Here is a 57,393-nt window from a genome sequence, read left to right as displayed (position 1 = left end):
AATGAAGTGCTGCGAACGTAAAAGAAAATTGATGACTTGTTTGTCTGGAATTGAATTGAAGTAATTGGACAGGCTTTGACATTTAGCTAGCTAACAAGTGCGGCTCATTGAATCCACACGTGATCTTCTGGCATTTGAGATCCCCCTCAGCCCCGCCTCCTGCCCCGCCCACCCACTTTACAGTATTGTTTGAATATTTAATGAGAAAATTTCCATGCAATTGGGGAGCTTGAGCATTTCATAGAATGATATCAATGATCAAGGAAAATTTCGTTTAGAAAAATGAAATTTTGAACTTTCGAAGCAAACAGAAAATGGAAAAGAAGTAATTATACAATTTCCCCATTGTATTAAATGAGCTACAAAATTCAAAATAAAAACAGATTTTGAAAAATTGTGCTGTGTGAGAACTCCTCTCCACTAGGTGTCCTCATCCCTAACGGAGTCAACCCAAAAATTAGAAATAGCTCAGGAGTGTGTGTTTTTTATTTTAAATCGAGCCAATTGTTTTTGTTTATTAAATGAGTCGTATAAAAAGACAATTACAAGTTTGGAAAATTGTTCTTCCCATTTACATTACTCCAAAAATTTGAGTTATACTGAGATTGTAAGCAGATTTTTAAAGATAAGCATATTAAAAAGATAGGAAAAAACTTATTAGGCAAAATTGATGATCTACAGAAGTAGTAGCACAACTTGAATGTGTCTCCTCTTTACCTCTTCGTATTTTGTTCATGGCACCGGAGAGCTTGGCTCGTTAGAAAGATTCCAAGCATTTATGTTGCTCATGAGAAAATATTCTGATTTTCTATTGAAGTATTTACACAACTTGGTTGTGTCTCCTCTCTATGTATTTATACTATGCAAGAGGCACTGGAGATCAAATAAAAAAAATGTTCCAAGCAATTTTGTTCCCCATTAGAATATATTTTAATTTTCTATAGAAGTAGTAGCACAACTTGGTTGTGTCTCCTCTCCCTCCTCATAATGAGTGGAAAGCAATGGCAAGAAGAAAAAAAGAATTATACCATGCATTTATGTTTCTTGTTAGAATATGTTTAAATTTTCTATGAAAGCAGTGGCATGAATTGGTCGTGTCTCTTCTGTACCTGTTAGGTAATGTGCGTGAGGCACAGTAGAAAAAAAAGAGGCATGGGAAAAAATGGTTTTAAGCAATTTGTTTCCTCTTCAGAATATATTTTGATTATCTATGATAGTAGTGGCAAAACTTACTTGTTTCTCCTCTCAATATCTTCAGAATATGCAGGAGGCACTGGAGAGCAGAAAAAATGGGAAATATTCCAAGCAACTATGCTCGTTATTTGAATATATTTACATTTTCTGCAGAAGTAGTATCACAACTTGGTTGTGTCTCCTCTGTACCTCTTCATAATGTACGCGAGACACTGGAAAGCTCCCCCATGATTTGTGATTTATTTTTAGCTATCAAGGAAAAACATTGATATAAGTTTTTAATTTTTACAATTAAATATTCATAAATGTTTTGACTCAATTTTATGAAAAAATAAAAATAAAAAACAAACAGAGCAAGTGTTAAGTGCTATCGGGAGTGATATTTTGCTAGCAAGCTAATTCTCAAAGCATCCCTTTAACCTTCCACGGCTCACTAACTGCATTTGTCAGTGCAGCTAGCGACTTATCGGAAGCGACAAGAGCTTCCATCTCCTGATGAATTTTTCATGAGTCTGGCTAGTGCGCTAGCTAGCACGCACGCTAGGCCGCTATCAGCCTCGCAGTGTAAAACAACGCCGCTGCAAGTGACAGGGACTCTTTCACCGTGCGCTCGACGGATGAAGGTCACTTTTTATAGCTAGTGTACAAAATATGTTTTATCTTTATTTGTGGTTCCTGTTTTTTTTTTGTTGAAATATATCATTTATTATGGGAGCTTTTTCATCCCCAAAATTTGGGTGCACTACTTAAAAAACCTACAGGCTTCCTGTTATTTTTCATTATTTTTGGGGGTAATTTTGAAAAAAAAATTGTAGATGGTGTGTGACCATACCTGGACAAAATATTGAATAACTTCACTAACTTCATGTCTTAACTGGAAACATAATGCTCTTTGAAATAAATTTGGGTGCTTAACTTGTTTTGGACAGTTTGTAAATAGTTTAGTGCCAGCTTATTTGTTATTTTGTTCATTGTATTTCCTCTTCTGGTTTCTGTCTTTGTTTCTGATTTAGATTCGGTCAGTTTTGTTTGGTTTGGACATTCTGTTGTTTTCTAATCATTTCTGTTTTCTGCTTTGTAACTCATTTTGTTATTAAATGTCATCCTAATTTCCTCAGTTCCTGCTTACCCTGTATTTGGGTCCACTGCCCCAAAACTTAACACCTGCAGTATTACTGTTATTTATTTTATTTATTTTTAAGTATTTTTGTTGTTTTTTTTCCCCTAGCTGTTGCGTGACCAGACTTGGACAACATTTTGAATAACTTTGTTAATGTCACCTCTGGAAACACATTGTGCATTGAAATAAATTTGGGTGCACATTTTTGCAAACCTATTGTAAGTTTGTTTTTGGGTGCATATTCTTCTTTGGACTTTTTGTTAGTAGTTTAGCTACCACCTATTTGTTATTTTGTTCATTGTATTTCTAATTTCAGTTTTGGTCTTGGTTTCTTGTTTGGGTTGGGGGTCTGGTTTTGTTTGGGCATTTTGTTTTTTTGTTTTGGCCTCGTGTATGTTTGCTACTTTGTACTTCCTTTTCTGTTTTTGGAAAAAATAACTAAGTTTGTTAGTGTCTTTAGTGGAAAAAAATAGTTTGTTAAAAGAAATGTGTGTGCAGTACTTGGAAAACCTACAGTCTTCCTATTATTTTCTATTTAGGTTTTATTACTTTTGGGGTTATTTTCCCTACTTAACATGTGACCATATTTGGACAAAAACATCCTATGTTTTGAAGTGTCTTCCTTGCAAATACATGGTTCATTGAAAGAAATTTGGGTGCACGACTTGGCAAACCTCCAGTCTTCCTGTTTTTCATTTACTTTTGACTTCTTTTTTTTGGAATAATACTTTCAAGTCAGACTTTATAAAAGGCTCGGGGAGACATTGGCAAGAACATTTCCTGCTTTTGTTGGTTTTAATAACTACCTATCACTGATTAGCAATTAGTTTGGAAGCTTGCCAGGTTTCTTTCTTCTCACACAATGAGCGTGAAAAAAACAGAAGCTTTGTGAATGTCATGAGACAAAATGTATATTTACTTTTTAGGTCGTGTTTCAATGTCTTAAAGCCTCAGTGTGTAAATACATAGCAAGCCCCAGTGGTTTATTTCAATAAAACACAGTTGATTCAAATATTAAGCAAAACACTTCTATCTTATGAACATGATTATTTAGTGTTTAGGCATCTTGTACTTTTTTCCACTGTTTCCTTCTTGAACCATTCATGTTAGCCACTTGGCTGGACACTTTGCCTCGTTTGATTGCTAACTGCTCCTGCTTTGTCATTCATTGTCACTCCCCTTTGGCATGGTCATGCAAATGAATGTTACTGATTCCAGTGAATCAGGCATTTATCACTTTTTTTCCTCAATGGTTTCCTTCTCGAGCCGCTCATGTTAGTCACTTGGCTGCAGGCTACGGCTCGCCACTAGCCGTTGTTAGCTGTTCCTGCTTCATCCTTCAGTGTCATGTGCGTTTTACAACTGTCTGTGCAAGATAATGTCCCCCTAAATCCCATCTGGCGCATTTTCCCACTGTTTACTTCTCTAGCCACTCATGTAAGCCTCTTGGCTGAACGTTATGGCCCGCCGCTACTTTTTATTGTTATTGTTAGCTAATTCGTGTAAATAGAGATCGCTTTTGCAATGTTTTACTTGCTGTTTTAGTTACTTCCCCTGCTAGCCTCTAAAGCAGACCTGGGCACTCCGGTCCTGGAGGGCCGTATGTTCTGCATGATTTTTGAGGTTTCTCTGATCCAATACAGGTGATTCCAATCACCAGTATCGTTAACGAGCACTTGCTAGCTTGCTAACGAGGTTATAATTTGTATCACCTGAGTTAAAGAAGAGCAAACTTCAAAATCTGGCAGGACGTATGGCCCTCCAGGACCGGAGTTCCCAGGTCTGCTCTAAAGCATAGATGTCCAATTTCTTCAAGCAGAGGGCAACTTTTTTGTAGTGCAAAGAGTACTCTGTTTGATTTGTATTTCTAAAATAGTATTGTTACTGTGTTAATAATTGGAAATAGGCTAAAATTGTTTCAATCAACCACAATAACCCAGCACTAGTGAGCTATTTTCAGAACAGGTCCATGGGCACCTCAACTCTCCGTAGAGGGCAACATGTTGGAGACCCCTGCTCTTATGTTAGCCACTTACACCACCTCTGACCAACTCCACTTAGTCAAGTCAAGTCGTGTTTATTTTTATAACCCTTAGTGATAAATTTGACTCATTGTCACTTTAAGGTAATGCTACTTAATCATTTTCCGTCACAAATCTTCTCCACTTGCTTCTTCGGAAAGTTCCCTGAAGGCAAACGCGCCCACACCCCTCTTGACGGAACCCAAAGGGGGCACACCCCACTAATTGAGAACCACTTCTTTAAGGGCATGTTTAAGGGTTTTCCAAAATGTTCCTTGCATTAACCAATCAGCTTCTTGTATTCACTTGCGCTGCTGTGCCTGATTGCCCGGTCAATTTTTAAGCATGTAGCGTTTTCGATTGGCTGACGTTAGCTAACATTCCCAAGAGTCTTTGGAGAAATGAAGGAAAGAATGAGGCTAACTCACGCAGTGGCGGGCGGACGATAAGCTGCTTACCGTGTCAGCACTGACGGAGCACAAAGTCAAGCTCAAACACATTCGAAAAGACACATTTAGAATAGTTCAACATATTAGCAAATAAATCTATTCAAGCAGCTCTTTGTAAACATGTTTGTTTTGTATGTCAGTTTGAGATGTGACTTTAAGGTTCTGTTGGTATTTATATAAAATGTTGCATGGACTTGCCCCTTCATATTTTTCAGATTTGCCTCTCCCTAAAAACTGGTCTATGAGTGATCCCAAGAGCCAAGAAGAAATCGAAAAGCAGTTCAAAAAGCGTTCTCCATTCGGGCCCCGGTGCTGTGGAATGCTCTTTCCTCTGATATCCGTACCTCAACCTTAGTGGAAGTGTCTAAATCTAGGCTTCAAGCACACTTATATTCAATAGCTTATGAATGATGTTAACCTCAGGAAGCGGTCAACCGTTCATTCTGTTATTGCCTATATTTCATGTTGATGATATCTGCGAACTGTCTGTTAATTCTTCCTATACTGAGGTTTTTGAAATTTTCCTTTCCCTCATGTAGCTTTTAGATCAGGGGATGGTGTCATCGTAATCTGAAGTCTGTACAGATCTTTGAGACTTAGCTTGAATTGCTAAATGTGGACTTGCATTGCAACATATTTGCCTATCCAATTTGTAATATATGTTTAAAGGTACACATGAAATTAATTTTCGGCTTAGAGTAGAGTTGAATAGAATAGAATAGAATGGTCTTTATTGTCATTTTTAACAACGTATTGTATTTGTGTACAACCAAATACACAGTAATTTGATGTAAAAACCAGAAGTACCCTACATTGTTTACAATCAGATTCATGGTTGTTTCTGGTGTATTTTGATGAGGTCATAAGCACAAGAAGTGTACGACTAAACAAAATAAAGTAAATAGAAAATAATAATTGTGACAAATTTATTTATTTTCTCTCCTAATCACAAGTACTGTAAAACTAAACATAATTTTTCTTTTTACTTTGGTTTATTTTTTTTGTCATCAATAAAGTTGCAGAGACCGGTTCTTTGGTCAGTAGGATTTTCTCGGTTTAAAGTACCACTAGAAGTACCACATAAAGCCATTTGGCTTTCCTACATAAAATCCCCAAAATACATCCAACTGACTGGATTCGTTTTACCATTGATCTGCAAATTAGCCAAACTCTAGTGTGAACAACACAACTCAGTGGTGACACTTGGCATGCTAATGTGAAGAAAAGAATGTTTGGTGGGGGCATAACTGGTCCATATTTTTGTAGTATTACTGTACTCTCGTTCATTTTTGTGGTATTTTTTAATTGTTTTTTGCAGTCTGATCATGTAGCATTTGTATTATATAAGTGTACTTTTATTTTGTAGTATTTTAATAGGATATGTTTGTAGCATATCTGTTATAGTTTTTTGTATAACTGTACCAGTGTTTTGGTGTTATAGTATTACAGTTGTGGTATACTTGTAGTATTTCTGCAGGAGTATTTTAAAGAATTTCCATACTAGAGTCTTTGGAGTATTTCCATATGTTTTACTATACTTTATTTTTTGTTGTATTTCTGCTGTAATATTCCTGTAATAATGTTTATTTATCATGGTATTACTGTAGTTTTTATAGTATTATTTCTTATCAGAATGAAAAAATATCATCATTTTAGGGCCCTGTTTTAAAGCACTAAATTTAATATCTTTACTCCTTAGTTGAGTGAGTTATTGAACAAGTTGTCCTGTGTCCAAGATCTCTATACATCTATCAATACCACACCCACCACATTTCATTTGAACAACCCAATTTTGTCGCATTTACAGAACAATTGTGACAAGATGGGCCGTTGATTTATCAGTTTTGAATAACACAGCCTTTTGGGTGTTTTCTGGTCATTCTGGAGGGGTAAGAAAATTCCTGGGACTTCTAGTGTTAAGTAACCTACTTAAAATGTGTGTTTTAAAGCTACTTCCTAAGAGTTCTAAGAGTTTTGTGTAAAACCTAACACTCTGTTGGGAAGGCAAATGCAATTTTGATTTTGAATTAATGATACTGTACTATAGGTAAATATGTTTTCATCTATATCAGAATTAAATTAGTTAAATGTTTTTTTGTTGACTTTTCAACATATCCCTGATTTTCCTCCGAATAAAAATGCACCTTAAGAGCTCGCTGCTGTTCCATTCATTCAAATTCAAAACTCCCGGTCTGAAAAAAGAGCCTACTGTCTGTGAGTATTGATTCTGCGTTCTAGATTTAGAACGGTTAAAGCTAGTTAGTGTTTTTATACTACAACTTTGTCAGATTATTGTCTATTGTCTGGTACTTTCTGTTTTCTGTGGTCTCATTTTCATGACCCTTCTGTCATTGATGCATCCATGGTTGAATCATTTCTCATGTTTTGTTCAGTTAGAACCAGTAAGCAACATTGTTTAATTGTCCTGTCATTTTTGCATTCTTGTAATTGTTCTATCCACGTGTGAGTACATATCTTCCTTTTAATGTTCAGTTACCGCTACTGTTCCAACATATCCTGTTGTCCTCCTTTCATGTTTTGTTCAGTTAGCGCAAGGGTGGCGAACCTGATCCTTGTTATATGCATGTTTTGGAGGTTCCTCTTCTCCAACACTGGTTATGTAAATTTTCAGCTTGTTAGCAAGATGTGCAGGATCTTGGTAATAATCCAGGTGATTCCCATCATTGGATTGGAGCAGAGAAACTCCAAAAACATTCAGGACATGCGGCTCTTGAGGACCGGGTAGGCCACCCATGATATCGAGCATTTTTCAACACAATTGGATATTTAGTTTTGTAATATTACTCAAGTTGTATTTTTGTTGTACAGTATTTCTTTAAAAAAATGTTTTTTTCTAATACAGTATTTTGTAGTTTTTGTAGTACTATTGTAGTTTTTTTTGGTAGTATTTCTGCAGTACTATTCTTGTAGTAGTTCCATGGTAGGACGTTTGTAGCATTCCTGGAGTATTTTGTAGTGTTTCCAGAGTCTAATGTTTGTGTTGTATCTCTATTTTCTTAGTAGTATTAGTGTAAATCTATTTTTGTTGTGTTTCTGTCATATTATTTCTGTAGTACCATTTTCATAGTATTTCTGTCGTAATATTTTTGTAGTTATATTTTTGTATAATACTTTTACTTCATTAGAAATACTACAATATACCACTGTAATCTTTTTGTAGTATGTATGCAGTAGTTTTGTAGTATTTCCAAAGTCAAATACTTGTATTATATCTGTAGTATTTTTGTAATATTTCTGTAGTATCTACATGGTGGTATTTTGGTATTTAGTATTTTTGAGTTGTGTTTTTGTATTATAGTAGCAATATTTTGCAGTATTTCTAAAGTATCTCATCTCATTGGCTACACCGCTTATCCTCAGTAGGGTTGCGGGGGTGCTGGAGCCCATCCCAGCAATCATCGGGCAGGGGACACCCTGAACTGGTTGCCAGTCAATCGCAGGGCACACAGGGACAGACAACTCGCTCGCTCATTGACACCTAGGGACAATTTGGACCGACCAATTCACCTGAAATGCATGTTTTTGGAATGTGGGAGGAAACCGGAGTGCCCGGAGGAAACCCACGCATGCACGGGGAGAACATACAAACTCCGCACAGGAAGTCTGGAGCTGGATTTGAACCCACGCAGGAGGTTCCCAAGACATGAACTGTGCCGCACATGCGCTAACCACTGCGCCGCCGTGCCGCCCTTTTTCTAAAGTTTTCTTTTTTTTTTTTTTTTTTTTACAAATAAAAGCAAAACTATACATAAGGTCCGTTTTCAACCATGATAAAAAGTCGTATTTTTGTGTTTTAGTATTATTTTAGTACCGTAGTTTAGTGGTACTGTATTTTATAGTATTTCCATTTTAGTGGCCCCAGCCCTTGCTTCGAATAGAGGCGAACGGCTCCCATTGGATGGCTGGAGGTGAGTAGGCGCGGCTTCAGCCTCCCTCCCCCATTCTCCCTCCGCGGCTCTAAATGTAAAGAATCCTTTTTCGTGCCTTCGAGCGCCTCACAGCCAGAGAGGTATAAACGGAAAGCCAATTTGATTGTTTCTTCCCCTCCATTCTCCCTTCTCCCTTCTCCCTGCCGCTCCATCCTTCTTCCCTTCCCTTACACCGGGACCAGCGACCCCCCTCTTGCCCCCCTTTACGAGCAGCCAGTCCACACCAGGACCCCTTCGACTCTCCTCACTTCTACCCCTAAAAACCTTACACCAGGTAACATTTGATATTTCTGTCTTTTATTTTGAAAGTCTTGAGCTCTGAAGTGGGTATAGCAAAGTGAATTGACGTATGGCGGGGGATAGAAACCATGCTAATTAGCTAATGCTACCCTGGATTCAAACATTAAAATAACAAACTACTTATCGAACAAGGGTGGGCGATTTTTGGCCCGTGGGCCACAATCTTTTTCATCTGGCACTTCAAACGAAAATGGGCAAAATACAATGACGGTAAAAATATAAAATAGTAAATATAGTACTACTAATAAAAAAATGTTTTAAGTGCCAACTTTGTCCAAATTGCCCCTTTGTGTGTCTACAACAAAAATATTACAACAGAAATACTACAAAAATAAAACGATACTGTATATCAAAGTTAGTGCTTAAAAACAGGGACCTATTATATCATGTTGCTTTCATTCTGTAGTAATACAAAAATACAACTACAGTAATATTACTAAAATACTAAAGAAATACTCCAAAAATTATACTATGGCAATACTACAAAATACTACAGAAACACTATTTTGAAAATACCTTTACAGAAAAACTACTAAAAACCACTGCAGTAATTGAATACAAAATACCTCGAGAGAAATATTACACCACAAATACAATTAACAGGGATCAGAATTTTCCGCAGATCCGCGGATTTCCGCTGTTTTTGAACCCCAAAGGCATTCCGACTTTTTCACTTTTTCTCTTGCGTAGCAAACAAATTCAAAATCTGACTGTCTCACTCTTTCCTTTATTGCTCTGGCGCACCCTGGCGGCCGTTAGAAAAATTGGCCGCATTGTCGCACAAGCTGCAGGGACTGAACTGCATTTGAACTTATCTTGCAGTATTTACAAAAAAATCAGTTATGTGGGCAAATTATTTTAATCTTCTAAAAATGTTACTAAAATGATAAATATAAGCATGGTTTTGGACAAGTAAATTGCCTAAAACCCAGGTTTTGGGGGTGGGGGGGAGGGGGGGGGGCTCCGCCCTGGTTTATTCCTGGACGCTGGCTATTTCAGCTGAAAATGAAAATCTCCATTCTGATCCCTGAATTAAAGTAATAGTACAGATATACTATAAAAAATGCTAAGGTAAGACTACAGGAAAACTACTCAATACAACAAAAGTATTACTACAAAACACAATAAAAAATATTCCAAAATAAAACTACAGTAATAATACAAAAATAAAACTACAGTAATACTACAAAAATCAGACTACAGAAATGCTACAAATGTCCGACTGTAGAAATACTACTATGGAAATAGTACAAAATAGTACAAAAATACATATGACAAAAATAAAACTCCAGTAATACTAAAAAAAATGTTACAGAAATACTATAAAAATCTGACTGCATAAACACTACAAAAAACTACAGAAATACCATAAAAATACTACATAAATACAACAAAATACAAAACAGTAATTCTACAGAAATACTTCAAAAATACTACCACAGAAATAATACTGTACAAAACTAAATATCCAATTTAGTGCTAAAAACATTTTATAGTGTTTCCAAACCAATTTGTTGAGACTAATCTAGTTTAAAAAATATATAACATGTATATATCTGCATGTATTTTCATGTATAAATGAAACCAATTGGATAGGTCTCCAGAATCGGCCCCCCGGCCACATTTTCATACTTAATCCGGCCCAACGACTCCAAATAGTTGCCCACCACTGTTATAAAAGCACTATTTATCCGTCATATATGTGCATATGATAAAATGACATAATACATGTCAAAGAAAAATAAAATTTGATTTATCTTTGGTGTGACGTGACTTGGGGTGGCACACTGGACTAGCAGGTGGATGCAGGGGAGGAAAGAGCAGCTTTTTCTCCTTTTTTACTACATTGCAATAAAACTTACGGTTTCTTTACTCTTTTTTTGTTGTTTTTTCCCCACTTCTTTTTATGTTTTTTTCCCTATTTTCTAACAATGGAAACATTACTTTTTTTCTCTCCTATTGAAATGAAATGTGAAATGAAATGATCTGCATTTATATAGCGCTTTTCAAGTCAATGAATTCCCAAAGCGCTTTACATTTTGCTTCACATTTCCCAATAGCGGCCGTGATCTGTGCAGCCATGTAAGGCGCTAACCTGCTTATTGAGGGTAATTGGGGGTTCAATGTCTTACCCAAGGACACTTCGACATGTAACACGGACAAGCCGGGATTCTAAAACGATCGCTCTACATCCTGAGCTACTGCCTTGTTTTTTTTTTAATTTCCTTTTTTTCTTTTTTCTCTATGGTTTACTTTTTTCTACTTTCTAGTTTGATGGAAAAAAAGACTATTTTATCTCTTTTTCTAGTTGTATCAATTTATTTTGTAGTTTTCCCCCTATTTTTTCATTCTTTTCCATTCTTTTCCATTTGTTTTCTATTTTGTTATTAAATTATTTTTTTTTTTTTTTTTTACAGTTTTCTAAATGAATCAACTGAGAAAAATACTGTTCCATATTATTAATGTTAGTCCCGATTATAAATTGGTTTCAACATATTCTTTATTGAGGGTAAAATTACCAGACGCCATGTCCTGGGTGTCCACTGAAATGGCAAGCTTTGTTTCTAAGGTTATCATGTTTTTTGCTTCTCCCCTTAGCATCACTACAAAACACCCCAAAAGGTGGCCTTCAAAACCACTTTTCCCACACCTTTAAGTTAAAACGTCATGAAGCAGGGTCACCATATCCTGAGACTTTATTGTATTTCTGTCACTCTTATTTCTATTTTGTTATTTCTTCATATTAAGCAAAACAACTGCAATCATAAGCTTTGTTTCCATGGTTATCATTTTTTCCCTTTAGCATCACTGCAAAATTCCATAAGAAGGGGCTTGAAAAACATCTCACTACATAGCTAGAAATGAAAATGTTATTAGCATTACTGCAAAATTACGTAAGAAGGGTCCAAAAACATCTTATTCTAACCCTTAAAGTAAACAACATTGTAAGATGGAGATGCGGTATTTGCTTCTCCCTTTAGCATCACTGCAAATCTTGGGACCCATAGCCAATACATACAGTACAAGTCGCTGTATCCTGTGTGTCCGCTGTAGTCTCAAACTTTGTTTCCATGGTTATTATTCTTTTTGCTTCTCCCTTTAGCATCACTGCAAATCTTGGGACCCATAGCCAATACATACAGCACAAGTCGCTGTATCCTGTGTGTCCGTTGTAGTCTCAAACTTTGTTTCCATGGTTATTATTCTTTTTGCTTCTCCCTTTAGCATCAGAGCAGAATTCTGTAGAAAGGGTCTGAAAAACACATTTTTTCATGCCATGAACTCAAAATATCATAAGCAGGGGTCACCTTAGCCCAGGGGTCTACTGTATTTATTTATCTCCAATCTCTTCATCTTAAGCAAAACAATGTAGAAATCTTTTGATTTTAAGCCTGGAGCAGGTGGAACAAAAACCAAGCCGGCCGTGCTTTTGTTCCACCTCTAATTGATTTGTTATGCTTCGGAAGGTTCTTGCTAGCTGGGGGGCTAAATATAGATCTGACAGGCCAGATCCGCCCCCCATCCTCCTTCCCAGGTCAGTTCTGCCCCCCCAATGATGCCGGTCTCAGATCGAGACGTGAAAAAAAAACTAGACGATAATGCGGAAACTCCTAACGACTCGACTCTTGATTGAATCATGAGACGGGAAGCCCATAAAGCATTCCCGCTATTAGCAAAAAGTGCTTAGTCCTGCGATGGCACGTCCTGTTCTTTAGCGGGAAATAGATCTCGCTTAAGTCGTCCGGTCATCGATACCATTTGCCTGCCTCGGCGGGATTCTGCAGAGGAGACGGGTTTTTGTTTTTTTGAATCTCAGCTTCTGTGCCCCCTCCCATGTTTGGGACAAAAACAGCATCTGTTGAAAGAGCCTTGGGGAATATTGTCCTCAAGAGATAAACGCAGAATAGTCTTTGGTAGCTGGAATTGTGGAGCTACAGCCACATTAACCAAGACCCAAGTATGAGCAAGACTAATATTTTGCAAGAATAAGATTTTCAGAGGTCTAGATTGAGAGAAGGTTGTGACTTCAGGAGCTCCAAATTGTCAATTTCAGTGATTTAGATGACTAATATCAATACAAGAGTAAGGCGGGACCATGACTTTTGGGCCTCTAAAAGTCTTGAGTTTGCCTTGTCTTGGGCTTGTATTGCCTGGAGATGAAGTATAAGGTCCAGATTAAGAATTTTGGGGCTTTTAATGATCAAAATCAAGACTGAGAATTTCAAAAGTCTAGTCAAGAGAAGTCCAAGATAAGTCAAGATATCTAGAATGACTCAAAAATGAAACGGGACCAACACTTTCAAAGGGGCAGACTAGGCTAAATCCAAGACTGAGGCATCCCAAGGATTGGCCAGAATAGAAGGACTCAAAATCAAGCTAAGACCATGACCGTCAAAGGTCCAGACTGGGTTATATCCGAGATTAAAGTAAGACAGACTTCAGGAGGTTTAGGGGTTTAGATGATCACTATCAAAGCTTGAAGAAAGCAAGACTGACACTTTCAGAGGTCCAGTCGAGGCAAGGGCAAGATAAGACAAGACCAAGAACTTGACTGGGTGGCCAACCCCGGTCCTCGAGAGCCGCATGTCCTGCATGTTTTGGGGGTTTTTATTCTCCAACTCGGGTGATTCAAATTTTCAGCTTGTTAGCAAGCTGTGTGGGAGCTTGATAATGATCCAGTTGAATGGAATCACTTGTAATGGAGCAGAGAAACTCCAAAAACATGCAGGACAAGCGGGTATCGAGGACCGGGTTGGCCATCCCTGACCTAGAATGACTCAAGAACAATACAAAACCAAGACTTTCAAAGGTTGAAATAAACACGGAAGCGACCTAAGCATTAGCCTGACCACAACAGAAGACAAATGCGGTTAACATTACAGTCAGGGTTAAGTCAAAGATCAAGACCAGATCATTATTTCAGGAGGGTAGGCTCGATTACAAATCTGGGGGGTTTAGATCATCGGTATCTAGACTAGTAGAAAATATCCCAGCACAACTACCGAGACCCACACATTAGCCAGACTCGAGTGTCTAAAGAATGAGATCAAGATATTCAAGGTTACAGACTGGGTTAAGTCTAAGATTGAGGGAACCCCATGACTTCAAGAAGTCCAGATTTATAATTTTTAAAATCTGGATGACCAATCCTGGGACAAGAGCAAGGCAAGATCAATTCTTTCAGAGGTCCAATCAAGGCAAGTCCAAGATAAGGCAAGAACAAGACTTAGCGTTCGGGAACAAGTAGATAATATAACTTTAGGAGGTCCAGGAGGCAATACAAAGACTTTTGGGGTTTAGGTGACCAAAACTATGTGTCATGTTCAAAATAAGGCAAGAATGAGACATTTGGAGGTTGAGAATGAGTCAAGATCATGACAAAGTGGTCCAGGTGAAAAGTCTTGGGGCTTTTAGATATCAAGACATAAGGAAAGACTGAGACTTAGAATGATTTTTGGTGGTTCACAACGAGTAAAGACCATGACTTACGGAGATTCAGGAAGCCAGACTTTGGGGTTGGGGGGCAGTGTGTTAGAAAACTAATGTGACTACAGAAAAATGACCTAGCACAACTATTGAGACCCAAGCATTAACTAGACAAGAACAAGACAAGACCAAGACCTTTAATCGTCCAGACTGGGTTGAGTCCATATTTCTTAGCCAGGGTTCCAATGTGTGTGCTTCTTCATATTTCTTTGTTATCACAAGCTTTGTTTCCATGGTTATGATGTTATTACTTGTTCCTATAGAATAGTGCAAGCCTTTGGAATCATAGTGAATAAATACAGTGGATAGAAAAAAAATACATTATTTTGAACAGAATTAAGAGAAAGAAAAGCATTGTGGGAATTAATTTCGGAAACAGATCTAAAAATAGTAGTAGTGAAAATATGTGGAAACCTAAATAAATAGAGTAATAACAAAAATAAATCAGAAATGGCATAATAACGTTTGCATCTAAAATGAAATAAGATTGGAAACTGCAAAATTTTAAAGTAAAATATTTACCCGAAATATTTTGGAAGGTGGATCCAATTAGAAAAACAGACATTTTGAAAACGTTATTAAATATTCCTACCTTTCTACATGCAATTAAATAGCATTGTTTTGTCCCTAGTTTCACCTTTAATCTTACAAAGTGTTCATCCAGTCCCCGGAAAACAAAATCCCTGAATGAAAAGTGATGATTCATTTGCAGAGGAAAGGGTTGATGACGCAAGAGTTTGAGATTTTGCGACTTTGTGGCGCTCGTTTGATGAAAAATGTTTCTTGCTAGCTGACAGCTTCAAGCTTCTTATGCTAATCCCGAGTGACGTCTCGCGCTAAACTAACCTGTTGTCTTGGTGACACACCAATTCCTTTATTTACTCGTAATCCGGCTCGCTTTTCACTTCTATACTAGAGCGCCTCGTTGTACGAGTGTCCGGGGTGTTTGCTAGTGTTTTTTTGATGCCAGCGTGGGGGGGGGGAGAAATCTGGCGTAAAAATAAAAAGCCGATACAGCAGACCCCCAGGATATGGCATTAATTCATTCTGAGTTGGGGATGGGAAAATGAAATTACGGTATAGAGGGGATAGAAATCAATGCTAATGAGCGAAATTCTCCCCCCAGTATGTTTGATACAGGATAAAATAACATAATGAATAAACATACACATAGAGAAAGAATTACATCTTATTGACCTTTGGTGAGATTGGACTTGAGCTGGTCGTGTGGAGTAGCGGGTGGATGCAGAGCAGGCAGGACATGCCGGATGAAAATTAAAACTGACTCTAAAACCTCCAATTGAGAGGATTATCATGTCTTTTAAAGATGTATTTGCCTTCTTTCTCTTTTTTCAATGAGTTCTATATTTTCAATCTTTTTCTGTTATTTTTCTGTTTTTATTTTTACCGTGTTCTTTATTTTTCTATTTTCTAATGTAATTACTTTTTATTTTGTCTTTCTTTTCCTTTTTCAAAATGTTATTTTTACCCTGTGTTTTCTATTTTCTAATATAATTCTTGTTTTTAAGTCTTCTTTTTCCTCTATTTTGTAATACAATTACTTTATCTTTTTTCCTATTTTCTTCTTTTTTATTTTCAAACAGAATTAATTAATTTATTTGTTTCAAATTAGCTTTTTTCCCTTAACTTTCGTATCCTTTTTTCAATTTTCCATTTTCTAATAGAGTTTTTTTGGTGTATTTTCTGTTTGTTTCATTTTTTCTTATATCTTTTATTTCTACACTTTCAAACAAAATCGAACAAAAAAGACTGTTGCCTATTCTTAATAATAGTCTTGATTGTCGATTAGTTACGGTCATATTTCTAAGAGAAGCTAACGATTCGTACAACTTAATCATATTTCCTAACAATCACAAGCTTTATTTTCATAGTTACCATGTATTTACTTTTCCCTTTAGCATCACTGCAAGCCTTGTGACCCATAGCCAATAAAGACAAAAACACAGTATTACTTCACCAAAAATATTTACAAATGACATGAGATTCTGAAGTGAATAAAGAGCGAAAGAGAAAGGAATCGTGGGAGGTTGTTCAGCCAATAGCATATCGGGATTTTCATGACAATAATTAATAGCAGAGCAGCATTATATTACATGGACCAATTGCAGGCTTTGATTTAACATAGCTACTAATGTGTACAGCTAAGTAAATGAATGGCAGTTGATAGGAATGAGTGATCTATTATCCAAGGTGTGACTTTCAATAATGGAGCACTTGAATACTGTTTGGAAGTCCGTTTAAGGTATTTTTCTGAAAATAACAAAGGTATTTTGTTTGTTATCAAGTCTAAACACAGCTAAGATTGTCACGACAGCATTGCAAGCTGTTTTTGTTTTTGCTAGCTTAGCGTGAGCGCGGGATTGTGTTTGGGGGGAGGGCCAGGTTTTGGACTCTGGTTCTGGACCGACAGATTGTTCTCAGCAGGGCTAGAGAAGGAAAGCAACAATTTTGCAAATACTGCACGCCTCCTACAGGGACTTTTCTTTTCCTTTAGCGCTTTTGTCACATAATGAATGTCTCAACCCGTTTCATCTATTTCTTTTTTTCTAAATAAGAGTATTACTTGTTGTTGTGTTCCACCATATCCTGTGTCTCCCCCTTTCATGTTTTGTTCTGGCACTGTCCCGGCATATCCTGTGTTGTTTTGTCACCTTGTTTTTAATCAGTTTGAATTAGTAGGTGTGCCTAGATGTTTTCTCATCTTCATTGTTTTTCCTGTCCATGTGTGTGAATGTTTCTTGCGTCGTCTTCCTTTTTTGTTTTGTTCTGTTAGAGCTGGTTTGTGTAAGAACATTATATTGTTCTAAACACACACACACACACGAGTAGGTTCCCGTCTTCCCTCTCTCACATTTTTTTCATACTGAACCATTTTGTGTTCCATCATATTCTTCATCTCCTTTAATGTTTAGTTCATTTTTAAGTAGTTAGTGTCGAAACATATTCTAATTTGTCCTCCATTCATATTTTGTTGAATGTTAGTAGGTTAGTGTTCCAACATAAACTGCAGTGTCTACGTGTTCTGCAGTCTCATTTCATGTTTTGTTCTGTTAGGCCTGGTTGGTGTTGAAATATTATGCAGTCATTCTATGTACACTTGAGTATGTCCCCTGTCCTCTTTCTTTTTTTAGTTTGTACAATGTGAGCTAGTGTTCCAGTATTACCTGTGTCTTTTTCATTTGATGTTTTGTTCAGTTAGATACAGTCAGTGTCTGAATTGATTCTGTATTTTCTCACGTTCGTGTTTTGTACATTTAGAGCTAATTAGTGTGCAAACATATTCTGTGTTGTCTCATTTCATACTTCTTCTCTGAGAGGCTAGTTGGGAGTTATGTTTCCTGTGTCTTTTTCTTTCATATATTGTCCAGTGTGGGCTAGTTTGTGTTCCAACACATCCTGTGTCTGCCTACTTTCATGTTTTGTTCAATTAGATCAAGTTAGTGTTTCAACATGATGTTGCAGGGATGTGTAGTTGAGCCTGTGTTGTCGTAGCTCTGACGTATTTGAAATATAAAGAGAGTAGTCAACTTTATTGTTGTGTTACGGTACACAGTACTGATTCCTTTTCTGTTCACAAATCCTTTTCTAAAATCTTTTTTTGTGTCTATGTTGATGGGATCCACCACACCAGATCATGTATGTTTTTATTTTTTACAGACCATTCTGATTTAGGTGGTTATAAGTTAGAAAAAATAAAAAGTCTTTAAATTGAGAGCATAGTGCGACAAGGATTCATTTGCATGTAGGAGTTTGTTCGCGATTTTCCCGTCTTTGGGATTAGAAGCGTTTAAGACGCAACTTCAAAGCCGAGTGATACATCCCTTTACTATCCCTTTACTGGAGGTGTGAAAATGTCAAACGCTGCTTAGTCCAACCAACGCTATATTACATTCTTTTTTTCCCACAAAAACGAACGCATCAAAAGCCATAATGACGTTCTCAAAAAACTGTTCTTTTCCCTAACCTTCTACAAACAACCTACCTGACTGGTTAAAAATGTTATTTGAGACAAGAAATAAATACGTAAAAAGATATTTGTTCTTAATTCAACATCAGAGGCCAGGATTGGCTGCCAGGTCTTGTGATACACACATCTGACACAATTTTCCCCACTTTTTCCTTCTCTAGCCATTATGTTAACCACTGGGCTAGAGGCCATGGCTTGACGCTATTGTTATTAGCATCTCCTGCTTCTTCCTTCAGTGTCAGTCGCCATCTGCAGCTGAGTTCCTTAACATGGTCAGCTGGCATTTTTTTTCAATTATTTTCTTCTCTAGCCACCTATGTTAGCAACCTGACTGCAGGCTATAGCTCCCGCTTTGCCCTTCAGTGTCTCTCATCCTCTGCAGATGAGTTATTTGATTCAGTCAACTGGTGGTTTTTTTCCACAATTTTCTTCTCTAGCCACTCATTTTAACAATAGCTGCTATTGTTATTATTAACTGTTCCTGCTTCAGTGTTATTTGTCTTCAGGCATCCAGTGCTTTTCACCTTGCACTTGTTTTCCACTGTTTCCTTCCCTAACCACTTATGTAAACAAATTGGCTTCATGCTATGGCTCGCGGCTATCCATTTTTATTAATGTTAGGTGCCTTTGCTGTGTCTCTCAGTGTCCCTACCCTTCAGGTATTTGGCGCTTGCCATCTTCCATTCTGTTCGACAGTGTCCTTCTCTAGCCACTCACTTAAGCCAATTGGCAGGAGGCTGTGGTTCACGGCTGGCTAATATAGTTATCGTTAAATGCTCCCGCTTCACCCTTCAGTGTCACTCGCCTTCGACGGCTCAAGGTCGCCGAGTTCAGTAATTCAGGCATCTTCAACTTTTTACCCCACACTTTCCTTCTCGAGCCACTGATGTTAGCCGCTTAGCTACAGGCTCACATCTGTTGTTATTGGTAGTTGCTCTTGTTTCTTTAGCTCTTCTTCTGCTCTGCGAAAAAAAAGCTAGCTGCTAAAGTGAGTTGCTTACACAAGCTCCATTCTAAGCTACACAAGCCCCTAGTGGTAAATCGTTACACACGGTCATTTTAAAATATTCAAATTTGTTTTCCTTGTTATATAAGAGACGTATTCTTTAAATTTGGGTGGACAGCTTTAAGGAAAAAATATGCAAATTGCAGTTCTGTCTACCGGCTTTGGTTCTTGGCCGTTCTGTAATGGCAGAAGCGTCCGACCTCGGCGGTTATAAATCCGTCCCGTCCGTCCTGGAGATATAAAAATGGCAATCCTTAAAGCGCCAATCCCATCTGCGCTTGAAGCTCAGCCAATCGCACCTTCAAGGATGCAGCGCCAGCCAATCAAAGAGGTCATGGCAAGGGTAGCCATGGAGTTATTATGAATTATTATTATTATTATGGAAATGCGCATGTAAATTATGGGGCAATTGTGTCTGCCTGACGCGGCTTTATAGACACACAGGTTTTTTCCCGGTTTAATCGAATGATTTAGAATAGTGTTTGAGTTCTTTTTTTTATCGACTAATTTTAATTTTGAAAAACTTTGAAAGCTTTTAATATTATATAATAGGTATTGGGTTTATGGCCAAAGTTAGGGTTTATGGTTAAGTTTTAGGCTAGGGTTTGGAGCTAGGGTTAGGACTACCTTTTGAGGTTAGGGTACTTGGCAAGAATTAGGGTTTAGGGTTCAGGCCAAGATTTATGGTTTGAATTATAACAGGGTTGGGGCTTAGAGTTTGGTTTAGGTTCAGGGCTAGGGTTTAAAGTTAGGGCTATGTGTTAGGTTCAGGGTGAGTTTTTAAGATTAGAACTAGAGTTAGGTATTAGGGTTTGGTTTGTGTTAGCCTTAATGGCTAAGGTTTAGTGCTAAGGTTAAGTGTCAGGGCTAGAGAAAAGGTTAGACTAGGTTTAGGACTAGGTTTAAGGTTTATGGTTAGGAATAGGATTAGGGCTGAGAGTAAAGCTCCGGTTTAGGGCTAGGGTTTAGAGTTAGGGCTATGGTTTATGATTCAGTGCAAGTTTTTAAGGTTTTGAGGTCTTTGGGCTTGGTTTGTGTTTAGGGCTACGGCTTGGAGCTAAGTGTGTTACACCTCGAGCAAGTTTTATGGTTCAGGACTAAGTTTAATATTTTTAGTTTGTTTTTGCTTTTTAGGTAAAGAGTATTAAGTTTGGGTCAAGGGGTTACTGATTGGCTAAATCAATATTTACAGGACAGATATGAGTGCACTGCATGAGAGAGGTCTAAATGTAGTGGAATGAGTGGAGAGTTGTTGTGAAAGAATAGTGGGATGTTTGGACATGTACTAGGGGATGGGCAGGGCACCTTTATGATGCGGCAGGGGTAAACCAGTGAAAGCTGTAGGGTGCTGCTGTTGTACAGAAGAGTCCGTTGTGTCACCATGACCCAAAGAGTGTGCAGTATCACCCAGACCCGAGTGACATAGACGCTTATTGTGTCCCGTTTCATCTGGAGGGACGAAAGAATGACCAACTTGCGTGCCGAGGTGCTTAACTTGTTTGGGTGTTTGGGCATTTGAGTTGGTTATGGTCAATTTTATTTATTTTTTGCTACTTTTTTTCATCCATCCATTATCTGCACCGCTTATCCTCAGTAGGGCCCCGGGGGTGCTGGAGCCCATCGCAGCCATCTTCAGGTAGTGGGCAGGGGACACCCTGAACTGTTTGCTAGCCAGTCGCAGGGCACACAGGGACAGACAATTCGCTCGCTCATTCACACCTAGGGACAATTTGGACCGGCCAATTAACCTGACATGCATGTTTTTGGAATGTGGGAGGAAACCAGGGTGCTCAGAGGAAACGCACACGAACACGGGGAGAACATGCAAACTCCTCACAGGAAGGTTCGAGCTCATGACCTCAGAACTGTGCAGCACACACGCTAACTACTGCGCTGCCGTGCTGCCCGCTACTTTTTTCCCTTTGATTTTGTGTAAGTGTTTGTCTTACTCTCGGTCACCCCTTCCGAGGGATATGACCAGGGTAGATAGATAGATATAGAAACGAAATGCTGGCAATTCAACATTTTTAAAAAAATGCTAAGCCAAGTTTTACCTCCTCATCATCATCTCCTACACAAAATTTGTGCTGAAGTCTAAATGGACCTCACACTGCCATTTACTGGGATTTATTTTGTGAATGCATCATACATTTCACAGCAAAAGCCTCTTAGGTACCTTAACTGATGCAACTCCTCGTTTTTTTTTAATCTAAGCCACCTTTTGTGCAAAACTGACAGCATTCTTCTTTTTTTTCTGAGAGTTAGCATTTGCTAGCGTCGGCTTTGCGCGTCAATGCACTTGTGAGTGCAAACGTGCTTACAGCCGCACTTCATCTATTTTTCAATTTTATGCACTTAGCGCACTCACGTTTCCGGTGGTTGAGATTTTACAGTGCTCTGCACTTACTACCTCTTAGCTACAATGCCATATACATTATTATTTTTGATTGTAAGTTGTTTACATCAAAGTAAGCTAAGCAGCTAGCACGGGTACAAGTGTTTTTTGACTAATTTATTTGTTATGAAATGTAAGGTTTGTATTTTGCTATTTTAGTAACAATGCACTAACTTATAGTATATTTACTTTTTTGTAGTTTTTGTGCATTCACTCGTTTTCTTAATCAAGTATTAAAAATTTTACATCCAAACAAGTTACCAAAAATTTTTATTTTGGTAGATAATTCTTTAAAATAGCAATCTGCTGCCATCTACTGGTACGGATAATCATTAGAGTTGCTTCACAGTGACCACAAATAGAACAACCCTGGTAATACAAGCACTTTCTTGGAATGCAAAGCATTTTTTTTTTCATTACAAACATTTAATATTGAAAATAACACAACCCTGACATTACAGGCAATGCCTGGAAATCCCGGGCATTTTTTGCTAGCATTCAATGATAAAATTAGACAGGTACCATCCAGTAATGCAAAGCACTTTTTCATTGCAAGCGTCCAATGATCAAAATCTTCAGAATTTTAAGTACTATCCCTGATTGTAAAGCACTTTTTCATAACACGCGTTCCATGATCACAGCTAAGCATCTCTTCCTTACAAGCATGTAATAGATATACTTTTTAATCACCGTAGGGAAATTCACATTTCCAGCAGTATCCTTGTGTTGAAAATAAAAAAATAATTAAGTAAAAGGAATATAATGCATAAATACCCAATGTGTAACGTTTTGATATAGAGTATTTAGATAGTGCTGGATAAAATACACACTGTAATAAGAATAGGGTAATATGCAATGTCAGGGTGTGGTTTAATGTGGGCTTTTACTCCCCCGGGTGGAGTTAAAGAGCCTCATGGCATGAGGAAGAAATGATCTCCTCAGTCTGTCTGTGGAACAAGACTGTGACAGCAGTCTGTCACTGAAGCTGCTCTTCCGTTTGGAGATGAATGATCAAAGTAGAACAACCTTGGAATTACAAGCCTTGAGATCCAAAGAGACATAGTAGGAAAATATTTTGATTTTTTTTCTTTTGAGAGACCCATACTATATATTTTAAGACAACTGTCAGCGAAATCACCAACCCGCTTTTCAGACAAATCAAATTTTTCAGCGCATTTTATTTTACTTATGACGTTGGATGATTTGATAAAATTTCTGAAAAAGGAATAATGCCAGAGCCTGTTCCTCATATCAACAAATATACCAATTTAAACTTGTCCCCCTCCAACAATTACTTAAAACCATTAAGGTTCATTTTAAACTACATTTTGGTCATAAATGAATGTTTTAAAACAAGCTGCAAGCCTAGTTCTTTTGTAAATACTGTTAACAAGGATACTGACTATTTACCTTTGGTGCAAACGACGCTGGGCAGACAGAGGTAAGCTGTGTGCATAACTCGGGCCTCTCCTATTGCTCACCCAATCAAATTGGCGTTTCTGCCCGATTACAGTTTTCCTTCGAGATGTTATCATTAAGTGTCTCAACGGTGAATGTAAATTGTTTATTGAGGTTCCATATAAAGGATTCCCAAGCCACGTACAGCCAAAACGGGGTTTGTTGATGTGACACACATTGACTGTAAACTGTAGTGGGGAGTATGCTCTTTATATACTGGGCCGAACCACATAAATTTCAAGTACTATATCAGCTATGTGCGCGAAAGACTCGATTGGACGCGTATGAGACTTGGATCTCTGCAAATGCATGACCTTAATTTTATCTTCGGGCCATATGTGCTCATCAAAAGAGCCACATATGGATCGCGTGCCACAGGTTACCAACCCATGCTATACAGAAATGCAAAGCATTTCTTAATGCAAGCACCCAAGAATCAAATTGGACCAACCCTGGCATTGCAGGGCCAATCTGGGAATGAAAAGCTTTTATTCTTTGCAAGCGTTCAATAATCACAGCTCAGCATCATTTCATTGCATCTGTTTAATGATCAAAATAAAACAGCCTTAGTGGTAAGAGAACTGTTTGGTAAATTAAAGCATTTCTTTGTTGGAAGTGTTCAATAATAAAAAATATAACGAGCTTGTTATTATGGCAACTTTTGGGAATGCAAAACATTTCTTTATTGCAGGTGTTCCATGAACAAAGTAGAACAACGTTGGCATTACGAATACTGTACAGGAATGCGATGCACTTTATCGTTGTTAAAGTTTAATGACCAAAATAGAACAACCCTGACGTTACAGGTCCTTCTGGGAATGCACAGGACTTCTTAGTTGCAAATATTTAATGATCCTATCACTTGCTCTTCATTGCAAGCATCAAAACATCAAAATAAATCAATCCTGACAATACATGCCTGTTGGAAATGCAAAGCACCTCTTCATTGCAACCGTTCACTGATCACGTCTAAGCATCCCCTCATTGTAGGGACTCAATATTTAAAATAGAACAACCCGGGGATTACGATCACTGTCTAGGAAAATGTAAAGGATTTTTTTGTTGCCAGCATTTAATGATCAACTGTAACAGTGATGTCTCTAAATGTATACGAAACATAAAATGGTCGTTTTATGACAGCAGGTGAAGGATATTCGAGGAGGGCATAAGTGCAACTCTATGGGGAGCCGACATTAAGCTTTTACCTCATTAAATATTAAAAGCGTCAAGGGAGAGTAGTGGAAGGGGAGGGGGTCTCTTTCATTGACTTTCAGACCAGCCGCTAATAGGCATTTTCTCGCGAGCACTCATGAAAAAGCTGAAATCAGATTGGAGGATTACTTTAATATGAAATGGGGGGTGGGGTGGGGGTTGGCGGTTGGGTATTATACACTTATTCCCTTCCTGTTTGATGCTTTCGGGAGATCAGGTCACCCAGGATTATGCAACTCACAGTGCTACTTAACCTGAAGTGTAACAACTCTCTTCAATTTTGGCTCAATAGGGTCACTTTGAGCCCCCCCAAAAATCTCTTTACTGTAATTGCAAAAAAAAAAACCCACAAAAAAACCGACAAGCAAAGTAATAATTTAAGGATGGAATCGCAAGTCAACAGATGTACTGTATTGGTTGTAATACATTAAGTTGCAAAAAAAAAACTTCAAACGAAAGTTGTAATTTTGGAATATTACAGTTTATCGTACATAACAAATAAATAAATGTGCTATATTTCTTAAAATGATAATAATAAAGAAAAGAAAATATTCCGTTGCTGAAAAAAAGCACAAAAATGTAGTGAGATCGTGAGATATTTCGGATTAAATTACAAGTCACCAGCTCTATCATATTTTCAATAATAATAAAATATGTATTTTTTCCTAAAAAGCACACGGTACGTAGTAATTTTGAGATGGTATAGATTAAATTACAGATGCATTGTATTCCTCATTTTAAATCCTTTACCATTTTCTGGGAAAAGTGTTTATTTTAAGTGTTTTTTTTTAATGTTAACATCTCATCTCATTAGCTGCACCACTTATCCTCAGTAGGGTCGTGGGGGTGCTGGAGCCCATCCCAGCAATCATCGGGCAGTGGGCAGGGGACACTCTGAACTGGTTGCCAGCCAGTCGCAGGGCACACGGAGACGGACAAGTCGCTCGCTCATTCACACCTAGAGACAATTTGGACTGGCCAATCCACCTGAAATGCATGTCTTTGGAATGTGGAAGGAAACCGGAGTGCCCGGAGGAAACCCACGCAAGCACGGGGAGAACATACAAACTCCGCACAGGAAGTCCGGTAGCTGGATTTTGAACCCACACGAAGGTTCCCAAGACCTTAGAACTGTGCGGCACACGCGCTAACCACTGCACCACCGTGCTGCCCAAATGTTAACATCTCATCTCATCTCATTAGCTGTACCGCTTGCTTATCCTCATTAGGGTCGCGGGGGGGCTGGAGCCCATCCCAGCCATCTCCGGGCAGTGGGCAGAGGACACCCTGAACTGGTTGCCAGCCAATTGCAGGACACACGGGGACAGACAACTCACTCGCTCATTCACACCTAGGGACAATTTGGACCAGTCAATTCACCTGAAATGCATGTTTTTGGAATGTGGGATGAAACCAGAGTGCCCGGAGGAAACCCACGCAAGCACGAGGAGAACATACAAACTCTGCACAGGAAGTCTGGAGCTGGATTTGAACCCACGCAGGAGGTTCCCATGACATGAACTGTGCCGCTCATGCGCTAACTGCGCCGCCGTGCAGTTTTTTTCCTCTAGTAAGTGTTCGTGTAGTGCAAGCATATATTTTTTTCCGAAATGAAGATATTTTATCTGGTTTCCTTAAAAAAAATATTGAAAAGAAACACTTAATACGAAACATCTTAATTTGTGTTTTTCCCATAATTCCTAGTAAAATAGGTGCAACTATAGGTTATATATTTTGTTATTGAATAAAAAAGATAAATAACGTTAAAAAAACAACTCTGAAAAACAATTATTGTCTAATTTTATGTTATTTTGATTTGTTTTTTTTTTTCTAGTAAGTGTTAGTATAGTTTAGAGCAGGGGTGTCAAACGGGCGGCCCGCGGGCCGGACCAGGCCCGCTAATGGATTGAACCCGGCCCGCGAGACAACGCGGAGGGAAGCGCAAGAGAAAAACAAGCTGAAGTTTGAAATATGTCCACTTAATGTTGCCAAAGCCAGGTGCCTCTCACTAAGACGATGTACTTGTATGTATTTATCTCTCTCTCTCTCTCCTCTTTGTCTCTTTCTCTCTCTCTCTCTCTCTCTCTCCTCTTTGTCTCTTTCTCCCTCTTTCTTTCTCTCTCTCTCTCTCTCTCTCCCCTCTTTGTCTCTTTCTCTCACTGTGTCTTTATACCTTATTTTGCTCTCTCTTTTTTCTTTTTCTCTCTTTCTATCTTGCTTTACCCTCCTCTCTTTCTCCCCTTTTCTCTTTCTCTCCTTCTCTTTTCTCTCCTTCTCTTTTCTCTCTTTCTATTTTTCTTTGGATATCTTTCTATCTTTCTCTTCCCTTCTCTCACTATTTCTCTTTGTATCTGTTTTGTTTCTCACGTTCTCTCTTTCTGTCTCTCGCTTTCCCTCTCTCTTTTTTCTCTCTCTCTCTCTCTCTCTCTCTGTCTCTCTCTCTCTCTCTCTCTCTCTCTCTCTCTCTCTCTCTCTCTCTCTCTCTCTCTCTCTCTTTCTTTGTCCCACCCTCTTTCTTTTTCTCTTCCTCTCTTATTTCTTTCTCTCTAATCTACTAGTCCGGCCCCCGAGAGAACGTTTGTTCCATCGTGTGGCCCCCGAGTTAAAATGAGTTTGACATCCCTGGTTTAGAGTGTAAGTACATTTTTTGCCCAAAATGAAGATATTTTATCTTGTTTCCCTAAAAAAAATTTTGGGAAAAGAATGCTTTGAAAAACAGACATTTTTAAAGTGTTTTAGCTAATGTTTTCTAGTAAGTGTGAATAAAAAAGTCTTAGAAATATCCTCTAAAAACACAAACATTTCATTAAAAAAACATTTAGAATAACTTAATTTTTATGTCAATGGGGTGCACTGCAAAAGTATTTTGTTGACATAATATTTTTGTAATGAAATAAGGAATGTGTACCGAAAACAATTAGAATTGCTAATTCAAAGATTTTTTAAAGGTTTTTTTCCAAACAAGATTTAAAATATTTCTTGAAATCTGCTCAATTAAGCAAATGTGCTCATTTCAAATGTTTCTTCTTCTTATCTTCTTATATATATTTGTATAAATATTGTGAAAAAAATATAAAATTATTTTACATTCGCCATCGAATCTCACAATAAAATAAAAATGAAATTTAAAATGTAAATAAATTCAATTAAATACACGCTTTGTTGTGAGATTCGATGGCATCACCTTAAAAAAGGAGACATGGCGCTGTTACGGTTAATGAGAGCTAAAAAGCACTAGAGGGCAGCAAAGTCACGTTGTATTTTTTTTTCTTGGGAAACAAGTAAAATACATGTATTTTAAAACATTAATTATTCAAATTTTGGGATTATTTTGGTGTCAAAATAATCCATAGAATATTTGATCGCACGTATGGAAAAATAAATGGGACCGGTTGTATGAGATACAAATTTCTTGCTCGTTGTAAAATAATTGTGTTTATTTTAAGAATGTTTTTCTTATTCGAATATATGACCCTTGTTTCTTGATTAAAATGAAAAATCTGAATTATTTAACAGATGGTAGATTCATTGATTTCAAGTAGCGCTTATCCTCACACGGGGCAGAGGGTCGGTTATTTATTCTTCTTATTTTCATTTATAAATTTCCTAATTTCCCAAAATACGAGTTCAAATATGTTGAACCAGAGAAATTATATTTAAAAAAAGCTTTCTGTTGATAAATTCAAATTGTGTTGAACTTTTCATTGATTAAATAGGCCAGTTGTCGTGAGAGATTCAATGACGTCACCCTAAATGTATAAAGGCAGCAGTGATAATAAATAGCCACTAGAGAGCAGAAGACTCAAGTTACAAAATGATGTGGGTGACGTTTTCAAATGGTTTTATTTTCAAGTAGGCGCTAGAAGGCGACGTTTGAATACATGTGCTTTTAAATATATTTTTCAAAATGTAAGCAACAATGACGATTAATTAGATTTTATTTTGAATTTTTAAAAATAATTTCGTTTGACGACTCTTCTGCTTGGATCGTGATTTGTGTAGGTCGAATGGTCGTAAGTAGGGGAGCGTCTGTACCTTTTTATTACTTCTTTCACACGGTTCAGTGGTTTTACTACTTTTTCATACTTTCTTGTGCTTTTTCTTACTCTTCAGTCCTTTGAACTGTTGTTTTCATACCTTTCAATACTCTAATACTTTTCTCTAACATTGTAGCACTCCTTTCTTTCTGTTGAGTTTTTCTTGGTACTTTTTCATACCTTTTTGTGCTTTTTCTTACTTTCTTTTTTAAGCGTTTTTCATATCATTCAGTAACATTTTAGTTTTACCTTTTCATATTTTTCTGTAGTTGTACATACATTTCAATATGTTTTGCATTCTTTTTGTGATTAAGGGCCAAACAAATACATGTGAATTAACTTTTAAATGCTTTTGAGCATTAGGGTTGGAGCTCGGGTTTAGGGTAAGGGTTTAGGTCAGTACTAAGGTTTAGGGTTAGTTTTGAGGGTTTTAGTAAGGATTTAGGGTAAAGGCTGAGGATCAGGGCTAGGGTTGGGGTTTAAAGCCTCAGTGTGTAATATTTGACCACTAGATGGCACTGTACTGTCGAATGGAAACTAAAACTGGTGCCGCAGATCACAATGTAGAAGCAAGATTCCAGACAAACATGGCAGGACTTCTAGATAGGGATTAGATTATGTAAAAGAAATACAAATTTCTCAACTTATGATTTTTTTTTACTAAAATAAATTACATTGGTATGATAGTTTAGGTATTTTTGCCTGGTATTAAAATCAAAGTTGTTTTATTTTTTTATTTTTTTTACTTAATGAAAGTAGTTCATACCACTAGGAGGCACTAAACATTACACTTTGTCCCTTTAAGGGTAGGGTTTAGAGTTAAGGTTTAGGGCTACAGCTTTGGGATTATGGTTTAATCAGGGAAAAGTTGATCAGCTCTAGAAAATCGTCTGAATTTGAATTTGACTGTTTTTTGTGTTTGAAGGTTAGCATGTGCTGCAAATTGACTCATTAATGGCCGATGGACAAAGATAGCGTGAAAATCCTCCACGACCTTCATGACCTTGAAAGACATCCTATATAGAAAAGTTGGTGAGTTGAATGAACGAATGGATGAATGAATGAATGGGCTTTGTAGTCACTCTACAAATACAATGGGAGGGGGTACTCCTTTCAGTGTGAGTAAAACAGATTAAAAAGGTAAAAACGTGCAAAAGAATTATAATGTCCAACAAGTTGACATATGACATCCCTTTGGTCAGGAAGAGAACGCTAAAATGGGCTAGTGTCCAGACTTTGCAGTACTTGATTTGCATCTACTCTTTAGTTTTTTTTCTCACTTATTTCAGTAATTTCAGGTACTTTTCAATAATTCTGTAGTGATTTTTCATATTTTTCAATACTTTTTGAATCCTCTTTTTCATACTTTACAGTAGTCACTTCATGTGTATTTGTACATCTCTTAATCATGGAAAGTGTGAAAGGGCTGCACTGAGCACCATTACATTATCCCCTGATCTGAAACCTACATGAGGGAAAGGAAAAGCTCAAAACGCTCAGCATGAGGAAAATGCAAAACCTTGAGAAGGCACCACACAAGAGCTTAACGCCTTTTCTGGGATGACCAGGCTGCAATAGATGTTGCATTGGCTAACAATACACAAAATGTAGCCGATATCAAGAATAAATTCAGACGCTCCCCTATTTACGACCATTCAACTTAAGAAAAACGGGGGATGTCGAAAAATACCCGGGCATTGCTGTGAGTTAGTTTTTGTATTGTGTGCACCTTTTTCTGAGTAGAGGACATTACTGTAGTGCACGTCGCCGCGTGGCGCTGTGAGAGGTCACCTAGCATCCACCCCGAAGAAATCCGACTTCTACTTCCTAGTTCGTGTGTAGACATACTGTACTGTATCTCCAGCACGCTAATAATTTTATTGTTTAATATTTTGCGCATCCGTTCAATATGGTTGGTGTAAAGTGTAAAGAAGAGGCTAGCCCTTTCTTCTGAAATGAAGGTGGAATAAAAAAAGCTTGATGCGGTTGAGAAAATAGTTATATTGTTTTTTTCTACCACAGAGGAGGAAGTAGCTTAACTCTTGAAGGCAATCTTCCACAAGTGAGTTAAACTTCACTTTATAGAGCATTATTTTATGAAATGTTTATTTTTAAGTACAAAACAATACATGTTACATATACGAGCCTTAAACATACTTATGTAAATTTTAAGGATACAAAATATAGCACTGAAGCAACTTACAAATTCAACTTACGAACGATCGTCCTGGACCCAACTCGTTCGTAAGTAGGGCGGCGTCTGTATAGGTAATAAAAGTATGTCCGTCCGGCTGACAGTTTCCTGTTCCAAAATCTTGACCGATGCAGCAGGTTTTATATGGTGGCAGATGATATTTTGTTTTGTTTTCAGTACGTAAATTCCTACCTCTAACTCCCTTGAGAACGTTTTCATACTTGTTCAGTGGATTTTCATACTATTCAGTACTTTTGTCATACTTTTTTTTCTGCACGATTCAGTGCTTTTTTAAACTTTTCACTACTTTACAGGATGTCACTAGTTGTCAGTCCTTTTTGCTGATTAGAACTACTATTCAGTACATTTGAGTACTTATGATTACTGTAAATTCTGGACTATAGAGCCGCACCCACCACATTTTAAGAGGAAAACCGATTTTGTACTTACACAAGCTGCACCTGTATATAATCCGCATGCGCCCACATTAAAAAATATAACACAAACACAAAATTAACCCAAACCCGATTTTCAGTCCCGCGTTTGAAACTGAATGTCCTTCATTAAAGTACACGGTCCAAAATTCACAGCCGGCAAAATGAACGGAAAATGATACCGGTACTTAAGGTTTGATGCAGACCTGCAGAGTTCGGGTCCCGTTGAAAGTAATCCAAGGAAAAAAAGTGTACCGTATTTTCCGCACTATAAGGCTCACCTAAAAGCCTTTATTTTTTTCAAAAGCTGACCATGCGCCTTATAATACAATGCGCCTTATTTATGGAACAAAATTATTTCGCAAAGTCTTGCAACTAACTTGCAGCCGCCGACTAGATTTTCCCCCGAACGCCAAGTAGTCCGCGGTGTATGCTGGGATTTCATTGGGCTAACCAATGAGTCAATCATCATTTGAATGGATCACTATTGGCTAAAGTTATTCGGAGGTCAAGGGGAGGATCCTTTTTATCATTTACAGGCTGGCATTGGCTTGAACGGCAAAACAAAGCCTGCAATTGGCCAAAAAAGACGTGTCAATCATCAGTTGAATCGATCACTATTGGCTAAAGTTATTCGGAGGTCAAGGGGCGGATACTTTTTATCATTTACAGGCTGGCATTGGCTTGGACGGCAAAACAAAGCCTGCAATTGGCCGAAAAAGATGAATGCGTATAGCACGTGGCTGACGGCATAGAGAAAGCATTTTTTTCTATTCTGTATTTGTAAATATTCTATTCTCCTGGATTTACTACCCTCACGGATATAAGAGGACATTGGCTGCACATTATTATGAACACAACGACTTCGGCGAGCTACTCCGGGTTTTCTATTGTCCCTGTATCTTGTTTCAGACTGAACTCGATGTTTCTGTGATAAGCGGTGCAGATAATGGATGGAATGGAGTGTCTATTTTTAAATTAAACTCAATTCCAAGTGTTTATTGTCATATGCACAGTAAAGTTGCGAGTGAAAAATAAAATAGAAACTAAGGAATGTTTGGCATTTCTTGAATCCCAAGACTTTAACCTTCCGAATGATGGAACGATGCATTTGAGTGATATCGTACGGACACCGCATCCGCACGTGTCTGCGACACGTATTTGCTTCTTTGCAAGCTTCGGGAATGTTAAGGGGGTAATCAGTTTGACTGAATCATCTGACTGTTTTGTCGACGTTGCCATTGTAGCGCCTTATAATCCGGTGCGCCTTATCTATGGAAGATATAGGACCAAAAACTATTTTTTGGGGGTGCGCCCTATATCCCGGTGCGCCTTATAGTGCGGAAAATACGGTATATTTCCAAAGGTAAGGGTGGGAAAAATATATATCCACTATTGTCCGCCGTGTCCACAAACACGTCTCACCTTTCTCCACTTCCCGTCAGCCCCCGTTGTTTTCGCCCCTTCTTTTTGATTTGCCCAGACATGGGACCAAGTCACACATGTGCAAGTCTCAAGTAAGTCCCAAGTATTTTTTTCTTGGGCAAGTCAAGTCAAGTCAAGTCACAGGCTGTGTCAAGTCAAGTCAAGTCAAGTCCTGTAATAGGTCAAGTCAAGTCCAAGTCAAGTCACCTTTGGCGTACTGTTGTAATTTTAGCTTCAGAATCTGATCTTAATAAAGTGAAAGGCAATATATAAGAAATCAAGTAATCATCCTTGGCTAATGTGCCTAACCTGTAATAAAATATTTGTATCCTAAATACTCATGTTCAGTAAAATACATCATAGACTCAAACAAACAGTGATATCGTCAGTATTTGGTATTTATTGACAGAAAAAGTGATCTGTAGATCGAAACCCAAACTTTTACTTTTTTTTTACTTTTACAAAGTAACAATAACAGCTAAAACAAATACTAACTTACAGAGGATTAAACTGTCACATTTCTCTTGCTCTTTTCTTTGCAGATTTCTCTCTCACACGCTTTCTGTCACTCACTCAAACAGTATATCCATAAGTCAATCCCTTTTTATGAGGAAACAAATAACAGCTAAAACAAATAGCTTATTATTATTAAACTTTGTTACATTTCTCCTCTCTCTCTCACTCACACACACTCACACACTCTCACTCACTCACTCACTCACTCACTCACTCACTCACTCACTCACTCACTCACTCACTCACTCACAATGACACAAATTAACTCACTCACTCAGTCACTGTATATCCATCAGTCATTCCCTTTTTACAAGGTATTGCATTTGCAAAATAGAAGATTAGACAGGGTCTTATCTGCAAGCCGAGCTCGATGGGGTCTCATAATGATTCCACCATGGCTGAAGACTCTTTCCACTGGGGAACTTGAGGCTGGCACTGACAAAGCTTTCATTGCAACAGGAAAAAGGGCAGGGAGGACAGCCCTGTTTGCGTCCCAGAAGGACAGACAAGGCTGCCCACAACAAAGAGAAAAATAGTTATTTAGTTGTGTCTCTGGGTTGGTGGTTGGGTCCTGCTTGCGGCGTTTTTTGTAGCCTGAGAATAGGCCAGTGCTGTCTTCTTGCTGGCTTTCGCTTTCCTCCTCTAGGAATTCAGGACTCTGGGATGTTGTGTGAGGTTGCACCTCACGTAGAATCAGATCTAATTAAAACAAAGAAAAAAAAGGGCAAGCGTAAGATCTCATGAGCATTATTCAAAATTGAACATCCACAGTTTGATACGCTTGCAAAATCATCTCTAAAATGGATTATAATACTCATATAACTGTTTTGAATTACATTTCCATAATTTGATAATGGTGACACGCCTAAGTGTACATCACGTTAAAAAAAAAAAATCCACTGACCTTTTACCATGTCAACAATGTTATTCTTGACATCATCGGTGACAAGCACATCATGCTGAAGCCACATCATGGAGAAAGCCGGGTCCAGGACAGCTGACCTGATGTAGACTGGGTCTGCAAATGGCAGCTCTTCCCCTGATGCAGCTGACAACATCTTCACATTAACGAAGATTCCCCGGAACCGTTTCTTCAAAGAGAATTGCAGGCTATGGATCATGCTTCCCAGGAAGCGCACTTGCGGCTTGAGTCTTTCCAAGTGGTGGTTAAGAGACAATACACAGGGGAGGACAGAGCTAATCGTCACAATCTTCTCTCCCTGAGTAAAATCAGTGGCCTCTGCAAATGGCTGTAGCACATCACAAAGTTCCTTCATCAAGTTCCACTCCCTAATTGAGAAGACCAGCTCACTGTGTCCCGTGTTCTGAACAACACTGCACAAGTCCTGGTGACTGAATGAGAGCACTGCCTTGACTTGTCGGAAAGTTGAATTCCACCGTGTGTTTACAGCAGCGGGTATCCCTCGCTGATCAAACTTCTCCTCAAACGCATCTTTAAAGGTGCTGGATGTATGCAAGAGAGAGCTAAGCTTGGAGCATTTTGCAAAGGAACTGTTCATGATCCGTGCATCCTTGAGACCATCACCAACAGCTAACTGCAGAGTATGCGCAAAGCATTGCTGACGTTTAGGGCTTCCTCTGTTGATTGTGCGGTCCACAGTCTCCCAGTCACCTCTGGAGAGGTCTTCCCACAATTCTTCATCATCCAGATTGTCATCATCGGTTACTTCGTCATCTTGATCCTTCGGAAAACAGACTGAAAATGCTCGCTTCATATTCGCAGCATTATCACAGATTATGAAGTCGAGTTTTTTCCGAATGCCATAATCCTCACACAGGGAATCAAAGGCTTCAGCAATGCGCTCTCCTGTGTGAGATCCCTTGAATCTGCTGCATGCCAGCAGGTATGACTTCAGCATGACTCCTTCTGAGGTTGTTAAGACATGGCCAGTGACTCCCAAAAAGCCGCGCATCCTCCTATCTGACCAAATGTCTATGGTAACCGACACATGGTCTACACCAGCAAGAATCACTTTGATCTTTTCTTGCATGTCTGCAACAAGTGATTCTATTGTTGAAGTTATTGTTCTGCGGCAGATAGGCTGGTATTTGGAGTCGACCACAGACATGAAGTGCCTGAAATGTTTATTTTCCGTCATTGAAAGGGGCATGCTACATCCAATCACAAGATCTGTAACAATAGCATTGGTTATGGACTTCTGTTTGGGATGATTTGCTGAATATGCTTCCAGAGGACGAGACTGGATGAACTGTGATATTGCAGGCTGTGTAGTATCAGTGCAGGCGTTTCTTGTCCTTTCATACTCTGCATATCTGTGAAGCAGATGCAAAAACAAGAATGAGATGTCCTGTATGGTTGGGCAGACATGAAATCATGACATATGGTTAAAAAAACAGTTGTTTGAAACTTTCTGTATTTTTTTTTATCTATCTTCTGGATGATATTACTTAATATCAAATCAACTGTAACTGAAGCTTTTACCACATTTTTTTACTTTTTTATGCTCATAAAGCTGGTATATCTTAACCATGTGATAGTTAATAAATAAAACAATTTATTTAACATTTCCAACCATGAAATCAAAATTTTTAAAGAAAATAATGAGCTAATATTTATTTTTATACTAAAAAGTTACTAAAAAAAAACTACAAAAAAAACTTCCATAATTGTCGACTTAGTGGTCTTAATTATAAGATTGGATTAACATTATTGTCACTATTTGATTTGGAGACTACTGGCATAACTTTTGATCTAGCCTGCACGATTGAGGCGGTTTTAGCGTGATGACGTTGTAGTCTGATTGGTTGTAGCATAGTCCAGTAGTACACAGAGGCATTTGATCAACGCAGCCTCTCGGATGGTTGGCCAGACTAAACTCGTGTGATGAGTTTATCACACGTTTATCACAGTTTATTAATAGTCGCGATAGCCAGGCTTTATTGTTGCACTTTTATTGCACTTTATTGTTGTCAATGTCTACGCATAGGACAGTGTGGAACGTAATTTCGATTCCGTTTTATGTCAAGTACATTTGAAGGAACTGGCAAATAAAACTGACTTTGACTTGACTATGTACGATCAGCATGCCTGTGAAAAAGAGCGGATCCCCCTGCAGCTGCCGCCAACCCCACACTCTCCCCAATCGTGGAAGGTGCCCTTTTGCCAACACTTCCAAATTATATGCAGATTGAGACTATAACATTAAGGCAAAGACACATTTTTGATCATGTACAGTGCACGTGTCCTTCTCAACTTCACCGCTTAGCCTACCCTATTTTCTCAATTAGACAGCCCGTTTATCCGTAGCTCCTAGCTCAATATGCCTGGCTTGTCTTTTGCGTTACCCGTTGTAGGATAGACGAGGCACTATGAGCACAAATGCATTCGTTTTACTCAAACATACTGCAATGTTTATAAAAGTAAATGAATGAAGCATCATTGACGCAGGTTACGATAACCTCTCGTCTCTGCATAAGAATGTCACAATGATAAACTGAAACCCCCCTGTGCAGCGGCTAAATCGCCCTGCCGCTCACTCTTAGCTAACAACCAAAGAGTAAGCAACTGGACTTTTTAGAGATTGAGCTGTAGATGTTCCTCATGGAAGTTCCTCAAGCTCAAATTAGAAGTCCAGTTGCCTACAACTAAACTGTATGGATAAAATGACCTGGGTGAATGACAATATTCACAGACATTAGCCAACATCCAACTCACCAGATATTAACACATTGACAAACAGATATTAACACTGACAAACACTTACTGGGCAGAATGGCTCTTCAAATGTCGGATGAAATTTGAGGTGGTGGTCTGGCTGTCCGAAATTTTCCCGTTGCAAAATTTGCACTGCGCTGTTCGCCGTTTACCTTCTTCACAGAAGTTTTTGAAGCCAAAAGTTACTACCCTCGGAGCAGACATGCTGACTTCAGGTGGTTGCCGTGGAGGTGTGTGGCGCATGGGCAGAGTGGGCGTGACATGAGAGCGTTTCTCAGCCCGCATCCCGTACTGTAATTGTCAACATTATTTAAATAATGAAATATATATATATATATGAACACGCAAGTCATTCAAGTCATCGTGGCTCAAGTCAAGTCAAGTCCCGAGTCTTAGATTGCCAAGTCCAAGTCAAGTCACAAGTCATAAAAACAGCGACTCGAGTCGACTCGAGTCCAAGTCACTAAGTCTCAAGTCCCCATGTCTGGATTTGCCTGTGCAAAACATATCAGAATAAGTCTCTAAAATAAATACATTACAAATATATAGAGTTGCAAATACATATTATACATGGTTACACATATTTACAAAGAAAGATGGTACACCGAGAGAGTTTTCAAAGCTTTAATAATAATAATATAACTTTTATCCCAAACGGTGCCTGTGACAGGTAGCAACACGCTCACAACACAGTAAACGGGTCTGTTAAAAAAACATACCGTACTTGTAAAAATCACGGTAAACCGTCCTCATCTTCCTCCTTAGAACTGAAGCCATCAAAGTCGTCTTCCTCAGTGTCGGAAAGAAACTTTGTCATATAGACTTTTGTACTCGAGCGCCGCTAGCGGCCGTTAGAAAAATTACATAAATTGGCCGCATCACTGAATAAGCGGCAGGGTTGAACGTTTGGGAAAAAAGTAGTGGCCCATAGTCCAGAATTTACAGTACTTTTAAGTACTTTTCAGTAATTTCCAAAGGCTTTCATTTTATCAATTTTTATTTAAACTTCCCTTTTATAAATAAAAATGTCAAAATGTTATTTTGTGTGCGATGCTTGGCAGGTTCGCACCTGGCTCGCATCCTGTAGCATTCCTTCTGAAGGTTCGTCTCCGTCGTCATCATCATCTTCATACTCATTGAGTCTTGCCATGGAGTCCAGCCAAGTCCAGTCCGAGGGCGGCCTCAACGTCACCCTCACCATTCGACTCCTCATGCACGGAAAAGTAAGACAAACAACACACAACATGACAGGTGAAGACTGAAGTGCTGCACTACCATTGAAAAAACTGAAAAGATATCCAGGATTGGCCCTTTAGACAATTTTTTTAACCCAATGTGGCCCCCCCACTCCAAAATATTGCCCACCCCTGATCTTGAAGATCATTCCTCACATGAAGTTGATTTAAATCATTTCTCGAGTACATCGGCTATCTTTAAAAAAAGAAAAAATCAGCGTAACCAAGGACCAATTGGCCTTCGTGTGCGAGTTCCAATCGTTTATCGGAAGTCTTTGCGGTATTCCAGCCATCTTCCAATTTATATCTATTCAACTCAACATCATCCTTGAGTCGATTCAAAGTCACGGGGCATTCAAGCAAATCAGAAAATAAGCAGTTGATCACGTAGCGAAAAGGTGGGCGTCAAGCATCACGTTCTTCCGTGGCAGTGTCTGCGGCGCCTTCCGCCACTGCTGTCGACAAGTGCACACAAACCTACAGGGTTTATACAAGTGCTTGAAATCCTTGAAAATGCTTGAATTTTAATTTTGTGTTTCAAGTTTTGAAAAGTGCGAGAACAGGATTAGGGCTAGTGTTACATCTAGTAAGGGTTTTAAACTGATTTTAGGATTTCCAAATTAGTTTGGGGCTAGAGTTTTAAACTAAGGATTAGGCTCTCGTTCTTTTGATCAGCTCTGGATTTCTTTTTTTAATGCTACTGGAAAATTTGTAAAAAAATTGGTGCTTGAATTTGGCCTTGAAAAAGGTGTATGAACCTTTCACCCAGATATGATGAGTTTTAAAATAAATAGAATAATAGAATTAATAAATAAATACAAAATGAATAAACAATTGAAAAGGTAAATAATTTACTTAATGAATAAAATGATTGCATTAATACAGAAAAAGTTTATAGATAATTCAAGAGAGACAATATGAAAATCAATAGATGCAATTAACTAAATGGACAAATAGTTAAATAATAAAATAAGTAAGACATTTAATAGATGATTGAATTAATACATGATTGAATAAATAAGTAATTAAAAGAGTAAATAAATACACAATTAAATTAATGAATAATTTATTAAATAGTAGAATTAATATTTTAGTAAATATATGATTGAATGAATGAAAACAAATAATAAGTAATTACATCATTGACTAAATAAATACATTATTTCATAAATATGTTTTTATAAATATTCAATAAAGAAATGATCAAGTAAATAGATAATTAAATGAATTCATGAATAAACAATTGAATGAATAAATGATTGAATGAGTAATTAAATACTTGAATGGATGATCTAATAAATGTTTGACTAGGCAATTGAAAAAAGTAAACCATTATTCACTTACATGAATAAATACTTGACTAAATCAAAACAATTCATGGATAAGTAAACATTTAAATGAATACATGAAATGAATGAACAAATGATTGAAAACAAATAAATACAAGACTAGATAAATAAATCAGTTAATAAATAGGTGAATACATGATTGAATGAATAAATAGATGCATGATTACACAAAAAAATTAACAGAGTTGAATAAATAATTAAATGATTAAAAGTTTTAATAAATGATTGAATAATTAAAGAGATATAGGATTACATAAAACATATAATTTAAGAGAAATAATCACATTAATAATTAAATGGACGCATTGATAAATAGTTGAATAAATAATTGGACAATAGATGGATAAATAATTTTGTAATATGATACATTAATAGATGACTGAATGAATAAAATAAATACATAAATAGTTAATTAAGCACATAAACCAATACATAAAACAATTCGACAAATAATTAAACGGATAAACAGTAATTAAATGAATAGACTGATTAATAAATCATATTAATAGTGAGGTAATTTGATAACTTATTGGAGGAATTAGGGACGGGTACTTAAAATATGAATATAATAAATAATTGAAGAAATCAATAATTGAAGAAGCGCAGTGGTTAGTTTGTGTGTGGTACAGTTCTGAGGTCATGAGATCGAACCTCCTGTGTGGAGTTTGCATGTTCTCCCCGTGCTTGCGTGGGTTTCCTCCGGGCACTCCGGTTTACTCCCACATTCCAAAAACATGCATTTCAGGTTAATTGGCCGGTCCAAATTGTCCCTAGCTGTGAATGAGCGAGTAAGTTGTCTGTCTCTGTGGCTGGGAACCAGTTCGGGGTGTCCCCTGCCCACTTGCCTGAAGATAGCTGGGATGGGCACCAGCACCCCCGCGACCCTACTAAGGATAAGGGGTGCAGATAATGGATGGATGGATATTAAATGAACATGCGAGTAGATAAATAAATATAGCATGTACTGTATAAGTAAACAGTGTTATGATAAATGAAGTGAAATAAATAGGCTGTTGTAAATTGTTTAAAAAGCTGCAAAAAGAGGTAAGCAAGGAAAAGCATCTGACTTATGAAAGGCTTTAGGGCTTATTTATGAATATTAATTCCTATGCGGGGGGGCATTGGGCGGCCTGCGGCTTTAAAGGACGTCCACTTACTTGCTGAGGAGTTATGCTGCCTCACCTCTGCCCGATAAAAGTGATAAAGGGGGAAAAAAAACAACATTAACATTTGGCAGCACAAGTATGACACTTAGTTTTCGTTTTTTTCGTCTTAGGAGGTGGGAAGCATCATCGGAAAGGTATGTTCACCCTTGCGTCCTTGTTTTGCTTTTTATGCAAATGATCGTTTCGCTTTTTTATTGCACACAGAAAGGAGAAACTGTCAAAAAGATGCGAGAAGAGGTGAGGCACATTTTGCAGTTTCTTAATTAATGTTATTATTGCTCTTGTGTTTTGGGGTTGTTCCACCAAATTGGCGTCATTTGCATTTGTGAGAAACAAAATAGAGATAAGCGCTTTGGGAGGTCTCCGGTAACTGTAAAACCGCTATTTAAATGCAGACCATTTACCATAAAAACGGAACTTAGCAAAGCCAAAGTCGACTGTGTTAGGAATAGGACTAGAGCTAGGGTTAGGTTTTGGGTAGGGTTAGGGTAATGGTTAAGGTCAGGGTTAGAAGTAAAGGGTAAGGTTAGGCCTAGGGTTTGGATTTGGTTGGGTACGAGTTTATGTAGTATTAAGGCTAGGTTAGGGCAAGGCTTTGGGTAGCGTGACAGCTAGGTTTTGCATTAAGGGCAGAGCTAGAGTTGGTGTAGGTTTTAGGGTAGGGCAGAGTTTGGGGTTGGGGTAGGGTTTACATTAGGTTTTAGGGTAAGGCTAGGGTTTGGGGCAGGGCTAGGGCTGGGTCTATGTTTAGTCAGGGGCTTGGTGTTAGGGTAAGTGCTAGGGTTAAAGCAGGACTAAGGTTAAAACTAGTATTAAGGTTTGAGGAGGGTTAAGGTATGGTTTAGGGCAATGCAAGGGTTTAGTTAGGGTTTAGGTTAAGTTTTACGGTAGGGATAGGGTTTCAGGGTAGGGCTAGGGTTTGGGGTAGGGTCTGAGTCACATTAGGGGAAGGGTTATGGTTTATGTTTAGTCTAAGGCCAGGGCTAATACAAGTATTGAGGTTTGGGTATGGTTTTGAGTTAGGATTAGTCATGTTTTTGATTAAAAAAAAAAAAAAAAAAGTGTTTTTGGCTGTTGCCTGCATGCTTGCACAACACTGTACCGAACACACATACTAAATTTCACCAATTTCATTTGTAGTATTAAATGGAAATAAAATACTTAGTGAGCAGTTATTTGATTTCAGAGCGGTGCTCGAATCAACATTTCAGAAGGAAATTGCCCGGAGAGGATCGTCACCATCACCGGACCCACTGACACCATCTTCAAAGCTTTTGCTATGATTGCGTACAAATTTGAGGAGGTTAGCTTAGAAATTTGAGGAATGATTTTTTAAAAATGTTTTTTCAAATTGAGTGTTTGCTTTGCAGGACATCATTAATTCAATGAGCAACAGTCCGGCCACCAGCAAGCCGCCCGTCACCCTCAGGCTGGTGGTTCCAGCCAGCCAGTGTGGCTCTCTCATCGGGAAAGGAGGCTCCAAAATCAAAGAAATGAGAGAGGTAAGCCAATATTTGGTTCAATTTAAAGGGACACAGTTTAAAACCCCATCTCATGTTGGTCAGAGATGCTGTAAGCAGCTAACTTTAGGAGAAGATACTAAAAGGCAAGAAAAAAAGCTGATTTTTGACAAGCGTTGGTACCCTAATTCAGCAAGATGAGTGGCTAGAGAAGGAAACATTTGGGCAAAGTGGAAGATCAAGAAAGTTGGCGACGTCTGCTGTATTGGCAGGTGTGGAAGATGAGTGACTCCGAAAGACAATGCAAAAGAAGCTAACAATGATAGTAGCAAGCAGCGAGCCATAACATACAGCCAAGTATCCAAAGAGGAGAAAGGTGGGAAAAAAGAATGAATGACGGAACTCTGTTACATTTGCAGCTAGAAGTGGCCATTGGTGACTAGAGTAGGAAACAGTGAAAAAAGGGCCACATGCTCCCTATTTGGTGCTCATTGTGGTTAGTGTCCGTAAAGTCCTAAAAACAGCATCGGGATAAGCTTGCTTGGCTAAATGGTCTTTTTGGCTTCAGTAGTCGTACAATTGCTGCCAAATGTGTTAGTAAAATAATTTTGTGAGATAGTACATGAGATTTGGTTATATTTTTCGAATCAATAATGTTTTATTGAAATCAATGAAGTATTTTTACACGGCTTAGGGTCTCTGTATCATACACACTGGGCTTTTATGATTTTACGCAACCAGGATTACACTAAAATACTGGCATTTTTTGCAGTTAGTGATTGGTTAAAATGTCCTTTTTAGTCTACAGGTGCGCAAGTTCAGGTGGCGGGCGACATGCTCCCCAATTCTACGGAGCGCGCCGTGACAATCTCGGGGACCCCCGAAGCCATCATTCAGTGTGTCAAGCAGATTTGCGTCGTCATGCTGGAGGTAATACTTACAGACAACATCAATAAAGAAAAATCACGTTTAATTTTAAAATTGTTTTTTCTCTTAGTCTCCACCCAAAGGGGCCACCATTCCTTATCGCCCAAAGCCTGCTTCCACTCCTGTTATTTTTTCAGGAGGACAGGTAAAACCCAGGAGTAACTGGAAAGTCACGACACACAATATTAGGCAATTTTGACATGAAGTTGGGATATTATGATGAAATTAAGAATAGTTACTACATATCCACGCGGGCAATAATCCGAGCAATCTGATTGAATAGTTTACATGCCTAGAAACAAAGGAGTAACCCCCACGGTTCCTGCCAGGTCTTAAAAACTTAATTTTTAATATCCGCAAATAAAAGCTTTGAAAATGTCTTTGTCCCTTTAGGGTAGGGTTTAAATGTATTTTTTCTACAAGTCTTAAACTTAACTTTAGTGTGCTCGCTTTTGGGGGGGGGGCATTTCACTTGTTATTTGGGTTAATTGGTTCATAATAACTTGTTTTTTCTCCCCTGTGTTTGCTGCTGTCCAGCTATTGTGTTTGCTGAGCGCGGTGAGGGGGGGCAAAGGTGTCCTAATGTGTTGGCTTGCCGGTGTTTTGCCTAAATTCGACTTCCTGACAAAATCTGCCCCCCCTCACGCGTAAACGCGCACTAAGCTTCTCAGCACTGCACTTCCGACACAGTTTTTCACGAACATAGTTTATATAATTAAGGCATATCGATTGCCGTGATTAAAAAAAAAAAAAACAGTCTATATAATGAGTTGATAAGACATGCAAACGTCACAAACTACCGGAGGAAACCCAATGTAACCAACCACTATAATCTTTACGATCACTAGTTATACACAAGTAGGCTTTACTTGGTGTACTTTCGTAGCTTTGTTGTAATGTATGTTTATTGTATGTCGTTGTTCACAAATTGTAACCAGAGGACCACTGTGAATGCGATACCTGCCAAAATCTGACTCCCCCAGAAGTCCCGAGATAAAAGTCTGAAACACTTCAAAATCACTGTGGTGGCATACTGCGATTACAGAATTGTACTCTATAAGTCACAAGTCTGTGGCTCAAACGGGGATCACTTTATTAGGGGGTGAGTTTGTGGCAACACCTGCCAAAATCTGACTTTCCACCCCTTCTAACTTCTAAGAGAAATGTATGAAAAAGTTCAAAATCACTGAGATGACATATTATACAAGGCTACTATTGTACACCAAATAAAGCCTACTTGTATGCAACAAGCTGTGATCGTGGATATTAAATAGTCTTTACATTGGGTCGCCTCCGATGTTGGTGATGTTTGCATATGACTTGTTAACTCATATAGACTATAATCGCTTGTTTTGTTTTAATCACGCCAATCAATTTTCCTTCATGAACACATTAAACAGACTATGATTGCAGCAAACTTTCTGTTGAAAATGCTGCGCTGAGAAGCATAGTTCACGCAAAGGGGAGTCGGATTTAAGGACAACACCGGCTTTTCTTTGGCCTCTGGCGTGCTTTATTGGTTAATTGGTTGATTGGGTAATAAGCATGCTTTTTCCTGTGTCGCTGCGCTCTTTGTTCATTGGGGTTTAATCTGCCTATCTACAGTGAACTTCTACCTCATTTAAAGTTTCAAGTTTTTAAAATGTGTGAAAGAAAATATCAGCCGTGTCTACTGAAGAATGGCATTTCTAAAGAGCTTTAAGGCACTGACTGGGCTTCTTCTGCCACTGATAGACAATGCACTCTGCTTTGGAGCCATCCATTTCATTAAAATAAATTCAAATTTGGCGCCTTCTTTTGTGTTGACGCTTTTTTTTATGTACAGTACTTTAAGGGCCCCAAGGTCCATTTCACTTAGGGCCTGGAACTAGGGTCTGGGTGAAACTGGGCCAAAAAGGTTTTCTTCAAGGAAAGCTCTGTTTAAAATATCTTCTGTTATCGAATATTTTTTTAATTTGCTACACAAAATAGGATCTAAATAAGCACACTAAATTATTGTGAACTTAATGTTAAAAAAATCTAAATTAATCTGTAATTTGCATGGCCTTTACTTGTATTAAATGTACAATGTGTATTTTACCATGAGATGCTGCAACCAAAAACGAGTGCAAGAAGAATAAAAACAATGGAGATTCAAAGTGACACAATTGTTCCTCTCATTTTCTTGCCCAGACCACAATTAGCTAATATGTTAATACATGTACATTTTCAAGCAACAAGTATTTTTAAAAATAATTCTCGTTTATATCATATAATGTATTTTGGATTGTTTTCTAAACCAATTTAGTTCTTTTTGATATATTTTTTTCTACCACTAGTCAGCGCTAAATAATACAACTGTTCCTTAAAACTTTCATATTACGGTAGGGACAGAGCTTATGGAGGACCGGGAGAGCGCGCAGGCTTTAGGGGTCGGGGAGAACGGTCGTCGACGGTGTAATTGGGTTCTACCGCAACCCCATTGCCCTCCCCCACCTTCGGCACGGAGCTTTAAAGTCCTCGCCGTCACGGTCGGATGGTGTCAAACACCGGTGTCCGTCACGACTCTGCACTTGCGTCTGTATGCCAGAATATATGCCAGATTGGTCTTGAATTTAATTGGATGTGGTCTCTACAAGTCTTAAAAAGTCTTAAATTTGAATGAAAAAAATCCTGGGGGAACCCTGAACCCCGTATACATGGCATTTGCAATTATTGCGATGACAAGGGCGACGTCATGACACAAATTTCACTTTCATTTATAGAACTCAATAAATTGTGATTGTTACTCCAAAAGTGGGTTCCATTGCCACTTGTTGTGCTCGTATGCGGCCTGCCGGAAGTATCGATTTACACTACATATAGATAGATATAAATGTGGCATTTTCTTCTTAAAGACAGAAAATAAAAAGAAAATGTCCAGGAGAATTAAACTGATACTCATGAGGCTTTTTTAGAAAATACGCGAGAGTGGAGCATTAGGCTCTGTATTGCAAGTGCCACAGTGCTTTGTGGCACAAAAAATCCCTAACTGCAATCGGATTACATGCACGAGTAATTGGAAAATAATTAGGCTAACACCAACCATTACACTCATAACACCCGCAAAATGATAGTGAAAATAACCCGTAGACACGAATTATATAAAGAACAGGGACAATGATTCAAAGGGTGCGCACACGCTCAATAATACTCAAAATATTCACTGCGTGCATTTAGTCGTCAAAATAAAACAACCCTGTTGTCATGAGTAATAGAAAGAACAGTGACAATGATGCAAAGAAGTGCACAAGGGCTCAATAATAGTCAAATAAAAACCAATCCTGGCATCACAAGCAATTTTCTTTGCAAGCGTTTAATAGTCAAACTAAACCAACCCATGGTCATATATGAGTGAAAATGATGCCAACAGTGCACAAGTCTAAAACATATGAGAAATACCCCAACTCTGGCATTATAAGCAATATTCTTATACAAAAGCCCTCAACAATAAACAAACCTGGGCATTCTAAGCATACTTCTTTGCAAGCATTCCGTAGTTAAAAAGTCAAGTCATGTTTATTTGTATAGCTCTTAATCACAAGGAGTCTCAAAGGGCTGCACATACTATTACAGACTACAGACTATTATTACACCATCCCTTGATCTAAAACCTACATGAGGGCAAGGAAAAACTCAAAAACCTCAACATGAGGAAAATAAGGAAACCTTAAAGAAGCAATCTTCTTTGCTCGAGTTTAATAACTAAAAATTGGACTTCCCTAGTATTACAAGCATTATTACTTGCAAGCATATTAAAAATTAATGTGACTATAATTTCAACAAATGTTTAAAAAACAAATTATTTTCTTATCAAGTAATAAGGTTTATTTTTTTTACAATTATTATCCAATGAAATACCCTTCAGTGCATTCAGACCCAAACATTTGTTTTAAAAATAAAAGTACTAAATACGGTACCTGTAAACATTCATTTCTTTGTTTTTACCAATCACTATTTCATAGGCACTGTTTAGCCAATCAAAATGCAGGACATAATGGATGATGAAAATGTGAAGGAGCAAGACCAAGTCTATTACCTCCATGCATACAGACTCACAGTTGAAAACCGGCTTCAATTCAGATCCATTTTTTTTCTTTCTACAGGCCTACACGATTCAAGGACAGTATGCAATTCCACACCCAGATGTGAGTTTTTATTCTCTTCCTTGGACTAAATTATGAAAAATAATCTTGTGACATGTACTTCAAGATTTGATTTAGGTTTTGGTGATAAGAAGTTGTTGTTGCAGCCCATTCCTTAATCTCCTGCCAATCATATGGGGGCCCCCTTAATAATCAGACTTGTCCCTGTCAGATTTACTAATTTGGAGTTGAGTAGTGATGGATGCACCAGGAGAGAACGTTTGAAGGGATAATCCCTCAAAAAAATGGAATTGATGTCCTTTTCTGCCCATAGGAGGCATAACAAACGCCAACAACATCTAGAAATACACATTTGGGGAGAGGTTTCACTAATATTTAGTGTGCAATGAAAATAAATTACATAAATAAAATTATCTTTATTGTCATTTATTTTGAAGGTAATATACAGTGCCGTGAACAATTATTTGCCCCCTCCCTGATTTCTGTTTTTTGTTTTGCACATTTATCACGCACAAATGTTTCAGATTATCAGACCAATTTCAATATCACACAAACACAACCTTAGGAAATTCAAAATGCTGTTTTAAAATGTTGATTCCATTTATTAAGGCAAGAAAAATGTGAAATCCCTATGTGAAAAAGTAAACGCCACCCGAACCTAAAAGGAAGTTGGGCCACCTTTGACAGTGATAACAGAAATTAAATGTTTACGATAATTGGTAAGGAGTCTTTCACAATGAGAAATTATGTCCCACTCTTCTTTGCGAAAGTGTTTGAAATCTGCCATATTGGAGGGTTTCCGAGCATCACACCGCAACGTCTCAATTGGATTTAAATCAGGACTTTGACTTCACCACTTCAGAACATTGATTTTCTTCTTTTGAGCCCTTCAGAGTAGACTTTAGAATCAGAATCAGAATCAGAATCAGATCTACTTTATTGTCATTCTAGTACACGTGTATACAGAACGAAATGTCGATACATCTGACCCGCACAGTTTCCTCGAATGTACAGATATAAGTAAAAGTTGTATTGTATTATGGCTACGTATAGTATTTTACCATACCATAGTGCCGAAGTGTTTATGGTGAGTTTCGAATATTGTCCTGATCCAAGAGATTTCGAGTTTAAGGGCACGAGCTGATGGGCGGACGTTCTCCTTTGGGGTCTTCTGGTAAACACCAGAATTCAGTATTCCGACAACCACAGCCAGTTGTCCTGGTCGTGAGGCAGCACCAAACCACTGCCACCGCCATGCCGTTACTGTTGGCATCATGTTCGTTTTTTTTCAAATGCTGTGCCATTTTTACGCCAGATGTAACGAGGCTGCTCACCTTCCAAAAAGTTACATTTTTGAATCATCAGTCCACAGAGTGTTTCTCCAAAATTCTTGAGGATAATCAAGACAAGTTTTTTGGGGAAATGTGAGATGACTTTGTGTTCATTTGTGACGGCAGTTTTGGCCCCTGTCTTTCTTATAGTGGAGTCATGAACAGGTTCCTTAACTTGAGGCTAATGAGGCCTGCAGTTCCTCGGATGTTTTTCATGATTCTTTTGAAACCGCCTGGATGAGCCATCGTCGCATTCTTGGAATAATTGTAGTTGATTTACCACTCCTGGGAAGGTTTGCCACTGTTTGCAATTTTCTCCATTTGTGAATAATGGCAGAGACAGTGGTTTGCTGGAGCCTTTCAGCCTTGGAAATGGCTTTGTGACCTTTTGCAGGCTAATACATCTCAATCCCTTTTTCCTCGAATTTCTTCTGGAATTATCTTTGGATCGTGGAATTGTGTTCGTGAGATTTTGTAACCTACTTCACTTTGTCTAAAAGATTTAATTTAAGTGATTACTTGATTCAAAATAGGTGGGGGCAACCGATTTGGGTTGTGGCCTGTTGAATTGAAATTCGCTTTCCCAAAAATGTGGCTGGTCACCTTTGTGATTTAACAAGTTTTTCACATAGGTTGTGCTTTTTTTGTGCCTTAATAAATGGAAACAACGTTTGAAAAATGCATTTCGTATTCCAATGGGTTGTCCCTGCGTGGTATTAAAAATTGATTTGATGTTTAGAAACCTTTGTAAGTGAGAAATACGCAAAAAAACACAGAAAGGGATCAAATACTTTTTCACAACACTATATTACACGAGGCATTCCAGGAAAAACATGCCACATTGTGTCATGCTAAACCCACAAGGAAGAATCAAAACTAGGGAGACTCAAAGTGAAAAAACTGCAAATTTTTTTTTAACTACAATCACTAAATAATACACAATGTCCCTTTAAGTAACTATTTTAAGTAATGCCATGCATTTTAAGTGACTATCTTTGAGTGACTAAGTATATTTAAGCAACTCTATGTAACTAAGTATCTTAAACTATTTTTAAGTGAATATCTTTAAGTTATTTTACGCATCTTCAAACAACCCTATTTTAAATAACTCTTGAGTATCTTTAAGCAACTAAGTATCTTCAAATTACCATTTTGAGTTACTCTTAAGTATTTTTAGTTATTCTTAACTATTTTTAACTGAATATCCAAGTAATTTTAAAGCAACAACTCTATTTCAAGTAACTAAATATATTTAAGCAACTCTTTTTAAGAAACTAAGTATCTTTTAGAAACTCTATTTTAACTCTCGGTATTGTTAAGAAACTATCTTTAAGTAACGAATTACTCACTAACCTCATCTAAGGGTTTAGGATGTCAAGTCAAAAAAGCAAGTAATGGGTTACTGTGTCAAGCCAAAAAAGGCATAAGGGATGAGCATGTCAAGTTTAAAAACGCTTAAGGAGTTGTTAGCATGACAGGTAAAAGAAAACACATCAGGTTTTAGTATGTTAAGTCAAAAAAAACAGGTAAGGTGTTAGTATATGAAGTAAAAAACTTGTAAGGGTTAGCATGTCAAGTTCGAAAAAGTTAGCATGTCAAGTTCGGAAAATTCGTAAGAGGTTAGTATGTCAGGTAAAAAAAAACCCATAAGATGTTAATATGTGAAGTCAAAAAATAGGTAAGAGTTTACTAAATATGTCAAGTATAAAAAACAAGTACCGAATTTTCACGACCATAAGGCGCACATAAAGTCTTCAAACTGTGGGGCGCGCCCTATCAGACAGTGCGCCCTGCGGCGAAGGAAACGTTGGGCGCCCGCCCTGAGACTGGGAGGTCACTGATTCGAGCCTTGGCCGACTCCTACCTAAGACTTACAACATTTTTGTGAGATCATTCACATTTCCAACTTAATGCGACTTGTGACCAATTGCGATCTCCTGTGACTTTGAGGCGTCTGTTGTCTATACGCCATCATATTCAGCTTTCGTGGTCACGTTATGTCTCACATTATTAGTGGAAGTACTCATGGATGCTAACGGTGCAACATATCTAGCAATTTGAAAGGTATTGTGCTACCGGAGGCTAAACAAACAAGCCCACTTTTGCACCATTGAATACTTTCCATGCTTTCGTACTCTATGGTGTGCCTAGATTAGACTCCCCTGCAAGATCTGACTTCCATTCGCATGAACGCGCAATATGCTTCCGACCGAACGTTTGTCGCAATCGTATTCTGTATATAGTTTTTATTAAGGAATATTGATTGTTATGAGGCGGCATGGCAGCGAAGTGGTTACCGCGTGCGTGGCACAGTTCTGAGGTCATGGGTTCAAATCCAGCTACCAGCCTTCCTGTGCTGAGTTTGCATGTTCTCGTGCTTGCGTCGGTTTTCGTCTGGGTACTTCGGTTTCCTCCCACATTCCAAAAACATGCTTGTCAGTTTAATTGGCCGATTCAAATTGACCCTAGGTGTGGATGAGCGAGTGAGTTGTCTGTCTCTGTGTGCCCTGCGACTGGCTGGCAACCAGTTCAGGGTGTCCCCTGCCCACTGCCTGGAGATAGGTGGGATGGGCTCCAGCACCCCCGCGACCCACACTGAGGATAAGCGGTGCAGATAATGGATGGATTAAAACAAGAAAGCGATCGTAGTCTGTGATGAGTTTATTAAGACAAATTCAAGTGTCACCTTAACTGCAGTGCTGAAAAGTGTATTTCACATGAAGGGGAGTCTGATTCAAGAGCAACAGCAGCGGCTGCAATAGAAGGCACCAGCGCCCTATTTTGTAGGACGTCCTGTGTATGGGTTGAATACAGAAATATAACCAGCTACGGAGACTGCTCCTTTTAAAATGGTGCGCCCTACGGTCATGAAAACACGGTAAGGGATTAGTATGTCAAGTCAAAACACTTAAGGGGTTAGTATGTCAAGTCAGAAAAGGCATAAGGGGTTAGCATGTCAAGTAATAAAAACAGTTAAGGGATTCGTTTGTAAAGTCAAAAAGGCTTAAGGGGTTAGTATGTCAAGTAATCAAGACATGTTAGGCAGAGGTGTCAAAACTTTTCAGAAAGCGGGCCTGATTTTGTTACCTTAAAATGTGTGAGGGCCGACTCTTCAGCCTGGCATTCTTTCAACAGTCTTTAATAAATTCACCCTCTGTGAAAAGGTTTGCAATGCTTGGCGATCAGGTTGGCGACCTCGCAGCTCAACTTTGTAGCATTTTCATTTGACTCACAGGGTCTCGGGGATTAAAAGCTGCTGTGCTGTTAAAACAGCTTCCAGGTGCTTCACCTTTTTACAGCTTTTGTTTCCAATTAGCTTTTTGTAGTCATCATTTTTGGTCTGACAGTGCCTCTTGATATTATATTCTTTGAAAACAGCCACAGCTCTTGGCAAATTAGGCAGACGCAGTTGTTTCGGATTTTGAAAAATGTCTCCGTATTCCACTTGTCCTGGAAGCGGCGACCCTCACAGTCAACTTTCATTTTTTTGTATAGTCACCATTTCAGAAATGGGATGGGTTAAAGTTTTCAAAGAAAGCCAAGGGTGGCTAAAGGGCAACTGGTGATAATATTAATTTTATGACAGAGGCCGCGGGCCAGTAGAAATTTGATCACGGGCTGTAACTGGCCCCTGGGTCAGATTTTGGATATGCCTGACACAAGAGGTTAGCACTTAAAGTGAAAAAATACAGGTAACTAATTACTCACTAACCTCCTAAGGTTTTAGTATGTCAAGTAAAAAAGGTAAGGGGTTAGCATATCAGGTCAAAAAAGCAAAGAAGGGGTTTATATGTCAAATTAAACACGTCAAGTCAAAAACGACACGTAGGGGTTAGCATGTCAAGTTAAAAAAACCCATAAGGGTTAGCATGTCAAGTCAAAAAAGAGGTTAGAGGTTAGTATGCCAAGTCCAAAAAGGTGTAGTTAGCTGTCCTTTCCCTCCTAACCCTTCAGCAGCTGACCAAGCTCCACCAGCTGGCTCTGCAGCAAACCCCCTTTACCCCCCTCGGACAGACCACCCCCGCTTTCCCTGGTACGTACCCCTCGCTGTCCTTTTCTGTCCTCATCCTTTCCCTTCTCTTACCTGCCACCTTTTTCTTTTTTTTCATTTCAGCATGCTCTCTGGAGGGTTTTTAAGGCCTGTAAAAAACAACATGGACACTTAATGTCATAATGTAATTATTACAAGCATGTGCCCTTGAAAACACTTTGGGTTATTTCATTTCCTACAAAACGAAGGTCTAATCATATAAAGAGATGGGTAATGCCTAAATGTTGCTAACGGTTGGTGCTATGTCAGGAATTGCTAAATAGCATCTGATGGCTATTGTAGGGCCCACTGCAAAGAATGCGGTTTTATTTGATCCATTTTCCAAAGGACAAAAACTTACATTAACTGTACTTCATTTACTCCAACATAGGGAGGGTACACAACCAAAACGGAAAGTTGACGTCATCTGGAACGAAACCAGTTTTTGTTTCAGTAAAACTTGATGTACCTGGAGATAGCAACTGTACAAGATCAAAACTAAGGAAGGGAATTTTTAGTTTCAGTGACACTTTTTGTAGTTGGAGACAGATCGGCTACAAGACCCAAAGTAAAATGTAAATTCGGAGCGATGCAAGTTTTGGTATCAATGACAATGTACTCTGTGATAGTAAGGGTTCACAACCAACATTTAAATTCAAGTTATTATGAGAAAGGGAAGTTTTGGTTTTATTGGCACTTGATCATCTTTGAGATAGCAAGGGTACACAACCAAAACTACATCTTGAAATCATTTGGAGGAAGGTAAGTTTTGGTTTAATTGACACTTGATCTACTTTAAGATAGTGAGGGTACACAACCAAAACTGAAGTTGGTGTAATCTGGAGCGAAACCAGTTTTGATTTTAGTAAAACTTGATGTATTTGGAGATAGCAAATCAACAAGATCAAAACAAAAATTTGAGGTCATTTGGAAGAAGGAAAGTTTTGGTTTCAGTGACACTTGATACAGTTGAAGACAGAGCGTACGAGACCAGAACCAAAATGGGAATTCGAAGCAATGGAAGTTTTGGTGTCAATGACTCTTGATGTACTCTGAGATAGTAAGGGTTCACAATCAACATTTAAATTTTGAAGTTATTCTGAGCAAGGAAAGTTCTGGTTTCATTTCCACTTGATCATTATAACATAGCAAGGGTACACAACCAAAACTACAATTTTAAATTATTTGGAGCAAGTTAAGTTTTTGTTTCATTGACATTTGATCTACTTTAAGATGGTGACAGTACACATCCAAAACAACAATTTGACATTTTTGCTTTCAGGGACACTTGATGTACTTGTAAATAGTGAGGATACACGACCAAAACTAAATATTGAGGTCATTCAGAGCAAGGGCCGTATTGGTTTCAGTGACACCAGATGTAGTTGGAGATAGTGAGGCTACAAGAACAAAGCTTAAAGTTGATTGATGTCATCCGTTGCGAGGGTACACAACCAAAACTTAAATTTGTAGCCATTCGAGGTGGCGCTTGTGGGTAAAGAATTTGTACACTTTAGGAAGAAATTGGGTGAACGATTTTCTTTTTTTCCCCGAAAGTTTTACTTTTCAAACAACATTTTAGGTCTTTTTCTGACTAAATAATAACCAAGCAAGATCAAAATCAGGTTGGATTTTTTCCAAACACAATTGCAATGACTAAGGTTAGTCTACAAGATTCAAGTTGCTAGCCCTCTGTTCTGTGGCCAGAAGAGATCAACTCGATTAGCGGTTACAATTTCCTGAAAACGATGTCTCAAAAATCTGGATTTGATGTCCTTAAACATTGTTTTGTTGTCTATATCAGGTCTGGATGCCAGTCCACCGGCCAGTACCCACGAGCTCACCATTCCTAATGACGTGAGAAAACTCTCTCTCAATACTATCTGCAGCTTGTCATAAATTTTACATTTGTTAGTCATAAATGTGTCATAAATAACCGGTTATATGTGGAAAAAAAAGTCTCTCTCAAAACTATCCACAGCTAAGTCATATATTTTAAATCAGCTAGTCATAAATATGTCTAAAATCATTAATGTGTATACCCCTTGCCATATTTTTTTGTAAAACTTTGACTATTTCCATTTCTGGATCCATCTGTACGACGATCAACAGGTATTTATTGAATAAAAACTTACACTGTTTGCTTACCGCTTTAAGTAGCCACAAGATAGCGCCAAATTTCCAATTAAAAGCAATGCAGTTACAGTAGACCCCCGGGATACAACATGAATCCGTTCGAAGGTGGGGTGCTCAAAGTTAAGTTGCTGTATAGCGGGAATGGAATCCTATGCCAATTAGCTAATGCCTTCTGAACCCCAAGTACTCCAGATAAAAACATTAAAATAATCAAATAGTAAATAGTAATAACGAATGTAGAATATACCTTCATATGAGAAAAAACAGCAGCACGGCAGCGCAGTGGTTAGCGCTTGTGCGGCACAGTTCATGTCATGGGAACCTGTTGTGGGTTCAAATCCAGCTCCGGACTTCCTGTGCGGAGTTTGTATGTTCTCCCCGTGCTTGCGTGGGTTTCCTCCGGGGACTCCGGTTTCCTCCCACATTCCAAAAACATGCATTTCAGGTGAATTGGCCGGTCTAAATTGTCCCTAGGTGTGAATGAGCGAATGAGTTGTCTGTCCCTGTGTGCCCTGCGATTGGCTGGCAACCAGTTCAGGGTGTCCCCTGCCCACTGTCCGGAGATGGCTGGGATGGGCTCCAGCCCCCCCGCGACCCTAATGAGGATAAGCGGTACGGCGGATGAGATGAGATGAGATGAGATGAGAAAAAACATACCAAAATACATGTACATGTAAGGGAAAAATGAAGTTATATATACCGCTTGTGTAACGTGATTTGAGCTGGTAAAGTGGAGTAGCAGGGGGGGAGGAGACAGCCGATTAAAAATCAAGATTTGAAAACCTTAACTTTGGCCATGTAACTTGGCGAGGGTACTGTAATGTGTGCCGAATGACTGTTTAAAGTAAGCGACTCGCTGTTCTTCCAGCTGATTGGCTGCATCATCGGGCGCCAAGGAACGAAAATCAACGAGATCCGTCAAATGTCGGGTGCCCAGATCAAAATCGCCAACGCCATTGAAGGATCGTCCGAGCGGCAGATCACCATAACGGGCACGCCAGCTAACATTAGTTTAGCGCAGTACCTCATCAACGCCAGGTAAACCCAAACCCTAGGACTAAATGCTACTTTCTAAGAATGAGTGATCTAGTTTTGTTGGTCAAGGCATGTGTGACCTCAAATATTGTTATGTTTATAAGTGCTGTTTTCCGATTTCCGGCAGGTTCAGGGACGTGGCGGCTATGTGGAACGACCCATCGGCGATGGCGACTTCCTGAAAAGAGCAGTTTCCCACAAGACCCCCCTCCCGACTCCCAATATATCCCCCCACACAAAATTAGGCGTGCATTTGTTTGCCATCAACATATCCAGCTTGTATCTAACTACTGTGATGATATAGACACTAAAGTGATTTTGTGACCAATTAGTTTTTTGATTTATCAATAAGTGAACATGATATCTTGTTTAGAACATTTTAATGGTTGTTTTTTTCTCTCCATGTAAGAAATATTTCTGTGAGACTGTCATTAAAATCCGCTTTCGAAGCAAGTCAATCGAGTTTTAGAGCAATAATAGTCATGTTTAATTGTAAAAAAAACATGTATATTATAAATATATAGCATTACATTTTATTTTTAAGTCAATTGTCAAAAAGGTTAATTTTAGAATTGATGAAGAAATATTATTATTTGTATTATTGTTGTATGACTAATAGGGATGTGCCAAATATTCAGCACCAAAAAAAAAAAAAAAAAAGTGTTTTTAAATTAAGCTGAGAGAAAAAAATAGAACCTAAAACCTAATGATAAATAAATAATGAAAGCATTTAAAATCAGCACCGAGTAATATACAAGTTATTTATTAAAGTATTTGTATTTTTTTTTTACGTCAATTTATTTCAGTTGTACCATTTTCGCTGCTGGAAGTGTGAATTTCCCTACGGGGATGAATAAAGTATATATCTATCTATCTATCTATCTTTTGGTATTTCAGGCAATCGTTTAACATTTTTCACACACAATTTTCATTTGGGCACATCCCTAATAATTTATATTGTATGTTAATTTCAATGTGTTCCTGGGAACGATAGGTATGCGTAAATACACATGTTGCAGGTACACTCCAGGCCTGAGGTGGCAGTAGCGGATAAAAAGTGGAAATTATGTAAAGAGCCTTTAAATTTGTCCTTTTCAATTTTCAATTTTTTAAATATATTTTCACTTTTAATTTTTTTTACTTATATTTTAGATTGGTAACTACACCAATATTATATATTACATAAAATATATTTCACATTTATTCATGCGATGAAATCCATTTTGTCAAAAACGTTTGCAAAAAGCTATTTGTTACCCATTTTCTCTATTTGATATTCGACAATCCTTAGAAACAAAATAGCAGAGGCTTCACACAAGAATTCTATGCAATTCCATAATTTCTTCACGATTTTAAATCACGGAAAATTAACTGAATTAAGCGAGCATGTCAGTCTCTTTTTGTATATTCTTATACGTTGCTAATATTGTGGCACACAAATCAATAGCATGTAAATATAAAATGCATCATCAACAAGGCAATAAATCACATCACATACTGTTCTAGAAATATCACCATTACATACAGTTTTGTTGTTTTTGAAGATTTTATGGTAATTATCTTTTTTTTTCAGTAAAAAGAACGAAAATCCGAGCAGCAACTGTAATTAATCAAGTTGTACTTACAAGCATTGAGGACTTGTAGTTTTATTCCAAGTAACTTTGAGTTCAGATCACTTGTAGATGAGTTGCAGTTCCACCCCAGTCCTCTAGGGGGC

General features: G+C 38.2%; 2 protein-coding genes across 9 annotated transcripts; one reads left to right on the top strand and one right to left on the bottom strand.

Annotated features, from left to right (window-relative positions):
* Window positions 1-8,784: 8,784 nt before the first annotated feature.
* Window positions 8,785-57,188, top strand: pcbp3 (poly(rC) binding protein 3). 8 transcript variants are annotated; one of them, XM_088353087.1, is made up of 15 exons: window positions 8,785-9,008; window positions 27,139-27,214; window positions 29,543-29,649; window positions 37,945-38,106; window positions 40,744-40,767; window positions 40,838-40,870; window positions 41,820-41,936; window positions 42,004-42,135; window positions 42,895-43,023; window positions 43,091-43,165; window positions 47,145-47,186; window positions 52,430-52,508; window positions 54,310-54,362; window positions 55,510-55,679; window positions 55,804-57,188. In XM_088353087.1, the coding sequence occupies exons 4-15, from the start codon at window positions 38,032-38,034 to the stop codon at window positions 55,856-55,858; spliced, it is 984 nt and encodes a 327-aa protein (XP_088209213.1). In that variant the 5' UTR covers window positions 8,785-9,008; window positions 27,139-27,214; window positions 29,543-29,649; window positions 37,945-38,031; the 3' UTR covers window positions 55,859-57,188. The 8 variants fall into 8 exon arrangements, with proteins under 8 accessions (XP_088209213.1, XP_088209212.1, XP_088209217.1 ...); XM_088353086.1 differs by lacking the exon at window positions 27,139-27,214 and adding an exon at window positions 26,052-26,150; XM_088353091.1 differs by lacking the exon at window positions 27,139-27,214 and having other exon boundaries at window positions 52,433-52,508.
* Window positions 33,088-37,322, bottom strand: LOC148352933 (zinc finger BED domain-containing protein 4-like). The gene is made up of 3 exons (XM_088353149.1): window positions 36,933-37,322; window positions 34,091-35,481; window positions 33,088-33,885 (listed from the first exon to the last, which is right to left on the bottom strand). Exons 1-3 carry the CDS (start codon window positions 37,166-37,168, stop codon window positions 33,494-33,496), a joined length of 2,019 nt encoding a protein of 672 aa, XP_088209275.1. The 5' UTR covers window positions 37,169-37,322; the 3' UTR covers window positions 33,088-33,493.
* Window positions 57,189-57,393: the final 205 nt, after the last annotated feature.

Source organism: Urocampus carinirostris, chromosome 14, assembly GCF_059441175.1.
Source record: "Urocampus carinirostris isolate Australia breed hairy pipefish chromosome 14, RoL_Ucar_1.0, whole genome shotgun sequence".
Taxonomy (NCBI): domain Eukaryota; kingdom Metazoa; phylum Chordata; class Actinopteri; order Syngnathiformes; family Syngnathidae; genus Urocampus; species Urocampus carinirostris.
This window is presented reverse-complemented; position numbering and strand designations above follow the sequence as displayed.

Excerpts from the sequence above, each read along its gene's own strand:
- LOC148352933 (XM_088353149.1), bottom strand. The coding sequence starts at position 37,168 with ATGCGGGCTGAGAAACGCTCTCATGTCACGCCCACTCTGCCCATGCGC. Across the intron at positions 35,482-36,932 it reads TTGAAGAGCCATTCTGCCCA|ATATGCAGAGTATGAAAGGA; the intron begins GTAAGTGTTTGT and ends TCTGCTTCACAG. Across the intron at positions 33,886-34,090 it reads CATTGTTGACATGGTAAAAG|ATCTGATTCTACGTGAGGTG; the intron begins GTCAGTGGATTT and ends TGTTTTAATTAG.
- pcbp3 (XM_088353090.1), top strand. The coding sequence starts at position 38,032 with ATGGAGTCCAGCCAAGTCCAGTCCGAGGGCGGCCTCAACGTCACCCTC. Across the intron at positions 40,871-41,819 it reads TCAAAAAGATGCGAGAAGAG|AGCGGTGCTCGAATCAACAT; the intron begins GTGAGGCACATT and ends ATTTGATTTCAG. Across the intron at positions 43,024-43,090 it reads TTTGCGTCGTCATGCTGGAG|TCTCCACCCAAAGGGGCCAC; the intron begins GTAATACTTACA and ends TTTTTCTCTTAG.